Source organism: Rutidosis leptorrhynchoides, unplaced genomic scaffold (assembly GCF_046630445.1).
Source record: "Rutidosis leptorrhynchoides isolate AG116_Rl617_1_P2 unplaced genomic scaffold, CSIRO_AGI_Rlap_v1 contig145, whole genome shotgun sequence".
Taxonomy (NCBI): domain Eukaryota; kingdom Viridiplantae; phylum Streptophyta; class Magnoliopsida; order Asterales; family Asteraceae; genus Rutidosis; species Rutidosis leptorrhynchoides.
In genome coordinates, this window is record NW_027266397.1 from 1 (window position 1) to 72,089 (window position 72,089).

Sequence of the window (72,089 nt, forward strand, 5' to 3'; positions counted from 1 at the left end):
AACCTTCTAATTAAAACGCAACATGTAATGTGTGCATTATAAAATCTATATAACCTAAATAACATTTTTTGTTTTTGTTTTTTAATATTTTTTTGTGTTTTGGTTTTATTAAAGGAAAATCATCCTAATTCTACATGAATCTTAAAGAAACAAAAATACGTTGCTTCAAATGTGAAATGAGTATAAACCTAAATATCTAATATGATGCATGATATGTGATGAGCAAATAATAACACGCTAAAATAAAAATCCATCCATGTAAATCAATGGCATTTTAATATGAATCAATGATGTAAAGAAATTCATGAATTTCGCCATAAAAAGTTGAAATAATCAAAAATCTAACCTGACGTCTCGCGGGTCAATATTTTTGATTATCATAACTTAATATGACAAATTTCCTAACGATAAAAATAAATCAAAACAAATCAAGTTAGAATATATAAAAAAACATGAAATCAAATATCTAGAAAATCACCTAGTCCAACTCACGGTTGGCTTGAGGAATGGCGAGGAGCAGCTGGTGGTTCGGTGATGGGTTGCCGTTCGGAACAAGGGCTGTCCGTTGGAGCTCCGGCGAGGTTCGGCAGTAACCAGACCTGCAGCAAAACAGAGGAGGCAGCAGATGGCTCTGTTCGGGCGTACAGCAGCAAGCAGAGGAGCAGCAACGTCGGGTGCAGGGACGTCGGGCTACTGGGACTGATTCGGGTTGAGGCAGAGCACCAGTGGAGAGCTCCCGGAGGTACGGTGATGGTCCGGCAGAGGTGGCGTCTCACGGGTGTGTGGCAGCTCGATTCCGACGTCGCGGGTCAGCAGTGGAACTCGGAGCAGGAGCGGCGGGCTTCGGAGCTCCGGCGTCGCGCTGGGCAGCAGCAGGTCGCGATGGCCGGCGCGGGTTCTGGTGGTGCTCAGCGACGACAAAGGGGAATCGTCGGGCACCGGGTCGAGCAAAGGTGAGGCGGCGTCGGGGCAGAGCAGCGCAGGAGGTCTGGGCGCTGCAGAGGCGGGCGCAGGTGGTGTAGATCTGGTTCGAGCTACTGCGGTCAGGAGCGGCACAGCTTCAGCAAACGTCGGCGAGGGGCTGGGTAGATCACGAACAGAGAGGTCGTCAGGGAAGCTCGGAGCCGGCGCAGTGCAGACGTTGGACAGATTTGGCTCGGGTCCGATCGTGGGCGTCACACGGTGAGGAGAGGCAGCAAGGCGAAATCACGGACGACGCCGCACAGCGACCGGTGCAGCAAAAAACTCGAACGGCTGCGAAGTGGAGTGACTGCGGAGCCGAAAGGGAAGAAGATGAACAGGATTTCTCCTTTTTTCTGCCCGCACGTCTTTGTCTTCTCTGTTCCTTTTGCAGAAGCAAAAGCTTCTTTTTTGCTGTTTGACTTTTCTTTTTCACTCTTCTGCTTTTCTTGTTCTCCTCTCGAAGACCTACGGACGGCTTCTTCTCTTTCTTCCTTTTCTTCTTTTTCTTACTTTTCTCCCTCACCTGACACTCTCTCTCACTTGTCTCTCTCACTCTCTTCCGAAAACCTCCCCCCCTTCACTTTCTGCGACTGTACTTTTTCTCTCTTTCTCTTCAGTTTGCTATTTTTTCTTGGACGAACAATGAAGAGAAGCCCCCACCTCGCTCGGTTCTGAAGCCTCGCATTTTATAGCGAAAGTGCTCAAAGTTGTTGAAGATTTGCAAATATTTGCTCAACCATCCAACAGTAAAAAGGCTCCAAAATCATACAATCGAAATTTTTTTTAAAATTTTGAAATGAAGATATGCGTTCAACAAGAAAAACACTTCATTATTTCTTTTGAAATCTCCCTCCACAAACCCAAATGTTTTATTTTATTTATTATCCTCCATTTTATTATATATAAAAAATAAAATAATAAAAATCCTAAATTAGGTGTCAACAATGGCTCACATGTCAAAGAGAACATAACATCAGATTGATTGTAACGGTTCTTCCACCTCATGGAATTTAACCTCATGATTAAGGTCACTTTGACCTCGCCTCCGTGCAAAGAGATCCTGTGGAGAATGACAGCAAGAGGGGAAACGTCCGCGTCCTTTCCTCCGTCTGCCGAATGGTCGTGTCGCGTCTTCGGAATATTCAATTCTTTTCAAACAGGACAGAAACCAGCAGACATGCATCGATTAAAAAACCGAAATATGAATAAAGATAAATCCCATCCCCTCCTCATTAACCGCCAACTAGTCAAACTGTTTCCGACTACCAGCATTCTCACCCGTTTTCTTTCCATTTCCATCTGGGAACTGGAACTGGAAGTGGAGGTCTCGTTTGTTTTGGTAACTCCTACGTTGAGTACGGAGCACAGCATTTGCTGGTTTTTTTGCCATTTGCTCGAGCTCCAAGGCCTCTCTCTTCCTCATACCCAGAATAGGTCCGAGCTCCAGAGTTTTCTTGCCATTAGTTCCTGGGGAGGCCGAGGTTCTTGATCATGGCGGGCAAGAACTCGTTCGTTTTCTTGATTTTCATGGGTTGAGCTGCTTCGGTTTGGTGTGGCTCGCCGAGTCAAGGCTGCCCCAAGCGGAAGGTACGAGTTAACCTTTTTTTTTTCTTTTCCTGTGTACGGTGTAAGTACGGGTTTGGATGCTGAGAAATTGTGGGAGAGTTGCGAGCTTTTGCTCTCTTGAAATCCGGGTTTCGGTTGGTTCACGTTCCTGAGAGTAGGTGGGGTTAGCTTGTTGCGCTCTGTTTCTCCGTTCTGTATAATATTTCCTTTTAATGACTGTGTCGGAGCTGACCGGGAGATGGGGAAAATTAGTGTAAGATTCATATGAGAATCTCTCTACCCAACGTTTTCGAATTTTCTAGACTTTAATGGGTGTAATTTTGGTATTCTGATTGTTAAGTAGAGATGGGAGTTTCAGTTTCTATAGCCAGGAAGAACGGAAGATAGGAGGTACTTTCTATTTTATATTATTCGGTCAGATAATGGGACTCCTAAGTTAATATTTCCAATTTGGATAAGGCAATTTTAGTTTATCCTTTAGTGGATTTGCCCGATGCCTATATTAGGTATATTATTGAATGCCACAGGCTTTAAGGATGGATAAGTTCTCTTTTGGGCTCGTGGAACTGGTACTAGCATTGGAAACTTGTTGGTTGACCTAATCAGTAACAATTTTTGGGTAGCTTTTCTTGCTGGTCTGTGCAGCGGTCTTGAGTGTCCTTGAGAATGTTATGACAACTCTAAAATAGAAGTCCACTGTGGTGGAGTGAAGAACTCTTGTCGTTGCCGTTATGCTGGTTACCTCTTGTACACAGTTGGACATGCTTCATCATGACTCTCCAGTGTTGGTTCAGGCCTAGCTGAGGCTGATTCTATAGCCCTGAATAAACTTTTCTGTCGAACGCACCATAATGAGCAACATTGTGGCTATCTTGGTAGATTGACCTTGTAGAGCTGGAGAGGGATGGCCTTGGCAAATATATAGAAAAGCAGTTCTTTTGATAGATTGTGTTGCAGAAACACCACACCTGCAGTTTTACTTGCCTTGCAAGCACTGTATAATTAAAGGCGACATTACACACCTCCATTTTTCTGATTATGATGCATCAGATGTAGCTTTACCCCTCCCGCCTGAAGCCACAATATTACAGAATAGTAATAGGTTGTCTCCGGAGTTGAATCATTTGACAGAAAAGAGTCATACTGACCTTAATAAATACTTGACATTTACAGCAGGGGCTTTGGTCTGAACTTCTGGACTACGGTAACTCATTTTGTGTTTCTTTTTTTTCTCATGTTCTTTTCCATAATCACAAAACCGAGAGAAAATGGATGCAGTAATCGTCTACTAAAGCATTAACTTTCTTTGGCAAAGCAACTACATCCTTCATTACTAGTCAATTTCCTCTCATTGACAATCGTAACTTATACCTTTCACTTCTCTAATGGTGCTTTCTTTTCTATTCATGCAATTTAGTTGATGCTCTCCGCGAGATCACGAGCACAATGGGGTCGACATACTGGGATTTTGATGGTGACGACTGTGAAATACGAAGGGTTGGGTTAGCACTGCAGCCAACAGCAAAAGCTGAGAGTGGCATTGGTTGTGATTGCAACATTGGGAACGATACCTTCTGCCACGTCAAAAGGATGTATAAGTCCCTCATCGAATCACTGAAGCTTCTTCATTGATTACCATCTCAATGCTCCACCACCAGTCTGCATTGCTTCATACTTCTGTTTTTTGCCCCAATCTTTGTGAATTATAATGAAATCATACATTATATCGTTTACCTGTCTTTTCATAATATAACGGTTGAAATAAGATTGATGTAGTTCATTAAAATAAGATCATTATTCTGCTCTTAGACAAACACATTTTAGTTTTTTTTATCATCAAATGTCTCTTGCAACTATTAGAGCTGTACTTGATATTGAGCTGTTTCTGAAAGAAGCAACGTAAATTTTTTTGTCTTGACAGGTTGTTCTCGAAAGTGTGAAATCACCCTCATAAGTCCAATTAAGAGAAGATATAATTGCCATTCAAAATTTGATAACATTCACCATTTTCCCCAGACATTTGCTTTAACAAACCACAAAACACAATGTCTTCCGATATGTATTTCCAGAAAAGAAAAAAGGTTGTTAAAATGCAAAATTTGGTGGCATCAGTGAAGAAGAGGGATATATCAGTATTTATCTTTGTGCTTATTTATGCTGTTTCCAGAAGATGTAAATTGGTCTCTTCAGTATATATATATATATATTGGCAAGTGGATCCGCAATTTTATCCGCAATTTTCAACATTGACATGTCAAGTGGATCCACCACACTACTGCCCCGAGGCGAAAAATATTTTAAATATTGGCATCTCATGGGTTAAATTTTGAGGATTTTTTGTGGTACTATAGTATCGGCAATGTTCACATTTATGTATCAATTAGAAATCAAAAGGCTACTTGGAGGAAATTAACCAGAGATGGGAGAGAGCATTGCCCTTTTCGTAGGCAAACAATGCGTTTGCTCTCTTTTTAAGTATAATTACACAAAAATTCTTAATTCCATTGTACGAATGCTAATTCAATTCTAAACCTTTCAATTTATTCATAAATATTTTGATAATTTACTAATACAGTATTCCCCGTTAATTTTGGCCAAAAATCGTGACATGGACGCTAGCTATTCTGTGATACGACTAACACTGACCTTGACACTTTTTGCAATTTTTAAATAATTTTGCTTATTTTTTTCTAAATAATTTATATTTTCCATTTTTCTTTCTTTTCTTTTCTTCTTTACTAGGGACTTGTGAGGGCATTATGGCCCTCGCCTATGGCCGGCAACCTTCGTGGCCACCATCGAGGCCTTGAACTAGTAGAGAGAAATAAGAAAAAAGAAAAAAAATCTAAAATCTAAAAATTAAACATTTGCAAAAATTCTCTACTTCAGCAATTTCCAATCAAAATTAATTGGAATGACTATATTGACAAATTGTTTACAAGTTTCGGATTAAATTAACCAAATTAAAAGTTTAGGACGAATTGATATCCGTACCAATAAAAAATAATAATCTATATAAATTTCCCTTGTACAGTTAATGTTGAATTGGTTTTCCAAAATCATGGCACGATTGATTTCCTGATATGCATACGTGAGACGCGCGGTATGAAAGCATGGTAAAAGAGAGCTTCGTTCCAACTTTTCGATGCCACGCCTTTTCAGTTCCTGTGACAAAACAAAGTTCCATAAGGTTATCATTGTATAAGCCCGAAATTGTAAAGGGTTGCTCAAATGGGAATTAATCCGGAGCTCAAAACTTTCGGACACTGCATTACTATGAAAAGAATGATATTATTACCTGCCTTCAATTCTTGCATACTTAACGAAACTACCAAATAAGATCAAGAGGTACGTGCACAATTTTGTAACGCCGTCATTGATTTATATAGTAGATTAACTTCAAATGTTGTATCATTTCTTACACATCCATTATCATTTGACATTAAATAATAAAAAAATAGGAAGGTAACATAGATTATGAATGTTGAAGATAAATAACATGTCTAGAGACGTTGGAATATATCATCTTTTAGAATCTTGTGAAATCATTATCAATTATTTTTTATAAAAAAACAAGATAAGGTAAATGTGTGCTTAGTTTTTTTTTTTTTTTGGGTCAACAAATTTGTGGTTAGTTGACTATAAAATATTTTAATAGGAACCACTAGAGGTTCGGTAGGTGGTTTTTAGGTCCATCATTCTGGTGCTACAAATTTGTTCTTTAATCAAGTTTGCGCATGAGCGATAACAATATTTATAACCTACCAATTAAAAAACCGGTTGGAAGAAATTGTATTGAGTTGAGGATGGATGAATAAAGCCAAGCTAAAAGTCAAGATTCTTAATGCCATAAAAGAATTCTATTGATAACAATATTTATAACCTACCAATTAAAAAACCGGTTGGAAGAAATTTCATTGAGTTGAGGATGGATGAATAAAACCAAGCTAAAAGTCAAGATTCTTAATGCCATAAAAGAACTACAATAGAAGGTTTTGCTATTTGAAATGTTAAATGAGAACTATTGTCACGGAAGACTTGCGAATGAGAGGACCTATAAAAAGACTAGCGGTGCAAGATGCTCTTATATGGATAAGATCAACACAAACGAATGTAAAAGTGAGACTTCTTGGGGTGAACTAAGTCACGTGAATCTTTCTTGGTTCATGAAAGCCGGGCATCACATGAGAAATGTCCATATTTAATCCAAAAAAAATTTTGAAAACGTTATAAACTTATTATACTTTGGTTAATTCAGTCATAAATCTTTTATTTTTTACCAATCAAATTTTTTAACATTTTTTTTTATTTTGCCAATTGAATCCATCCAATCAATTTAGTCGAAAATCGCTGACATAATTGGTGGCTAGCGAGAGTCGCTGGCCAACTCTCATCGTCACTAGGCAAGGGCCACAACTGACGAGGGTCGGCCAGCGACCCTTGCCAGACTTGTTAGAAAAAAAAGGAAACAAAAGAGAGAAAATTTAAAATTTAAATTATTTTAAATATATATAAAAAAAATTGTCTACATCAGCACTAGCCATTTTACATGATACCACCATTATTCACGTCAGTAATTTCAGTTCAAATTACCCAAATGAACTCAATTGGCAAAATATAAAAAATGCTTATAATTGAATTGGCACAATTAAGAATTTTAGGATTGTATTGGTCAAATGCAAAAAAATTAGGACTTTTTATCCAATTTAATCGTAAGACTATTCTATGCAATGCATTGAAAGTAATTAGGTGACTTTTTTTTTTTTTTTGTCGAAGGAAGTATTCATTACTAAAGCATTGCTGAAACGCAACTAAGTTCAAAATCAGTACATAATACAAACCATAGTAGGTGGGGGGATTATGCAGCCAACCATTAGGGAGAAGGTTTTCCCAATGGGCTTTTGCGGTCCAATCCGCCGGCTTGTTCGCTTCCTTGGGCACATAGGACACTGAGACTTCCGCAAGTTGGGCCAGCAAAACCCTACAGTCCTTCAAAATTGCTTCCACAGTCCACGGGCCTGGAACTTGGCCCGTTAAACTCTCCACGAGTGACAAGCAATCTGTCTCCACTTCCATCGCCAAGTACAGGCCAGTTGAAGCCGAAGTCTTCCTCTGCTTTGTCTCCAGAAGTCGCGAGAAAACCGCACGAAGTGTTGAGACTTCAATTTCTAGGGCAGAATCACCATGGTTCTTCAAAGCAAAGCCATTGGTGATGATGCATTCGACGTTTCGACAGATCCCAACCACGGCTCCCTCCGAGGTTGATCTGATTTTTGAAGCATTCATGACCAATTTCATCTTCTTGGTTAAATGAGATGGACGAGTACGTCCACCAAGGTTGCGTATGTGGCGATCCGGTAAGTCCATATAGAACAACCTTTTATCCTACATAGCGTTTAGGGGGCAACGATAAGTTCAATAGGATTTCCCCTATTTGAGGGGAAAAAAAATGAACGCAGCCAACAAAGTGTTGTCCGTATGCACGAGTAGAGTCGGGTTAGGAACAATGAATCTCTTATGATAAACAAATCTACTTTGCAAATCTGTTATTACAAGTAGTTATTACAAAGGATTGGACGAACAACACTATAAATAACTTCAATCCTTGATGCAGATATTTTATAGTTGATTCTCATCGTTTAGAGACTTTTCATCATAAATTATTTGCTTGCCAACCTTTGGAGAGTGACACCTAGGCCTGGCTTGGAGAGGGCCATCCTCGTCGAATTGGGCTTTCTTGGGTAGCAATCATTCACTAAATCAGGTGACCGCAAGGGTTGCCCTACGATTCGAAACTAATGATTTAAACTCCTAGAGTTTCAAAATAATATATAGGATCGTATGTTTTGTTTTTTGTCATCCACAATACTGTCGTAACAAGCCAATTAAAAAAAACTAGCTCGAGGAGCCGTGTAAGCACTATCTATGCACGTCTCTGATCTTGATCCGCAATAATTCAATAATTCTGGTCCTTAAATGCTAAATTCTCCCAAAATTTAAGCACAATTCAATTCACCATTGAGAAAACATGCTTTGCTCATAATGAAAACGTGATTGGGTCAAATTATATTCAAAGGCCAGGAGTGTCACTATCGAAACTTTGCAATCTGGCAAAGGCATGTGCATCGGGCTATGCGCAGTGTTTGCTTTTGGTTCACCCTTCTCTCCGATGTGTCCACCATGAGAGTTCAACTCCATTGTAATTTCATCAAGACCTATAAGAATCGATCGGATCGTGCAAGAAAAATGCGCGATGCATCCCTTTGCGAGCAACGTAAACTTTGTGCATTCTAGAAGATGAGCAGATGAAACAACTTGTGTTTTTTGGGATTGAGGGGCGTCTAGTGATCAGAGGGGAGAAATTACTTGTCAAGATAGAATGAGTTCAACTATCCATCATTATGCTTCTTAAGCTTTGACCGTGGCATGCCTCGACAATTGTAGTTCGGATGCTCTAGAAAACTTCCTTGTATCGTGTCTTCTGTCCGTTGAAATTTTGATTTTGTTGTTTTTGTTGTTTTTTTTTTTTTTTCATTTTGGAAGTTCCTTACGTTAATGCCTTGAAAATGATACAAATAGTTCCTGAACTTTAACACGATATGCAATATCGTCTCTAGACTTTGAATTTGCTCCACGTGGTCCCTAAACTATTTACAAATGTTCGATATAGCTTTTTCTGTTTGCTTAAACGACAAACATATCTGACTTCTACTACATTGACCCTATTGGGGAGAACTTGGGGACACAATTCACCAAGGCCAAACGCAATCCATGATCAATTTCTCCCCCGATAATAAATCAATTTAAAATCTCGTAACCCCAGTAACAACCAGCAATGTATAGCCTCACAATATGCAAATATAATGCCGAAATGATAAGTAGACAAAACAAATAACGACACCAAGGATTTAACATGGAAAACTTGATATGGGAAAAACCATGGACTGCCCAAAAACATCCACTAATCACCAAGAATAGAAGGATACACAAAGTATTCTTCTCTAGTCACATACTAGAGACTCAACATCAACATTACAATCATCTTTTTCTTATCACATAGGTAAACAAACAAGTTTGGAGCAAGAAAACCTTAACCGCAACTGGAGAATTCGAAGATGGTTCTCGACAAACAAAAACAATCAACTTGTAGCCCTCGGTCTCACAAACAACATACTGAAATTTGAGTCGATTCCGTTAATATTTGGCTTTCTAATCGGAGTTGCAAAGTTATAGCCATCTTCCTTTCTTCTCTTCTCCCTTGTATCTGTAGTTTTTTTTTTTTTTCCGTTTTCTCTCTCCTCTTCATTTTTTGGACGCACACACAGACGACCCCACTTCCACTTCTTTTTGTTTTTTTTTTAATTTTTATTTACTGCTAGCTGGGCCCCACATGAAAGTGGACCCAGCCAATGGACCCAACATTCTCCCGACTCTAGCATCAGTCTTGTTTGAATTCCACCTAATCGACTTAGCATTAAGTGTGTTTCTAATAGTCACACTATTCTAGAAACATTCCTAGACTAATCACCAAGGAATTGGCCGAGGTGGAAATACAAGGGGGACTCAAAACAATTTGACAGATGTGAGCCGGCGAATTCGAGTATTCCTTCTTGAGATAATTTCTAGGGATTAAGCGCTAAGAAACTAAATCTCTCTTCATCTCGACAGGGATGGGCTGCATTTCGCTAGGTCAGGAAAAAGGTGAACTTAGTATGGTGCAAGAAAAAATACCTCAACGCATACAACAGAACGGAGACAAGGAAAAATGACAAACAGAACTTCATTACCCCCATCTCTCTTCATTGACTTCACTAATGCTTTAGAATCCTTGCAATATGAATGGGACTAGTTAGGCCATGAAATGTCAAAACTCGAAATATCCTTTGCTTTGACCAAAAATTAGAAGCGAGGACTAGGCAAATTGGTCGTAAGACCAGGAACCGAACCGAACCATCGATCTGGTCTGATTTTGGTCTCGTCCAATGGAAATGATCATTTATATTATCCCACTACTTCTTTTCCATTCCTTTTTTCCCCTCTACTTAGACCAAACCGAGATAGTGTTTACTTCGCATTTTACTTCTTTTTTTTTTAGGAAGAAATAATAAAATAAAAAAGTATATTCAATTAGTCCAACCTGGTCTGGTTCTCCACCGGACCACTTAAACACCAGTTCCACTTTTAGGAACAGGGAACTAGATCGACACTTTCGAAAATTGGACCAAACCGGTCAGTCCAAGTGGCCCCTAGTTTGGGCGATACGTTTTGCATAACCTAGTCTTAACAAATAGCATTGCGAATCTGTCCACCTGCAAGCAGAAAATTCATGATTTAAGGAACAATCTTTGAATATGGTATTAGGATCAACTGTAAAACTTTTGACTTAAAGAAGAGAAAATGGTGCTAGTGGCTCTCCTTGTCCACATGGCCAATTGACCAAATCGTGTCCACACACCCTTAGAAAATCTAATCTAAAAGTTTAAACTGATAGATAAAGCATTTGTGACATCTAGTCAAGTGATGTGGAATAATATTTAATACAAGCATCTTGATATTTCAATTTCTTTGGATTGAGGTTTTAACATCCAAAGTTCCATATTGAATATGAAAGGCTTGTGATATTATTCAAAAATGGTGGCCTAGTCAAAATTCCATCTCTTTAGGTTTTTCTTTTCAAGACTTGATGTGTGAAATGATTCGGATCATGACAGAGCAATTTTCTTCTAGTAAAGACGTGTGATTTGGTGATGGCATACTGTGAACTGATGTGACAAAGACAAGAAAGGAGGGGGAAACAGCACTCTCAAATTCACATTGATGCACCATCACTCCCTCTATCTCTCATGGTGACCGAGTGAACGCTCTTTTAATTTTCAACTATATTATCCGAGTTTGATAAAATTATCATGCCTTGGATCTTATACCCTAGTTTATCCAAGCTTATTCGATTTAAAGCGTATCGCCAAGCATTATATAGGCGAACTTATGTCCCACTACCTTAGAGGCATCTTTGATGTGGAGGAGCAAACCAAATCGAATGGTCTACATCTATATTCGTCTTCATTTGTTCAAACCAAACCCCATTTTATCACATGACGTAATTAAAATAGAATTTGCTTTGATCTGGATTGCTACTTTTTACGTCTTATATTAATGCAAATTTGACTTTTGGCTCTTACCTAGGGACTCCATATGATGGTCGTAAAGTAGATCTTTGCGTCATGTACATACGTACTCATTATTTGCTTGTGCGTGCCACGCAAGGGTCAACCCAAGTTGTGCACATCGCAGCCGAGATTATGAGAGCTGATATTATGAAAATTTTCAAATTAGTACATATGTAATAAATTTAATTTAAATTAATATTTTAACCATAAAAAATCTCAAATTTAAATACCCGTGACAAATTTATAATATGTTAGTTTCCTTTAAATTTTACTATCAAATTGCTGAATTAGATAACACGTGACAATTGACGGGTATATCAATTTGGTGTTTTACCTTTTCTTTATCACAAGTATACTAGTTTGTGGTTTTTTATACTATTAATCTAATTTAATTGAAACTAACAGAGATTAAATTTGTTACAAATGTATCAATTTTGTGTTTTTGATAGTAAAAAAATTAATGTAGGGTAAATTTATCTTAGGTATACCGATTTAGGGTTTTTCATTGTATGAACCCAAATAATTACCAAATTAGTCATAAACCAAATGATAATCTAGTTTTAAACTTTCCAATTTCATCATCATAGATCTAAACCTCTACGTGAATATTCCAAGATGGTTTTCCTGGCCAATCGTCATAGGAAATTAATGAAATAGTATCCAATTATCACCAACTGCTTTATGTGGCATACTAACACAAGCAACTCTACTCGAAAGAACATCCTACATGGATCGCTACCTTAGCTATTTCCAGTTGAAATTGGCCAGAAAGGATTTTATTGGAATTTCACACAAAAATTTAGGACCACATATGCAAAATTGAAAGTTTATAATTAATTTGGTATTATGTATAATAAGTTTATGATCCAATTGGAATTTTCATACTTTATGTTAGGAGGAAGTTAGTATGTGATTTCGCTTGCTTACCCTATTACTCTCGGTGTCTGTCAATATCTAAAAGCAATTCAAGTATGTCTAGCTAAATCTAATTTGGTTGTCCATATTGAAATCCATAAGTATGGCTTAATGTCTACATCCTTGCAATTTATCCTATTCTTTATTTTAATGACAATTCACCGACTCCAATGAACTTCACTGGAAAAATAAAAGAAAATTCAGAGGTTTTGACGGATAACTCCCTTATAAATTTGAAAAATCAAGAGTTCATCTACCGAATTCGCATTTGAATAATTAAGAATAAAAGAAAAAAATTGAAAAAACAAAAAAATATATATGCACGACGTCCGTACTATTCCCATACTCTTATCCGGGAGACTTCTCAAGTGAAGTCACGTGGTTTAGGTGGCATGTCAGAAGCTTACTTTGTACGACGTACGACATCTATACGCCAAAAAATAAAGTTGACATTTATCTATAAAATTCAAAAGGAAAATGAAAATTATTGTGTCGTCAAGTGTAGTTGTTGTCGGTATTCATTTTCGGTAAGGTAAAGTGAATCTATCTGTCACTAAAATTATTTCTTCATCATTAATTTTATTTATTCACGGTAAATTATGAAATATTTAGTAAGTAAATTCCAGTATTAAAAACCGTCAGTAGTGGACTTAATTTGTTCATGGGTGAGTTTATTTGTCCTTCGTAAACATTTTCATTCAAATAGATATTGCTTTCATATTCCTTAATAAACAATTGTATTTATCAATATATTTTTATAAAAAAATTTAAAGAAGTGAAGAGAACGAGAGGAGCCTAGGAAGTGGCACAACCATCGACTATTGGTTTCATCTATTTCGTCTTAAATAAAAGTCAAAATGCACGCGCTACAAAATTTTGATAAAAAAACAGAGCAAAAAAATATAATATTGAAGTGCATCTGCCTTAGTTGTTTTAAAGCAATAATTATTTTTCTTTATCTTCATGTCATTTGTTCAATTTTCGAAATATCGTAAAAAAAAAAAAAAAAAGTGAGTTCACGTGTATTTGTATAAGAGAAGAATAGAAAGGTAACAAATTGTGCAAATCCAAGATTAAAAAAAAAAATGGAAGAAGCAAAAATAAAAAAAAGTTAAAAGTTGGGAGGATTCAGTCATTTTCACTCGTCTAATTCCTTTACCATATCCAGACGTAGATGAACAGTTAAAAAAACTTGCAAGACAGTCCTATTGGATTTGTGACTCGTGCAGCTTCTAGCAAAGACTCTAAGGAACTCCTTTCAAAATTAAGACGACTTCAGTAGTGTGTCCATTGAAGTGATTTGTCTCTTTCGACAATTAATTTGCATCTACCAAAATTCTCGGTGCTTGATTTATCGTTAGCAAGATCATAGAGAATTGGAAATGATAAAGTTCATTTATGATAAGATTGAGAAAAAAAAGACATCCTCCCTGCAATTTTAGGTTCTTATTTTTGTGTAGCTGATCAACTCATTCTTTGACTTTTCTTCAATGTGTGAATGAATCATTATTTGGTTTGATTGATTAGTTTCTATGAGTATCACATTAACGAAAGGAGTTATCGTTAGAAAATCTTATGCTTTACCAAGAAGCACAAACCATTATTTCGTTCATCGGATTCATTTGGATGATCGGACTCAACATTACTATTCTCTAAACATATTTCAACCACACATTTTTTTTTCTAATTGTTCATCTTCCAACGAAAAGACAAGACTCAATGCAACCTTTTTCAAAAGAGATGCCCGTCTTCATTTTGACAGCGGGGCTCACGTATAAAAAATAGTATAACATCAGGTCGACTACAACAGTTCTTCCACCGCATGGATTTTAACCTCATGATTAAGCTCACTTTGACCTCGCGTCCATGCAAGGAAAATCTAGTTACGCCCGTGAGGGCGACAGCAGGAGAGAAACGTCCACATCCTTTTCTCCGTCTGCCCAGTGGTTCTGCCCTTCTCGAAATATTCAATTCTTTTCAAACAAGACAAACCAATCACAAATGTGTCACACGCTGGTAGTTCCTTAACCGCATAACAACCAGTGTGTCGCCTCGCGAATGAAATTTACCATGCCAGCCTTCATTCTATAATTATTTCAGAAAATAATACGGCGAATAGCTTCTCTACACGAGGTTATATCACACTCAAATTAATTCGGACATTCAGTCCATTGGGTGATTCAACAGATCTTTTCAGCCTCAACAGCAGGTTTCCGCTTGCCCTTAGCTTCATTAGGAGAGCAGCATCAACTCCTGACTAATTTGTACATGGCGGGCAAGAACTCGTTCGTTTTCTTGATTTTCATGGGGTTGAGCTGCTTCAGGTTGGTGTGGCTGGCCGAGTCAAGGCTGCCCCAAGCGGAAGGTACGAGTTAATCTTTTTTCGCGGTGAATGGTGTAAGTACGTGTTTGGATGCTGAGAAATTGTGGGGAAGTTGCAAGCTTTTGCTCTCTTGAAGCCTGGGTTTCGGTTGGTTCACGTTCCTGAGAGTAGGTGGGGTTAGCTTGTTGCGCTCTGTTTCTCCATTCTGTATATTATTTCTATTTAATGACAGTGTTGGAGCTGACCGGGAGATGGGGACAATTAGAATAAGATTCATGTAAGATTCACGCTTGCGATTCCTTTCTGGACTTTAATGGGAGTAATTTGGTATTCTGATTGGTAAGTAGAGATGGGAGTTTCACTTTCTGTAGCCACGAAGAAGGGAAGATAAGAGTTACTTTCTATTTTATAATATTCGATCAGATAATGGGACTCTTATGTTAAAAAACTCCAATTTGGATAAGGCAATTTTACTTTATCCTTTAGTGGACTTGCCTGATGCCTATATTAGGTATATTATTGAATGCCACATGCTTTATGGATGGATAAATTCTCTTTTGGGCTCATGGAACTGGTACGAGCAATGGGAATTTTTTGGCTGACCTATGCAGAAACAGTTTTTGGGTGGCTTTTCTTGCTGGTCCGTATAGCAATCTTGAGTGTCCTTGAGAATGTTATGACAACTCTAAAATAGATGTCCACTGTGGTAAAGTGAATAACCCTTGTCGTTGCTGTTATCCTGGTCACCTCTTCTACACAATTGTTTACTTTGGACATGCTCCAACAGGACTCTCCAGTCTTGGTTTTTAGGCCTAGCTGAGGCTGATTCTATAGCCCTGGATAAACTTTTGTGTTGAACCCACCATAATGAGCAACGTTGTGGCTATCTTGGTAAATTGACTTTGTAGAGCTGGAGAGAGATGGCCTTGGCAAATATATAGAAAAGCAGTTCTTTTGATAGATGGTGTTGCAGAAAACTCCATGCCTGCAGTTTTACTTGCCTTGCAAACACTGTATTATTAAAGTCGAGATTATACACCTTCATTTTTCTGATAATGATGCATCAGATGCACCTTTACCTCTTCCATCTGAAGCCACAATTATACAGAAGAGTAATAGGTTGTCTCCGTGGTTGAATCATCTGACAGAAGAGAGTGATACTGATCGTCTTCTCTAAATAGATACTTGACATTTACAGCAGGGGCTTTGGTCTGAACTTCTTGACTCTGGTAACTCATTTTGTGTTTCTATTTTTTTCTCATGTTCTTTTCCAAAATCACGAAAGTGAGAGAAATTGGATATAGTAAGAGTCTACCAGAGCATTAACTTTCTTTGGCAAAGCAACTACATCCTTCATTACTAGTCATTTTCCTCTCATTGCTAATCATAACTTATACCTTTCACTTTCTCTAATGGTGCTTCTTTCCTATTCATGTAATTTAGTTGATGCTCTCCGCAAGATCACGAGCGCAATGGGGTCGGCATTCTGGGATTTTGATAGTGACAATTGTGAAATACAAAGGGTTGGGTTAGGACTGCAGCTGCCAGCAGAAGCTGAGAGTAGCATTGGTTGTGATTGCAACATTGGGAACGATACCTTCTGTCATGTCGTAAGGATGTATAAGTCCCTCATTGAATCACTGAAGCTTCTTTCGTTGATTACCATCTCAATGCTACTCCACCATCCTGCATTGCTTCATACTTACTCCTCGTTTTTTGCCCCAATCTTTGTGAATTTTAATGAAGTCATACATTATATTGTTTACTTGTGTTTTCATAATATAATGGTTGTGTAATATAATTGATGCAGTTCATTGGTAAAATAAGATCACTATTCCGCTCTTAGACAAATACATTTTAGTTTTTTTCTCATCAAAATGTCTCTTGCAATTACTAAAACTGTACTTGATGTTGAGCTGTTTCTGAAAGCAGCAACGTAAAGTTTTCAAGTGTCTTGACATTGTTGTTCTTGAAAGTGTGAAATCACCCTCACAAGTCCAATTAAAAGAAGATATAACTGCTGTTCAAAATTTGATAGCTTTCACCATTTCCCCTAGACATTTGCTTTAACAAACCACAAAACACAATGTCTTCCTATATGTATTTCCAGAAAAGCAAAAGAGTTGTTAAAGTGCAAAATATGGTGGCATTGGTGAAGAAGAGGGATATATCACTGTTTATCTTTGTGATTATTTATGCTGTTTCCTGAAGATGTACATCGGTCTCTTCAATGTATTTTTGACTAAAGCAATCTTATCTGCAATTTTCAATGCTGATTGATGGTGTTACACTATAACTTTCCAAATACATTATGAAGCCGTCTCTTGTGCTTAACATCAATCTGCTTATTCTGTGCATCACAGAGTGCTGAAGTATTATAGTCTACCCGGAATCCTCCCCTCTGAGCTAGCAAAGCTCCCTTATCTCAGAGAGATGTAAGGATTAGTTTCCACTCCCTTCATCTATCACGCTATTTTGCTACTTCATGTCCAATTATAATTTGGGGTAAATAGCAATTTTTTTTGTGAATAATATGCTGGTGAACTCTTGCATTGCAGTGATTTTGCTTACAACTACCTCAGTGGTGGAATTCCTGATGAGTTGGGTTCCATGCAGTTGACATCAATGTAACCAATATTCCTCGATTTCCTCACATCATATGTTTTCCTCTGATTGACTATTAACAGAAAAATGGCCATGCAGCTCTCTTCTTGTGAATCGCTTATCAGGAGCAATACCGAAATCATTGACAAACATTACCTCTCTAACAGATTTGTAAGTTTCGTGCTAAATCTAATTATTTCTGTGGTGCATTTCTTTCCTGGGCAATTGCTGCATTTTGAAACCATCAGAGATGCTAGTTCCATGGAAGCTATCTTTTGCAGTTTGTTTTCGCCTTTCTCAACCAATTGATTGCCACTTCCTTTTATGTATATCTAGAACATTTATATAAAATTTCTTTCTCATGACTGTTGGAAAAACTCTACTTGTTGAATTTCAGAAAAATGGCTAAAATGCCTTTGGTTTCAGATGATTTAGTTGGAGTCTATTACAGAAGATTATATTTGGTTAATTCAATAAAAATTATAGAGTTTCTTAATCAGGAGTCTTGAAGCCAATCAGTTCTCTGGTCCTGTTCCTCATGAGCTTGGGAATTTAATCAACTTACAGACTTTGTAAGAATCCCTAATACTCCTACGCTTGGGACAATTTTTCTTCCAGCTTTATACTTTTATTTACTTATCGTTGCCATGATATGGTTGTAGGATTTTGTCCTCCAATCAGCTAACAGGAAACGTGCCAGCTACATTTGCCGCATTAGAAAATCTGACAGAAATGTAAGACAGTGATGTGCTTATTTCCTTCGTAACTATTGCGATTTGAATGCCTATAACACTTCATATTTCATAATGCAGTCGAATAAATGACAACAATTTCAACGGCAAAATACCTAATTTTATCCAAAACTGGAAGCAGCTGAATATACTGTAAGATCATGGTTTAAATACATCTTGTGTTGGTTAAGTTTGATGATAGACGTGTTTTTTCTTTTTATTTACATACTGAGTATTTCCATATACACCTTAACTCTTGAAGAGAAATGCATGCTAGTGGACTTGAAGGACCCATTCCATCACAGATTTCTGCTTTGAATAAAGTAGAGGAGCTGTGAGTAATTAGCTTTCTCACAATTAATTCTTTATCGTTTATAAGTTAGGATGCAAGTCATATATTTGTTTAATTCACAGTTAAATAACTGTGATTAAATACGTTGGCAGGAGGATTAGTGACATTGATGGTCCTCTCCAGCTATTTCCTGCACTGGACAACATGACAGGCCTAGTGAGATTGTTAGTCTCAGTTCCTCAATACAGAGTTTGGATTCTCCTAGGATGTGCCGTGCTTGGTGTTTGAGTTATTAAACTTTGCAGAATATTGTTACAGGGTACTGAGAAGCTGCAACATAGCTGGGCAGATTCCCACATACATATGGAAATTGCAGAATCTAGAATTGTTGTAAGTGAATCTTGTTAAGTTTTGACTTGAGAAGTTTCAATAGTCTTCTTACAGCTGAAGCAAGGTAAGCAAGCTTACCTTATGTCTTCATGGTCCTAGGGATCTCAGTTTTAACAAATTGACTGGGCAAATTCCGGCTACAATCAATTTAAAGCTCATAAGATTCATGTAAGTTCATCATCTGCATGCTCGTGAATGCATGTGTGCATGCAAGTCTTCTTGTATTGCCATCTCTTACATATGTGAGTGCAAAGCTAAAAAAAAAGAAAAATTACTTATAAAATCTGCTTGTGGCCCGTACCATGTGGCATAATGCATCCAGATGACTTAATACCTTTCTTAATTGAATGTCGTTTTAATGGTTTCTTTCTTTGCCTATTGTATAAATTATGTCACGTGATTTTTGCTTAGATTTCTTACCGAAAATTTATTAACGGGAAGTGTTCCAGACTCAATCTTGAAGAAAGGAACCAGTGTGTATGTTTCTTGTTCTTATCAAGTTGATTGCCCTCACCATCCTCTTGATTCTTACCATCTTGAAGTTAGTTTTCCCCATCCTGTGTGCAGCGATCTTTCATACAACAACTTAGCGTGGCAAGGTCCTCACAAACCAGCTTGTCGAGAAAACATGTGAGCTCACCAGTACCTGTGCTATATTTCTCTTGAGATATCTTTTGTAAGATATTCATGGAAAATCTGATTTTGTTACTCTCCCATTTTCTTCAGGAACCTGAACTTGAATTTGTTTAGAAGCTCCTCAGCAGAAAATAACTCGTAAGATTCCTTTCATCATGCCCAATATAGGTCTTCATTCTTCATTTTATTTTTTGGTGGATTCAGGTAAAAAGCTTGAATGCTTCAGTTGAAAGCACAGTTTTGTTGCCAAAGTGATCATCTTTCATATGATGGCTCTTCATTCACAAACATTTTTTCACAGAAGTCTCAGATCTGTAATTATCCGAAGGGTTCAAATATATTGATTGCCAAATGGCCATATGACCGCATACCCAGTTTTTTTTGTTCTCACCGAGTTTTCTTGTGAAATGAAGGGTTTGGGTATGGTCACTGGTCGGGGCTAATTTGTTTATACATCTGTTGCAGAGGCAGAGGTGTTCCTTGCTTGGAGAACTTTCAATGTCCACATTGTAAGTATTTGCTTGCTCAATCATTGCTCAGCATCCTTCAAAAGCTATGAAATTTTCAAAGTATAGTTAAACTGCTGCAATTTTTATATTCTTGTCCATTTTGAGCATCCACTGTTTGGTCTTGTCCACTGCATGGTGCTGTAGTCACGTTTTCTGTTATTGTCTCTCTCCGTCAAGTTCAGAAGTTTTCTGAATCATATGAAATCTTTCTATCAGACTCGAGTTGTTTACACGTTAATTGTGGTGGAAAAGATGCAACTATCAAGGAATCTAAGCAGAAGATCACATATCAAGGAGATCAAGATGTAGAAGGCGGTGCTGCAAAATTCTATTTGAATCATGATAAGTTCTGGGGATTCAGTAGCACAGGGGACTTTTTGGATGATAATGATGCAGAAAATCTGCGCTATTATGTGTATCTACTTCCCTCAAACCTCACTGTCTTGGATTCAACAGCACGAATAGCCCCGATTTCACTGACTTATTTTCATTATTGCTTGGAGAACGGGATGTACACTGTGAAACTCAGATTTGCAGAGATACAGTTCACTAACGACAAAACATACAAGAGCCTCGGGAGGCGAGTATTTGATGTTTATGTTCAGGTACTTAAGTTTTCATTGGAACACCTGGATTTCACATTGCATATTGTTTCAATTCTCTGGCACATTAAATCTTAGTTAAATGACTTTGGCACAGGGGAAGTTGATTCTGAAGGACTATGATATTGAGGTTGCAGCAGGTGGTGCTCAGAAGCTAAGAGAAAAAGTCTATAATGTCAATGTGACAAATAATATGCTGGAGATTCGTCTAATTTTTGCTGGAAAAGGGACAACGAGGATTCCCACGAGCGGAGTTTATGGTCCGCTTATTTCTTCCATTTCTGTAGTTTCAGGTGAGGCTGAAAATTTTCACTATTTCATATAGCCGGATGATTTCTATAGTCTGATGCTGAGCTGCATAACGTTTGAGGCCATTGACAAGAATAATACATTGGTTCTTCAGCCTTTGATATGATAGTTATGATTCTTAGCATTATCCAGCTGTGCAATCGATCATTTTCATCATTAGTTCGTCTTGTTTCTGTTGGGCAGATGTCAAAGGGTGTTCAAGCGGTGGAAAACAAAAGACTGCTTATGTCGTAGTTGGAGTTGGAGCTGGAGCATTTTGCATTGTTCTCTTATCACTCTGTATACTTAAGTGGAAAGGCTATTTCCGAGGAAGAACCAAGAGAAGACAAGGTGCAGTTTCTATGAATTTTGTTAAATATGACTGAATGTTCTCTGTCATCAATCTGACTTGCTTGAGAACACCACAATCTGGTGCTTCACCACCCGTCATTTTTTTTAACTGAATGAAAAAAAACACAGCTACTCTAGTCTACTGTGCGAGTCACCAATAGCTTACTTGGGCTTGCGCAAAATTAGACATTCAATTTGTTGCTCCACAGCTTTAGCCATCACTAATGAACACACTTGTACCTAACTATAGAGTATATATTTGTCTCTACTTTATCAGTGATCTAATTCTCTCTTTTGGGTTTGCTTTCTTGAGTTTTCTGGTTTCATGTTCCGTCTATTCTCTGCTTATATAGGCATGGATGGACTAGATCTGCAGACGGGGACATTTTCCTTAAAACAAATTAGAGCTGCAACAAATGACTTTGATTCTGCAAACAAAATTGGGGAAGGTGGTTTTGGCGCTGTCTACAAGGTGCATGCTGTTATGTGTCTTGTCCCGTTCCATGTATCTTCGTGTGACCTTCTTATAAATTAATTCTAGTAGTTGGGTTTGCATGCAGGGTCAATTAAATGATGGCACTGCAATAGCAGTTAAGCAGCTTTCATCGAAATCGCGACAAGGAAATCGAGAATTCCTGAACGAGATAGGAATGATATCATGCTTACAACATCCAAATCTTGTAAAGCTCCACGGGTGCTGTATTGAAGGAGATCAACTATTGCTGGTTTACGAGTATATGGAGAACAATAGTCTTGCTCGTGCCTTGTTTGGTCAGTTCTACTTATACAAGCTATGACTTAAGCACCATACAAAATAGTACCTTGACAGACGTCGAAATAACGAGCAACTATGGCTTCTTGGGTTTTACAGGTCCGGATTATCATCAACTTCAGCTAGACTGGTCCACGAGACATAAAATCTGCACCGGGATTGCTAAGGGTCTCACCTTTCTACATGAAGAGTCTAGACTTAAGATTGTCCACAGAGATATTAAAGCTACTAATGTGCTGCTTGATCGAGATTTAAACCCGAAGATATCAGACTTTGGACTGGCCAGGCTTCATGAAGAAGAGAAGACTCACATTAGCACCAAAATTGCCGGAACCATGTCTGTTATCTTCTCCCTATCAAATTCCATGTCCAAAATTTCTTGACGATGCCTAGAATTCAGATTGTGCTCTCTGGTGATGCTATAATTTCTTAAGATTGTCAATTTAACAGATTGTGATTTTGTTTGCAGAGGATATATGGCTCCAGAATATGCATTGTGGGGTTACCTCACATACAAAGCCGATGTGTACAGCTTCGGAGTCGTGGCCTTGGAGATAGTTAGCGGGAAAAGCAATAACAGTAGCCTGCCGAGCGACGACTTTTTTTGTCTATTGGATTGGGTATTTTTCCTAGTCGCTGACTCGACTTACCACATGAACATACTATATTAACGATCGGGCTGGGTTCTCCATTCTCACAGCACAAGAATTTTTCAATAGCTCTATGATGAAGTACTGATTTATGTTGAATTATGCTGCAGGCCTGTCACTTGCAACAAATTGGGAACTTGATGCGACTTGTCGATGAGAAGTTAAAGGCTGAAGTCAATGAAGAAGAAGCGAAAATCGTGGTAAAAGTCGCTCTTTTGTGCACAAATGCCTCTCCATCTTTAAGGCCCACGATGTCTGAGGTGGTGAACATGCTCGAGGGAAAAATGGCCATACCGGACGTGCTCCTGGAGTCGAGCACCTGCTGCGAAGATCTGAGGTTCAAAGCCATGAGGGACCTGCGCAAGCACGGGCAACAGGAAAGTTATACCAAATGCCATGCACAGAATCCCACGACCATCAACACGTTGCCGTCTTCGTCAAGTACCTTGAGTCAAGATTTGTTTGAAGTAAATCAAGATTCCACGCTCCTCCCGCAAAATGCATGAACATTAGTTGCCGCGGTATACCAAACTTATGCTTATCTCAAACTAGCAAATTGGAATCCCATTACCTTGACTGAAGAAAAGGTTCCTCGACTAGAGTGACTTTGATCGGTGGAAGCAGAAAAACTCGCCGGGGCCTAGCAGCAAGGAAATCTGGGATGTGCAAAAGTTATACAAATTAGGAAGGAAGCATTGGTGCTTGAGTAGGCGACCCATTTCTTAGTTTGTTACTTCTCTTCAGCGTTTTGGGCGAAAGTCGATCGAAGTTATCGATACAGATGTGCCCAAGTTATTGTACAGTGTACTGAATTACCCGTTTCTTTCAACTTGATGGGAAGAAATGAAGAGATTTGCTGTCAGGTTCATCACCTGTTCACCTGATAAAATGACTGGAAAGAAAAAGGGAAAGCACTCGTGCCCTCACACGACGGCTTAAACCAGTAGGGATGATCAGGTATCCTGATATGCTGATACTTTGGACTCTATTGGATTCCCATCCCTCATCCAGAATATTAGATCAGTCATGTTTTAATTGGACTTCTGCCTTACGGGGGTTGCGCAGTCCCTGGCCAAATCTTGCCGTGGCGATCCGTCGCCTCTGTCCCAGTCTACGCTCACCTTCTCCCACTTTGCTTTTTTATTTATTTATTCATATTTCATTAGATCTACAGCTATTGTAAAAAAAGCTTTTATATATTCATCATTAAATAGATGATATGTGGATAATTTATGTTAAGCAAATAATTCTGAATATATATGTCACTTATCCAACGGTGAATGTGTAAAGAGTATTTTACATTGTTGGTGAGCATTATAGTAACTTTTTTCAAAATTTGCCTATTTCCTGATTTCTTTATTATTTTTTAAAAGTTTTTAAAAAACCGTTTAGGATGCTATGCAACTTAGGGCGCATTTGATAACTATTTTATTCTTGGGAATAATTTTTGCTTAGAAATGATTTTTTTTTATTCTATTCTCGGGAACAAGTTCTGAGTTTTTAAAGACACTCTACTCAATTTTTTTTTTCTTGGAATAGAAATACATTTTGTAGGATTCTTATATTTTTTTTTGTTTATTTTAATTTTTAATATATTCTTCTTATTTTTCTCTGTTTTTTTTTTCTTTTATTTTTCTCTCTTCTTCTTCCTCCTTTGTGGTCAATTGCTGGCCACGACAGTGGCGAGCAATTGGCTTGGCTAGGTTCGAAAAGCTTGCCGAAGCCTCGCTAGGCCACGGCAAGGTCGCTTGGCTATCACAAGGCTCAGCCTCGCACTGGACAAGGCTCGGGCCAATGAGTCTCATTGTGGCTTGGTGTCGCCGAGGGCTGATGGCACTCTAGCGAGATCACTGGCCATGGCCAAGGTTGACAACCGGCCAAAAGGAAGAAGAAGATGATGATGATGAAAGAGGAGAAAATAAGAAAAATTAGACTTGATTCTAAGAATTATTCTAGCGAATAAGAAGTAACTCTTTTCTACTTCTTGATTTTGTTCCAAATTTATTCCTAGGAATAAAAAAAATGGATTTTTATTCTCGAGAGCAAAAAAAATTATCAAATGGATTTTTGTTCTTTTTTTTTCGTTTCGGTGAACAAAAGAATAGAATCAGTTATTTTCAAGAATGTTACCAAATAGGGCCTCAAATGTCGTGTTAGCGTTATTTCCTTTTTAAAGTCGAGTCACTAATTGAATAATTTGAAATGGTTTAGGGACCTCCGGTGTCTTAATCCCAAAATTTTCTTCCTAACTGCAAAAATTTACCGGCGCAAAACGCCTATCCATTTGTAGTCACAAAATGCTCTTCAAAATAATCTTGCTAGGTACTTAAAAGAGACATTTATGCGGAGCATCATAGAGAGAGAATCAAGATGAGGACTTAAAAGAATTTTAGGTGGTGTTTGATCATTTTAACTCTCTCCTCGACGCCAAAGTCTCTTGATACTCTTTTATTGTCGAAAGGATTCGCCTCCTATGGTACTTCCCTAAGTCCTGAAAAGAAGACGCGACGACTATTGTCGCCAATCTCCTATTGTGAAACCAAGCCAATCGAACATGGTAAACTTTAACGAGAAAATAAATTCTAACAAAAAACATGTGATTCTAATGATTTTATCTACATCTATAAGGAGATTTGATAGAAAGATTTCGCTAGAAACAAGTGTCACAACAGAGACTACAATACATTTGAGCGCTCATATTTCATAAACTCATCTCACTCAATAAACTAACATATTAGCCCTTAGGTTTTGTTTATTTTGCAAAAAATACGACATTTCTAGAAAATATTTTATAGAAAGTCATTTTTCAAGAATGACAATATTGTCTTCTTCTTTTCCTTTTCTTTTTTCTTTTTATTTACCGAAACCTAAAAATGAACATGAAAATATATTCCATCATTTGATAAGAAAATTCTGATCTTTCTAACTAATTATACACTATTTGGACACTACTGACTTGTGCAAGGATAGTCGAAAACTGGGTATAGGCACTAAGGTCACGGGTCTAGCCTTGATGGACCTTAACCTAGGCATCAAGGATATATGCGCGGGCACAAGCATGGGCACTAATTCCAGGTTCACAAAAGTTTAGCCCGATAACCCAATGCCTATGTTCGGCTCCTTGGCGTGCTAACTCAAGTCAACAATGATTTAGCCTGAGGACTGATGCTCATGCCCAGATCCTTGGACAAATTTATCATTCGTTAGTCGCCATTAAATTTTACTATTAAATTACTAAATTGGATAGCACGCAACAATTGACGGATGTATCAATTTAGTGTTTTATCTTCCATTTATCACATGTATAACGGTTTGTGATTTTTTTAGTCATGTTAATCCAATTTAATAGAAACTAACGAAGATTAAGTTTATTGCAAATGTATCAATTTTGTGTTTTTTATAGTTAAAAAATTAATTTTGGATAAATTTATCTAAGGCATATTAGTTTGGGGTTTTTCATTATATTAACCCAAATAATTCCCAAATAGTCATAAACCAAATGATAATCTAGTCATAAATTTTTCAATTTTGTCATAATATATTTAACCTCCCTGCAAATATTCCAAGATAGTTCTCCGGGCAGTTGCCACAAGAAATTAGTGAGATAGTATCTAGTTATCGCCAGCCGTCTTATGTGGCATACTAACATGGGCAACTCTACTCAAAAGAACATCCTACATGGATCGCTACCTTAGCTAATTTCGGCTGAAATTGGCCAGTAATGATTTCATTGGAATTTCTTATAAAAATTTATGATCACATATATTAAATTGAAAGTTTATAACTAAATTGGTATTTTTTTATAAAAAATTTATAATCAAATTGGAATTTTCATACTTTTGCTTGGAGGAAGTTAGTATGAGATTTCGCTTGCTTACCCATTGCTCCTGATGCGTGTCAGTATCTAAAAGCATTTTAAGTATGTCTGGCAGAATGTCTCCCGGTGTATCCCTGCAATTTCTCCTATTCTTTATTTCAATGACAATTCACCGACTCTAATGAATTTCTCGGGAAAAGTAAAAGAAAATTCAAAAGTTTTGACGTACAATTTCCCTATAAATTCAACAAGAGTTCACCTACCGAATTCGCATTAGGATAATTAAGAGTAAACGAATAAAAATTAAAAAAGATATCTTCACTGTGTCCGCACTATTACCATATTCATATCTAGGAGACTTTTCAAGTGAAGTCGTGCGCGTCAGCTAGCATGTCAAAAGCTTGCTTGAACCTTGTACAACATCGTATTCGCCAAAAATAAGGTTGAGATTTATCTATATATTTCAAAAGGAAATTGAAAATTCGTGTGCAGTAAAGTGTAGTTGTTGTCGATGTTCATTTGTCGGTAAAGTGAATCTATTTTTCAGTAAAATTATTTCTTAATCGTAAATCTTTCATATTCACAGTAAATTATGTGATATTAGTAAGTAAATTCCAATAGTAAAAAAAGGGTCAATAGTGGACTTAATTTGTCTGTGGTAAATATTATTTGCTCTTTGTAAACATTTTCATTAAAATAGATATTGCTTTCATATCCTTTATAAACAATTGTGTTTATCAATATATTTTTTATAAAAAAAAATTAAAAAGTTAAAAGAAAGGAGCAAAACCTAAAAAGTTAAAGGTTGAGAGGATTCAGTCATTTTCTCTCGTCCAATTCCTTCGCCATTTCTCCACCTAGATGAACAGTTAAAAAAACTTGTAGAGATGCTCCTCTTGGATATGTGATTTAATGCAAGTAGCTTCTAGCGGACACTCTAAGAAACTCCTGACGGTTTTAGTAGTATGGCCATGGAAGCAATTTGTCTCTTTTGATAATCAATTTGCATTTATTGAAATTATCAATGCTCGATTTATTGTTCAATGAGATTATAGAAGATTGGAAAGGATGGAGTTTATTCATGGTAAGATTGGGAAAAGAAAAAGACATCAATTTTAGGTCTTTGTTTTTGTTTAGCCCATCAGCTCATTTTTTGTCTTTTCTTTTATGCGTTAATAAATCATTATTTGGTTTAATTGATTATTTCTATGAATATCACACAAATGAGAGGTGATATCGATGCTTTACCAAGAAGCACAAACCATTACTCCTTCATCGGATTTATCTAGACAATCGAACTCAACATCACTATTCTTCGAGAGTGTTTCAACCACACATTTTTTTTTCCTAACGATTGATCTTTCGGAGAAAAGACAAGACTCAGATGCCGCCTTTTTCAAAAGAGATGGCTGTCTTCATTTTGACAGCATGGCTCACGTGTCAAAGAGAACATAACATCAGATTGATTGTAACGGTTCTTCCTCCTTATGGAATTTAACCTCATGATTAAGGTCACTTTGACCTCGCCTCCGTGCAAAGAGATCCTGTGGAGAATGACAGCAAGAGGGGAAACGTCCGCGTCCTTTCCTCCGTCTGCCGAATGGTCGAGTCGCGTCTTCGGAATATTCAATTCTTTTCAAACAGGACAGAAACCAGCAGACATGCATCGGATTAGAAAACCGAAATGTGAATAAAGATAAATCCCATCCCCTCCTCATTAACCGCCAACTAGTCAAACTGTTTCCGACTACCAGCATTCCCACCCGTTTTCTTTCCATTTCCATCTGGGAACTGGAACTGGAAGTGGAGGTCTCGCTTGTTTTGGTAACTCCTACGTTGAGTACGGAGCACAGCATTTGCTGGTTTTTTTGCCATTTGCTCGAGCTCCAAGGCCTCTCTCTTCCTCATACCAAGAATAGGTCCGAGCTCGAGAGTTTTCTTGCCATTAGTTCCTGGGGAGGCCGAGGTTCTTGATCATGGCGGGCAAGAACTCGTTCGTTTTCTTGATTTTCATGGGGTTGAGCTGCTTCGGTTTGGTGTGGCTCGCCGAGTCAAGGCTGCCCCAAGCGGAGGGTAGGAGTTAACCTTTTTTTTATGTCTTTTGCTGTGTACGGTGTAAGTACGGGTTTGGATGCTGAGAAATTATGGGAGAGTTGCGAGCTTTTGCTCTCTTGAAATCCGGGTTTCGGTTGGTTCACGTTCCTGAGAGTAGGTGGGGTTAGCTTGTTGCGCTCTGTTTCTCCGTTCTGTATATTATTTCCTTTTTTAATGACGGTTGGAGCTGACCGGGAGATGGGGAAAATTAGGATAAGATTCATATGAGAATCTCTCTACCCAATGTTTGCGAATCCTTTCTAGACTTTAATGGGTGTAATTTTGGTATTCTGATTGGTACGTAGAGATGGCAGTTTCAGTTTCTATAGCCAGGAAGAAGGGAAGATAAGAGGCACTTTCTATTTTATATTATTCGGTCAGATAATGAGACTCATGTTAAAAAACTCTAATTTGGGTAAGGCAATTTTAGTTTATCCTTTAGTGGATTTGCCCGATGCCTATATTAGGTAAATTATTGAATGCCACAGGCTTTATGGATGGATAAGTTCTCTTTTGGGTTTGTGGAACTGGTACGAGCAATGGAAATTTCTTGGCTGACCTATTCAAAAACAGTTTTGGGGTAGCTTTTCTTGCTGGTCTGTATAGCGATCTTGAGTGTCCTTGAGAATGTTATGGCAACTCTAAAATAGATGTCTACTGTGGTAAAGTGAAGAACCCTTGTCGTTGCTGTTATGCTGGTCACCTCTTCTACACAATTGTTTACCTTGGACATGCTTAACATGACTCTCCAGTGTTGGTTTGGCCCTAGCCAAGGCTGATTCTACAGCCCTGAATAAACTTTTCTGTTGAACCCACCATAATGAGCTGCATTGCGGTTATCTTTGAAGATTGACCCTGTAGAGCTGGAGAGAGATGGCCTTTGCAAATATATAGAAAAGCAGTTCTTTTGATGGATTAAATTGCAGAAAACACCACGCTTGCAGTTTTACTCGCCTTGCAAGCACTGTATAATTAAAGGTGACATTATACACCTCCAATTTTCTGATTATGATGCATCAGATGTACCTTTACCCCTTCCAACTGAAGTCACAATATTACAGAATAGTAGTAGGTTGTCTCCGTGGTTGAATCATTTCACAGAAAAGAGTCATACTGACCTTATTCGCTAAATAAATACTTGAAATTTACAGAAGGGGCTTTGGTCTGAACTTCTGGACTATGGTAACTCATTTCGTGTTTCTATTTTTTTCTCATGTTCTTTTCCATAATCACAAAAGTGAGAGACAATGGATGTAGTAATCGTCTACCAGAGCATTAACTTTCTCTGGCAAAGCAACTACATCCTTTATTACTAGTTAATTTCCTCTCATTAACAATCGTAACTTATACCTTCAATTTCTCTAATGGTGCTTTCTTTTCTGTTCATGCAATTTAGTTGATGCTCTCCACGAGATCACGAGTGCAATGGGGTCGACATACTGGGATTTTGATGGTGACAATTGTGAAATACGAACGGTTGGGTTAGCACTGCAGCCGCCAGCAGAAGCTGAGAGTAGCATTGGTTGTGATTGCAACATTGGGAACGATACCTTCTGTCATGTCGTAAGGATGTATAAGTCCCTCATCCAATCACTGAAGCTTCTTCCATTGATTACCATCTCAATGCTAGTCTGCCCGTCTGCATTGCTTCATACTTACCCCCATTTTTTGCACCAATCTTTGTGAATTTTAATGAAATCATACATTATATCGTTTACTTGTGTTTTCATAATATAATGTTTGGGAAATATGATTGATGTAGTTCATTGGTAAAATAGATCATTATTCCACTCTTAGACAAGCACATTTTAGTTTTTTTCTGATCAAAATGTCTCTTGCAACCGTTAGAACTGTACTTGATATTGAGCTGTTTCTGAAAGCAGCAACGTAAAGTTTTTGAGTGTCTTGACATGGTTGTTCTCGAAAGTGTGAAATCACCCTCATGAGTCCAATTAAGAGTAGATATAATTGCCATTCAAAATTTGATAACTTTCACCATTTCTCCCAGACATTTGCTTTAACAAACCACAAAAGGCAATGTCTTCCAATATGTATTTCCAGAAAAGAAAAAGGGTTGTTAAAGTGCAAAATGTGGTGGCATCAGTGAAGAAGAGAGATATATCAGTATTTATCTTTGTGCTTATTTATGCTTTTTCCAGGAGATGTAAATTAGTCTCTTCAGTATATATATGAGTTCAGCAATCTTATCTGCAATTTTCAATGCTGATTCATGGTGTTACACTATAACTTTCCAAATATGCAATGGAGCCATCTCTTGTACTTAACATCGACCTGATTATTGTGCATTACAGAGTGCTGAAGTTTCATAGTCTACCCGGAATTCTTCCTCCTGAGCTTGCCAAGCTCCCTTACCTCAGAGTGATGTAAGGATTAGTTTCCACTTCCTTCATCTGTTACACTATTTTGCTACTTTGTGTCCAATTACAAATTTGGGCTGACTAGCAATTTTATTTTTTTATTTTTTTATTTTTTATAACATGCTGGTGAACTCTTGCATTGCAGTGATTTTGCTTACAACTGCCTCAGTGGTGAAATTCCTAACGAGTTGGGTTCCATGCAGTTGACATCAATGTAACCAATACTTTTTGATTTCCTCACATCATATGCTTTCCTCTAATTGACTATTAACAGAAAAATAGTTGTGCAGCTCTCTTCTTGTGAATCGCTTATCAGGAGCAATACCGACATCATTGGCAAACATTACCTCTCTAACATATCTGTAAGTTTCATGCTAAATCTAATCATTTTTGCAGTGCATTTGTTTCCTGAGCAATTGTTGCATTTTGAAATCATCAGAGATGCATGTTCGATGGGAGCTATATTTTGCAGTTTCTTTTTGCCTTCCTCCATCAATGGATTGCCACTTCCTTTTATGTAGAATTATATATAGAACATTTATATAAAAATTTCTTTCTCACGACTGTCAGAAACTCTATTTGTTGAATTTCAGAAGAATGGCTAAAACGCCTTTGGTTCCAGATATTTAGTTGGAGTCTATTACGAAAGAATATATTTGGTTAATTCAATAACAATTATAGAGTTTCTTAATCAGGAATCTTGAAGCCAATCAGTTTTCTGGTCCTGTTCCTCATGAGCTTGGGCGTTTAATCTACTTACAGAATTTGTAAGAAACCCTAATACTCCTAAGCTTGGGACTATTTTTCTTCCAGCTTTATACTTTTATTTACTTATCATGGTGCCATGATATGGTCATAGGATTTTGTCCTCCAATCAGCTAACAGGAAACGTGCCAACTACATTTGCCACCTTAGGACATCTGACAGATTTGTAAGACAATGATGTGCTTGTCGTACATAACTATTATGATTTGAATGCCTACTAACACTTTATATTTTATATTGCAGTCGAATAAATGACAACAACTTCAGCGGCAAAATACCCAGTTTTATCCAAAACTGGAAGCAGCTGAATAAACTGTAAGATCACGGTTTTAATACAATTTGTGTGGGTTAAGTTTGATGATCAATGTGTTTTTTCTTATAATCTACGTACTGCGTATTTTCATATACACTTCAACTCTTGAAGTGAAATGCATGCGAGTGGACTTGAAGGACCCATTCCATCACACATTTCTGCCTTGAATAAAGTAGAGGAGCTGTGAGTAATTAGCTTTCTCACAATTAATGCTTTATCTTTTGTAATTTAGGATGCAAGTCATATATTTGTTTAATTCATAGTTAATTGCTAATGATTAAATACGTTGACAGGAGGATTAGTGACATTGATGGTCATCTCCAGCTATTTCCTGCACTGGACGACATGACAGGCTTAGTGATATTGTTAGTCTCGGTTCTTCGATACAGATTTTGTATTCTCCTAGGATGTGCTTGGTGTTTGAGTTGTTAAACCTGGCAGCATTTTGTTACAGAGTACTGAGAAGCTGCAACTTATCTGGGCAAATTCCCGCATACATGTGGAAATTACAGAATCTAGAATTTTTGTAAGTAAATCTTGTAAATTTTTGACTTGAGAAGTTTTAATAGTCTTCTTACAGCTGAAACTGGGCTTGCTTACCTTATGTCTTCATGGTCCTAGGGATCTCAGTTTTAACAAATTGACTGGGCAAATTCCGGCTACAATCAATTTAAAGCGCATAAAATTCATGTAAGCTCATCATTTGCATGCCTGTGAATGCATGTGTCCATGCAAGTCTTCTTGTATTGCCATCTCTTACTTATGTCAGTGGAAAGCAAAAATTTTGTTGATAAAATATGCTAGTGGCCTGTACCATGTGACATAGTGCATCCAGATGATCATTTTAATGGTTTCTTTCTTTTCCTATTGTATTAATTATGTCACATGATTTTTTCTTAGATTTCTTACCAGCAATTTATTAACCGGAAGTGTTCCGGACTCAATCCTGAAGGAAGGAACCAGCGTGTATGTTTCTTGTTCTTATTGAGTTGATTGCCCTCGCCATCCTCTCGATTCCTACCATCTTAAAGTTCGTTTTTCCCCATGCTGTGTGCAGTGATCTTTCATACAATGACTTTGCATGGCAAGGTCCTCACCAACCTGCCTGTCGAGAAAACATGTGAGCTCACCTGTACCTGTGCTATATTTCTCTTTAGATATCTTTCGTAAGATATTCATGGAAAATCTGATTTTGTTACTCTGCCCATTTTCTTCAGGAACCTGAACTTGAATTTGTTTAGAAACTCCGCAGCAGAAAATAACTCGTAAGATGCCTTTCATCATGCCCAATATATGTCTTCATTCTTTATTTATTTTTATTTTTTTGGCGGATTCCGGTAAAAAGCTTGAATCCTTCAGTTGAAAGCACAGTTTTGTTGCCAAAGTGATCATCTTTGATATGACGGCTTTTCATTCATGAGCATTTTTTCACAGAAGTCTCAGATCTGTAATTATCCGAAGGGTTCAAATATTTTGATTGCCAAACGGCCATATGACTACATACCCAGTTTCTTTTTTCTTTTTTCTTTTTTAAATTCCCAATGAGTTTTCTTGTGAAATGGAAGGTCTGGGTATGTTTGCTGGTCGGGGCTAATTCATTTATACATCTGTTGCAGAGGCAGAGGTGTTCCTTGCTTGGAGAAATTTCAATGTCCACATTGTAAGTATTTGCTTGCTGAATCATTGCTCTGCATGCTGCAAAAGCTAAAAAATTTTCAAAGTTGGGTTAAACTGTTACATTTTTTTATATACTTGTCCATTTTGAGCTTCAACTGTTTGGTCTTGTCCACTACATGGTGCTGTAGTTATGTTTTCTGTTATTTTCTCTCTGTGGAGGTCAAAAGTTTTCTGAATCATATGAATTTTTTCTATCAGACTCAAGTTGTTTACATGTTAATTGTGGTGGAAAAGATGCAACCATCAAGGAATCTAAGTGGAAGATCATCTATCAAGGAGATCAAGATGAAGGAGGTGGTGCTGCAAAATTCTATTTAAATCATGATGAGTTCTGGGGATTCAGTAGCACGGGGGACTTCATGGATGATAATGATGAACAAAACCTGCGCTATTCTGTGTATCTACCATCCTCGAACCTCACCGTCTTGGATTCAACAGCACGAACAGCCCCAATTTCACTGACTTATTTTCATTACTGCTTGGAGAACGGGATGTACACTGTGAAACTCAGGTTTACAGAGATACAGTACACTAACGACAAAACATATAACAGCCTCGGGAGGCGGGTATTTGATATTTATGTTCAGGTACTTAAGTTCTCATTGGAACACGTGGATTTCACATTGCATATCGTCCAATTCTCTGGCACATTAAATCTTGGTTAAATGACTTTGGCACAGGGGAAGTTGATTCTGAAGGACTATGATATCGAGATTGCAGCAGGTGCTGCGCAGAAGCCAAAAGAGGAAGTCTATAATGTCAGTGTGACAAATAATATGCTGGAGATTCGTCTAATTTTTGCTGGAAAAGGGACAACAAGGATTCCTAAGAGAGGATCTTATGGTCCACTTATTTCTTCCATTTCTGTAGTTTCAGGTGAGGCTGAAAATCTTCACTATTTCGTATAGGTAGATGGTTTCGGTAGTCTGATGCTGACCTGCATAAAGTTTGAGGCCATTGATAAGCATAAAACATTGGTTCTTCAGCCTTTGATATGATAGTTATGTTTCTTAGCATTATCCAGCTGTGCAATCAATCATTTTCATCATTAGTTCGTCTTGTTTCTGTTGGGCAGATGTCAAAGGGTGTTCAAGAGGTGGAAAACAAAAGACTGCTTATGTCGTAGTTGGAGTTGGAGCTGGAGCATTTTGCATTGTTCTCTTATCACTCTGTATACTTAAGTGGAAAGGCTATTTCCGAGGAAGAACCAAGAGAAGACAAGGTGCAGTTGCTATGAATTTTGTTAAATATGACTGAATGTTCTCTCATCAATCTGACTTGCTTGAGAACATCACAATCTGGTGCTTCACCACCCGTCATTTTTTAACTGAATGAAAAAAAAAAACACAGCTACTCTAGTCTACTGTGTGAGTCGCCAATGGCTTACTTGGGCTTGCACAAAATTAGACATTCGATTTGTTGCTCCACAGCTTTAGCCATCACTAATGAAAACACTTGTACCTAACTACAGAGTATCTATTTGTCTCTACTTTATCAGTGATCTAATTCTCTCTTTTGGGTTTACTTTCTTGAGTTTTCTGGTTTCATGTTCGGTCTATTCTCTGCTTATATAGGCATGGATGGACTAGATCTGCAGACGGGGACATTGTCCTTAAAACAAATTAAAGCTGCAACAAATGACTTCAATTCTGCAAACAAAATTGGGGAAGGTGGTTTTGGTGCTGTCTACAAGGTGCATGCTGTTATGTGTCTTGTCCCGTTCCATATTTCTTCGTGTAACCTTCTTATAAATTAATTCTAGTAATTGGGTTTGCATGCAGGGTCAATTAAATGATGGCACTGTAATAGCAGTTAAGCAACTTTCATCGAAATCGCGACAAGGAAATCGAGAATTCCTGAACGAGATAGGAATGATATCATGCTTACAACATCCAAATCTTGTGAGGCTCCACGGATGCTGTACTGAAGGAGATCAACTATCGCTGGTTTACGAGTATATGGAGAACAATAGTCTTGCCCGTGCCTTGTTTGGTCAGTTCTACTTATACAAGCCATGATTTAAGCACCATACAAAACAGGACCTAGATAGATGTCGAAATAACGAGCAACTATGGCTTCTTGGGTTTTACAGGTCCGGATGATCATCAACTTCAGCTAGACTGGCCCACAAGACATAAGATCTGCACCGGGATTGCTAAGGGTCTCGCTTTTTTACATGAAGAGTCTAGACTCAAGATTGTCCACAGAGATATTAAAGCTACTAATGTGCTGCTCGATCAAGATTTAAACCCGAAGATATCGGACTTTGGACTGGCCAGGCTTCATGAAGAAGAGAAGACTCACATCAGCACCAAAATTGCTGGAACCATGTAGGTTATCTTCTCCCTATCAAATTCCATGCCCAAAATTTCTTAACAGCACCTTGACTATAGATTATGCTCTCTGGTGATGCTATAATTTCTTAAGATTGTCGATTTAACAGATCGTGATCTTGTTTGCAGAGGATATATGGCTCCAGAATATGCATTGTGGGGTTACCTTACATACAAAGCCGATGTGTACAGCTTTGGAGTCGTGGCCTTGGAGATAGTTAGCGGGAAAAGCAATAACAGTAGCCTGCCGAGTGATGACTTTTTCTGTCTATTGGATTGGGTATTTTTCGGACTCTCTGACTTGACCCGCTGCAAGAACATACTATTTTAACGATCGGGCTGGGTTCTCCATTCTCACAGTATAAGAGTTTTTCAATAGCTCTATGACGAAGTACTGATTTATGTTGAATTATGCTGCAGGCGTGTCACTTGCAACAGACTGGGAACTTGATGCGGCTTGTCAACAAGAAGTTAAAGGCTGAAGTCAACGAAGAAGAAGTGAAAAATCATGATAAAAGTCGCTCTTTTGTGCACAAATGCATCTCCATCTCTAAGGCCCATGATGTCCGAGGTGGTGAACATGCTCGAGGGAAAAATGGCCGTACCGGACGTGATCCCGGAGCCAAGCACCTACTGCGAAGATCTAAGGTTCAAAGCCATGAGGGACCTCCGCAAGCATGGGCAACAGCAAAGTCATACCGAATGCCAAACACAGAATTCCACGACCATCAACGCGTTGCAGTCTTCGTCAAGCACCTTGAGTCAAGATTTGTTTGAAGTAAATCAAGATTCCATACCCCTCCCGTAAAATGCATGAACATTAGTTGCCACGGCATACCAAACTTATGCTTCTCTCAAACTGGCGAATCGTAATCCCATTACCGTTACTGAATAAAAGGTTCTCGACTACAGTGATTTTTATCGGTGAAGCAGAAAAACTCACCGAGGCCTAGCGGCGAGGAAATCTGGGAATGTGCAAAAGCTGTACAAATTAGGAAGGAAGCATCGGTGCTTGAATAGGTGACCCATTTCTTAGTTCGTTACTTCTCTTCGGCATTTCGAGCAATATGTCGATCAAAGTTATGATTCAGATGTGCCCAAATTATTGTACAGTGTACTGAATTACCTGTTTTTTTTCAACTTGATGGGAAGAAATGAAGAGATTTGCTGTCAGGTTCATCATCTGGTTCACCTGGATAAAATGACTGGAAAGAAAATTTGAAAGCACTTGTGCCCCCAAACGATGGCTTAAACCATTAGGTATGATCGGGTATGATGATATGCTGATACTTTGGGCTCAGATCTCCCCTCCTTATCATGAATATTAGATCAATCATGTTTTAACTGGACTTCTGCCTCGCCGGGGTTCCACGGTCCCTGGCCAGATCTTTGCTGCCGCAATCCATCACCTCCGTCCTAGTTTACACGTCACCTTCTTCTCCCGCTTCTCATTTATTTTTTGGAGGAATTTTATTAGGTCTACTATTAGCGTAAAAGCACTTTTACATATTATGACATATGGATGAATTATGTTACACAACTATTTCTGAATACACATGTCACTTATTCAATGTTGAACATGCAAAGAGTGCTTTGCACCGGTTGCAAACATAATAGTATTATTTTTTTTTTTCCAAATTTCCTTATTTCTGAATTCTTAACAGAATTAATTCACTGAAAAACTCCAAACCGGTACATCTATGACAAATTTGCCCCAAACTAATTTTTTTACCATGAAAAACCCTAAATTAATACACCCGTGACAAATTTACCCTAATTGACCATAAAAAACCATAAACTTGTATATTTATGACAAATTTACCCAAAATTAATTTATTTGCTCGCAAAAAACCCAAAACGGATAAATGTGTGACAAATATATCATCCGCTAAATTGGATTAATATTACAAAAAAATCACAAAAATGTAAACTGTGACAACGGAGTGTAAAATCTCAAATTAGTATACCAGTTAACTGTCGAGTGTCATTTAATTTAATAATTTGATAGTAAAATTTAACGAAAATTAATAGTGGGTAAATTTATTACAAGTGTACAAGTTTTTGGTAAATTTGTCAAATGTATACTAATTTGGGGTTTTTGGTGATCAAAAAATAGTTCAGGATAAATTTATTGCAGGTGTACTAATTTAGGGTTTTTTAGGATATTAACCATTCTTACTATTCGTGTCGTTTTTAGTGTTTCCTTATTTCCTAAATATCTTTTTATTTTGTTTAAAGTTTTTCGCAAACCACTTATGATGCTACGTTGGAATTTAATGGCAACTTGATGGTCATGTCAATATTGTTTCCTTTTTTAACAGAAGACTCACTCGAACATAAAAACAAAAACAAAAAATTAGTCTAGGAACCCAATTGCTCAAAAGTAAGTCGAATCACATGATTGCATAATATGGCATTGTTTAGGGACCTCCGGTGTCTTAATCCCAAAATTTTCTCACAAAGAGAATCTGAAATTTACTAACTACTAAAATCTACAGGCACGAAACACCTATCCATCGTAGGCTCACAAAATATTCTGGATCTTTTGCATGTACGTGACTTTATGTTAGACATTTTATGGCATATTTCTATTGTTGACCGAGTTCTTTTCATTTTGAGCACATTTTATGTTCTTTAGGATCAAAGAAACGTGCTCACTTTCTAACCCAGGTGTTCACAAAACTCTTCAAAATAGTTTTGCTAGGTACTCAAAAAGAGACATTTATGTTAAGCATCATAGAGAGATAATCAAGGTGAGGACACAGAATTTTAGAGACTGGTGTTTGATCATTTTAACCCCTGCTTGGCGCCAAAGTCTCTTGATACTCTGCCTTCTATGGTACTTTCCTAAGTCATGATTGAAGAGACGAGGAGTATTGTCGCCAATCTCCTATTGTGAAACCAAGCCAATTGAACATGGTAGACTTCAATGAGAAAATAATTCGAACACCAACCATGTGATTTTATTGATGTTAGGAGAGATTATAAACACATATGAACACTCATATTTCATAAACTCATCCTACTGAATAAACTAATAGATTAACTCTTAGGCTCTATTTGTTTCGCAGAAAATGTGACATTGTCTAGAAAATATCTTCTAGAAAAACGGCACTATTTCCCGTTATTTGACTGCAACGTCAAAACAAACTGAAAAATATTTTCTACTATTTGGTAAGCAAAATCTAATTTTTTTTTTAATAGTCATACACTATTCAAGTGATAATGACTCATGTGTGGACATCCCAGGGAATCGAGTACGGACACTAGAGTCCTGAGTGTGGGCTTGATGGACTTTGACTTGGGCATTGGAGACTAGGGCACAGGCACCCATCCTCAATCCACAACAGTTGAGCCCAATAATCTGGTGCCTACGTCTGGCTCCTTGGTGCCCTAGCTCAGGTCCACAAAAGCTGTGATCATGGACCCAATGCCCATGCCTAGATACCAGGCACTTGAGCCCAAGTCCACAAAGGCTAAGGGCAAGATCCTTGTGCCTCGGCTCTCTAGTCTAGGGCTGTCAAAAATATCCAAGTCAAACTGACATAATCCGAACAAAAATTTCAAATCTTTTCAGTTTAGGTCTCATTCAGTTCGAGTAGCAAGTAAATGAATTCGAGTAGTTTAACACTTCAGATTGGATTTCGGATTTTGAGTTTATATATTTACTTTTAAATCCCCCAATTCAAAAAGTACGAGCATTAACCTAACCTCCACCAATCACACCCCTCTTTCTCCAATTCACCGACTTTTAATGGCAACTTCACCTCAATCGACCACCACCACCGTGACAACTTTCTCTTCCTCCTCCACTCCGACGCCTTCCGCACCAAGCGCCCGAAGCCCTCCCCTTCAAACCAGGTTGGAACATTATGACCAGTTGGGATACAGCCCGCATTGAAGACCAACTCTCTCGATCAAGAAGATCGGCCAAACTATTTCCCGTGTGCGAGTCATTCTCCCAATCCTACTGTTTGAGAAAGCCTACCCTAGACTTGCATCAAGTTGCTGCTGGGATTGATTGGATTTTAGTTTTGGTTGAGTTTTTGGGGCATGTATTGATCCTGGACGGGTTTAGGCTTGTAAGCCGTCGTCGTATCTCCTCAACGATAATTCGTATGCTATTGCGTAATCAATGTCTTATGGGAGGTCTGTCAATTTCTGAGTATTTGCGTTCGTCTCAGTAACTTCAACTTTGCGCATCCGAAATGGTCGACCCGATTCGAGCCAACCCCCTCCTGCTGACTTAACTCTATTTTGGAATTGTATAATTCTGCGTTCTCTTTCTCGGTGGTTCGATTTTTGAGGTTTGACTTTGACCATCTAGACGAAATACCTGGGGCATTCCAGGCATTGTCAGTACTCCTTGAAAAAAAAAATGGATAAACGAAAACAATGGCAAAATTTCTCAGACGAATTCTTTTTTTATTCTTTTTGGGTCGGAATTTCTCCAACGAATTAAGCGGGGATTCTACCATTGGAACGAAAGTGAAATGAAGGAGTACGATCTAATGGACTTGATTCAAAGGTTGAAAAATCACCGAAGATTCTTCTTGTTTGAACATTGTTGATATACAACCACTGGGATTCGCCTCAGTGGCAACCCTTCTAACATGGAAGGGGGAGGTGAGGGGTTCAAATCCCTACATTCTCAGGGGGATGGGGTGGGAACGAGTAAGTTTCAGGAGTGGTTTCAACTCTCACGCCTTGCAAGAGGCAGAGCAAAAGTCTGAGAGTGAGTGTAGAGTAGGCATAGAGCAGGACTGACCAAAAAATAAAAAAAAAAGAACATTGTTGATATACCTCATTAATTGCACATAGATAAATGGGGAAAATTATCTAAAATGTCCAAACCCATTGTACTTTTTTCAATTCAATCATAAACATTTAGATTTTGTCTATTTAGTCTTAAACTTTTTTTTTTGTTTTGGTAATTAATTTCATCCAATCAATTTTAGCTAAAAATCGATCACATGGACACTAGGTGTCCTATATGATATGATTGACGTTGATATGAATTTTTTTTAATAATAGTTAATTTTTTATTAATTTTTTTCTTCTCTTTTCCTTCTCTCTTTTTTTTTTTCTTTCTTTTTATCTCCCTCGGCTGCCAGGCCTTGTCGATGGCTCACAGAGGTCTCTACCTTAGGCAAGAAACACCTAGGCCTGGCTTGGCAAGGGCCACTCTTGAGCAAGGGTCGCCCTTGCTTAGGCAACAGACGTTCGCTAGATTGGGCGAGAGCGAGAGCTGTCCTATGGTTCGAAACTAAAGAATTAACTCCTAGAGTTTTCAAAATAAAATATAAGATCATACCTTTTTTGTCATCCACAGTACAGTTGTAACAAGTCAATAAAAAACATTAGCTCGAGCACTCGTGCGAGCACTATATATGCACATCTCCGATCTTGATCTGCGATAAATCAATGATTCATGTCCTTAAATGCTGATTCTCCCCAAATTCAAGCACCTATCAATTCAATTTACCCTCGAGAAAACGATGCTTTGCTCATGATGAAAACGTGATTGGGTTAAATTATATTCTAAGGCCAGGAGTGATCGAAACTTTGCAATCTGGCAAGGGCTATGCGCAGCCTTTGCTTTTGTTTCACCCTTGTCTCCGATTTGTCCAGCGCGAGAGTTTGACACGATTTGTAATTTCATTAGGACCTATAAGAATCGATCGGATCGTGCAAGAAAAATGCGCAATGCATCTCTTTGCGGGCAATGTAAACTTTGTGCATTCTAGAAGATGAGCAGGAGAAGCAAGTTGTGGTTTTGGGATTGAGGGGCGTCTAGTGGTCAAAGGGAAGAAATTACTTGTCAAGATAGAATGAGTTCGATTGTCCATCGCTAGGCTTCTTATGATTTGACCATGGTATGTGTCGACTGCGGTTCAGATGCTCTAGAAAACTCCCTTGTGTTGATTTTTTGATTTTGTTGATTTTTTTTTTCTTTTTACTTTGGAAGTTCTAGCTTTTTAAGAGGAAAAATAATATGAATAGTTTCTGAACTTTAACACAATATGTAATATTCTCTCTAGACTTTGAGTTTGTTTGACGTGGTCCCTAAACTATTTATGAATATTCGACATAGTTTTTTCCATTTGCTCAAACAACAAACATATCTGACTTCTACTACATCGACCCAACAATCTCCTGACTCTGGCATCGGTCTAGTTTAAATTCCACCTAGTCGACTCGGCGATAAGTGTGTTTCTAATAGTCACACTATTCCAGATACATTCCTAGGCCAATTACCAAGGACTCGGCCGAGGTAGAAACACAAGGGGCACTCAAATGATTTGACGGATGCGAGCTATCGAATTTGAGTATTCCTTTGCGAGATAATTTCTAGGGATTAAGTGCTAAGAAACTAAATCTCTCTTGATCTCGACGCGGATGGGTTGCAATTCACAAGGTCAGAAAAAAGGTGAACTTAGTATGCTGCAAGGAAAAGATACCTCAGCGTGCACAACAGAAGGGAAACAACGATAAATGACAAACAGAACTTCGTTGCCCCGGCTCTCTTCATCGACTTCGCTATTGCATTAGAATGCTTGCAATATGAATTGGACTGGTCAGGCCATGATAAAACTCAAAATATCCTTTGCTTTGACCGCTCTTAACTAGGGGTGATTGGTTCCTAATTCAATCTGGTTCTTAGAAATTGGAACCAGGGACCAACCAGGTTGGTCCTAAGATTAGGAACTAGACCGAACCATCAATCCGGTTTGGTTTTGGTCTAGTCCAATTGAAACAATCATTTATATTTTCCCACTACTTTTTTTCCATTACTTTTTTTCCCGCTACTTGGACCAAACCGAGATAGTATTTACTTCACATTTTACTAATTTTTTGGAAGAAATAATAAAACAAGAAAGTATATTTAGTCGGTCTAGTCCAGTACGGCTAGACACCAAACTACCCGGGCACCAGTTCCACTTTTAGGAACTGTGGAACTGGGAACTAGATCAACACTCTCGGGAATTGGACCAAACCGGCCAATCCAAGTGACTTCCGTTTCAAGGGGCAATGCATTTTGCATACCCCTAATCTTAACAAAGAGCATAGGGAATCTATCCACTTGCAGGGAGAAGAAAATTCATGATTTAAGGAACAATCTTTGAACATAGTATGGTGTCATAATCTCCCGTCTTAATCAGCCGTAAAACTTTTGACTTAAAGAAGATAAAATGGTGCCAGTGGCTCTTCTTGTCCACATTGCCAACCAACCCAATCGTGTCCACACATCTTAGAAAGTCCAATCCAAAAGTTTAAACTAATAAAAAAAATATTTATTACATGTTGTGAGGCGATGTTGAATAATACTTCAACACACACATCTTGATATTTCAATTCAATTTGGTTAAGATTTTAATGTCCAAAGTCCCACATTAGATATGAAAGGCTTACGATGTTATTCATATATTACGGCCCAGTCAAAATTCCATCACTTTAGGTACTTTTTTTTTCGAGACTCAATGCTTGAAATGATTCGAATTATCGCATATGATGACAAAGCAATTTTCTGCTAGTAATGACAAATGATTTGGCGATGGACCAAACCCCGAACTGATGTGATGAGGACAAGAAAGGAGGGGGGAAATAGTGCTCTCGAATTCACATTGGTTGCACCATCATTCCTTCTATCTCTCATGGTGACCGAGTGAATGTCCTTTTATTTTTCAACCCATCACTCCCTTTGATCTCTCATGGTAACCAAGTGAACGTCCTTTTACTTTTCAACTACATAATCCGAGTTCAACAAAATTATCATTCCTTGGATTGCAAATCCAGCCTTATATTCTGGTTTATCCGAGTTTATTCGATCCAAGGCATATCACCAAGCACTATGTAGGCAAACTTATGTGCCACTACCTTAAGGGGCATCTTTGATGTGGAGGAGCAAACTAAATTGAATGGTCCACATCCATGAATGGTCCACATCCATATTTTTCTTCTTTTGTTCAAACCCAAACACCATCCTGTCGCATGACATAATTAAAATAGAATTTGCTTTGCTCTAGATTGCGAGGTTTTACGTCTTATATTAATGCAAATTTGACTTTTGGTTCTTCCCTGGGGACTCCGTGTGATGGTCGGAAGGTAGACCTGACCGTCATGTCCATACGTACTCATTATTCCTTGTGCGTGCCACGCAATGGTCAGCCCAAGCTGTGCACACCGCGGATGAGATAATTAGGGCTGATATTATGAAAATTTTTAAATGAGTATATCTATAATAAATTTAATTTAAATTAATATTTTAAAACCAAAAATCCCAAACTGATATACATGTGATAAATTTTGCTATCCGTTAATTTCTATTAAATTTTATCATCAAATTGTTGACTGAGATAACACTTGACAATTGGTGGGTGTATTAATTTAGTATTTTAACTTCCTTTTATTATAGGTGTACCAATTGTTATTTTTTATGGTATTGATCTAATTTAATGGAAACTAACAAAAGTTAAGTTTGTTACCAATATACCAATTTGGTGGTTTTCATAGTCAAAAAATTAATTTCGGATAAATTTATCTTAGGTATAGTAGTTTGGGATTTTTCATTGTATTAATCCAAATAATTACCAAATTATTCATAAATTAGATGATAATCTAGTCTAAAACTTTCCAATTTTGTCATTGTAGATCTAAACCTTCACATGAATATTCCAAGATGGTTCTCCTAGCCAATCGCCGCAAGAAATTATTGAACTAGCATCCAATTATTGATGGCCGTCTTACACAGCATACTAACACTAGCGACTCTACTCAAAAGAACGTCATGCCTGGATCGTCGCCTTAGCTACTCTTGATTGAAATTGGTCAGAAAGGATTTCATTGGAATTTTGCATTAAAAATTAGGATTACATATGTAAAAAAAAAATTGAAAGTTTATAATTGAATTGGAATTCTGTACAATAAATTCATGATCGAATTGAAATTTGCATACTTTATGCCAAAAGGAAGTTAGTATGAGATTTCAGTTGCTTACCTGTTACTCTCGGTGTCTGTTGGTATTTAAAAGCAATACAAGTATGTCTGGTTGAATGTCCTTTGGTTGTCCATATCGAAATCCACAAGTATGTTTGGCTGAATATGCACTGGTGTATCCTTGCAATTTCTCCTCTTCTTTGTTTCAATCACAATTCACCGACTCTAATGAATTTATCGGGAAAAATAAAAGAAAATTCAAAGGTTTTGACGGACAGCAACCGTATAAATTTGAAAAATCAAGAGTTCAGCTACCGAATTCGCATTAGAATAATTAAGAGTAAACGGAAAAAAAATAAAAATAAAAAAGATACCTGCACAGTGTCCGTACCATTCAGATATTCTTATCTAGGAGACTTCTTACGTGAAGTCGCGTGTATATTTCGGTAGCATGTCACGTCAATTTTGGCAGCATGTCAACAGCTCACTTGTACGACGTGGAACATCATATACGCCAAAAATAAGTTTGACATTTATTTGTATATTTCAAAAGGAAAATGAAAATTCTTGTGTAGTTGTCGTCGGTATTCATTTGTCGGTGAAGTGAATCTATTTGTCAGTAAAATTATTTCTTCTTCGGAAATATTACTTATTCACGATAACTTATGTAATATTAGTAAGTAAATTCCAATAGTAAAAAAAAATCAGTAATGGACTTAATTTGTTCATGATAAATCTTATTTGCTATTCGTAAACATTTTCATTCCAATAGATATTGCTTTCATATCCTTAATAAACAATTGCATTTATCAATATATTTATAATTTTTTTTGAAAAAGTAAAGAAAAAAGCAAAATTAAAAAGTCGAAAGTTGAGAAGATTCAATCATTTTGCCTCGTCCAATTCCTTCTCCATATCCAAACCTAGATGAATAGTTCAAAAAACTTGTACAAACGCTGCTCCTCCTGGATCTGTGATTTGACGCGAGCAACTCTAGTGGAGACTCTAAAAAACTTCTTTCAAAAGTAAGATGGCTTCAAGTCCTGACCATAAACTGCAGCACTCCGGGGGACAACTCCAATGACAAGGCCCTCACGCACGGGTCAGTGCGTGCCCCCCCTCTTTGGGGACCCCGAGGGCCACACGAGGGGTAGTCCCTTTCCCAAAGACGAAAAATATCAAGATTGGGGGCAAAATCCAGGCTCTCGGAAAACACATACAGTAGCATGTTCATAGAAGCGATTTGTCTTTTTTGACGATTAATTTACATTTGTTGAAATTATCAGTGCTGGATTTTTCGTTCAACGAAATCATAGAGGATTGAAAATGATAGTCTATTTATGGTAAGATTGGAAAAAAAAAGAAAAGAAAAAGAAACACCCTATCCGCGATCTGAGGTTTTTGTTTATGTGTAGCCAATCAACTCATTCTTTGACTTTTCTTTGATTTTCTTTGATGTGTTAATGAATCATTATTTGGTTTGATTGATTAGTTTATATGAATATCACATTAACGGGAGGAGCTATCATTGGAAAATCTCATGCTTTACCAAGAAGCACAAACCATTATTTAGTCAATGGGATTCATCTAGACGATCGGAGTCAACATCACTGCTCTCAGGAAATATTTCCACCACACATTTCTTCCAAATGGTTCATCCTCCAGAGAAAAGACATCTAGACCATCTTCTTTTTAGCAGCGTGGCTCACACGGTAAAAAGAACATAAATCAGGTCGACGATAAAAGGTCCTTCAACCTCATGGAATTTAACCATAAAAGGGCACTTTGACCTCGCCTCCATGCTAGGACAATCCGGTTTTGTTTTGGCTACGAGAACGACAGCACGGGGAGAAACGTCCACGTCCTTTCCTCCGTCTGCCGAATGGTTCTTGCCCTCCCCGGAATGTTCAATACTTTTCAAACAAGACAGAAACCAGTAAGATAGGCATCGAGTCAGAAAACCATTCCCTCCCGCCAACTTGTCAAACTGTTTCCGAGTGCCAGCATTTCCACCCGCTTTCTCTCTTTTTCCCCATCCGGGAACTGGAACTGGAGGCTTCGCTTGTTTTGTTGACTAGTACGTTAAGTAGGGAGCACAGCATTTGCTGGTTTTTTTGCCATTTGCTCGAGCTCCAAGACGTCTCTCTTCCTCCGAGATCCAGAATAGGTCCGAGCTCGGAAGTTTTCTTTGCCATTAGTTCCTCGGGAGGCCGAGGTCCTTGATCATGGCGGGCAAGAACTCGTTCGTTTTCTTGATTTTCATGGGGTTGAGCTGCTTCGGGTTGGTGTGGCTGGCCGAGTCAAGGCTGCCCCAAGCGGAAGGTACGAGTTAATCTTTTTTTGCTGTGAACGGTATGAGTACGTGTTTGGATGCTGAGAAATTGCGGGGGAGTTGCAAGCTTTTGCTCTCTGGAAATCTGGGTTTCGGTTGGTTCACGTCGCTGAGAGTAGATGGGGTTAGCTCGTTGCGCTCTGTTTCTCTGCTCTGTATTTTTTTTTTTTTTCCTTTTAATGACAGTGTTGGAGCTGACTGGGAGATGGGAAAAATTTAGTGTAAGATTCATGTGAAAATCTCTCTACCCAATGTTTGCGATTCCTTTCTAGACTTTAATGGGTGTAATTTTGATATTCTGATTGGTAAGTAGAGATGGGAGTTTTCAGTTTCTGTAGCCAGGAAGAAGGGAAGATAAGCGGCACTTTCTATTTTATATTATTCGGTCAGATAATGGGACTCATGTTAAAAAACTCTAATTTGGGTAAGGCAATTTTAGTCTATCCTTCAGTGAATTTGCCTGATGCCTATATTAGGTATATTATTGAATGCCACATGCTTTATGGATGGATAAATTCTCTCTTGGGCTCGTGGAACTGGTACGAGCAATGGAAATTTGTTGGCTGACCTATTCAGAAACAGTTTTTGGGTAGCTTTTCTTGCTGGTCTGTATAGCGATCTTGAGTGTCCTTGAGAATGTTATGGCAACCCTAAAATAGATGACCGCTGTGGTAGAGTGAAGAAACCTTGTCGTCGCTGTTATGCTGGTCACCTCTTCTACACAATTGTTTACCTTGGACGCTTGCAGTTTTACTCGCCTTGCAAGCACTGTGTAATTAAAGGTGACATTATACACCTCAAATTTTCTGATTATGATGCATCAGATGTACCTTTACCCCTCCCAACTGAAGCCACAATATTACAGAATAGTAGTAGGTTGTCTCCGTGGTTGAATCATTTCACAGAAAAGAGTCATACTGACCTTATTCACTAAATAAATACTTGACATTTACAGAAGGGGCTTTGGTCTGAACTTCTGGACTATGGTAACTCATTTTGTGTTTCTATTTTTTTCTCATTTTCTTTTCCATAATCACAAAGCGAGAGAATATGGATGTAATAATCATCTACCAGAGCATTAACTTTCTTTGGCAAAGCAACTACATCCTTCATTACTAGTCAATTTCCTCTCATTAACAATCGTAACTTATACCTTCACTTTCTCTAATGGTGCTTTCTTTTCTGTTCATGCAATTTAGTTGATGCTCTCCACGAGATCACGAGCACAATGGGGTCGACATACTGGGATTTTGATGGTGACAATTGTGAAATACGAACGGTTGGGTTAGCACTGCAGCCGCCAGCAGAAGCTGAGAGTAGCATTGGTTGTGATTGCAACATTGGGAACGATACCTTCTGTCATGTCATAAGGATGTATAAGTCCCTCATCCAATCACTGAAGCTTCTTCTTGATTACCATCTCAATGCTACTCTGCCCGTCTGCATTGCTTCATACTTACCCCTATTTTTTGCACCAATCTTTGTGAATTTTAATGAAATCATACATTATATCGTTTACTTGTGTTTTCATAATATAATGTTTGGGCAATATGATTGATGTAGTTCATTGGTAAAATAGATCATTATTCCACTCTTAGACAAGCACATTTTAGTTTTTTTCTCATCAAAATGTCTCTTGCAACCGTTAGAACTGTACTTGATATTGAGCCGTTTCTGAAAGCAGCGACATAAAGTTTTTGAGTGTCTTGACATGGTTGTTCTCGAAAGTGTGAGATCACCCTCATAAGTCCAATTAAGAGAAGATATAATTGCCATTCAAAATTTGATAACTTCCACCATTTCCCCAGACATTTGCTTTAACAAACCACAAAAGGCAATGTCTTCCAATATGTATTTCCAGAAAAGAAAAAGGGTTGTTAAAGTGCAAAATGTGGTGGCATCAGTGAAGAAGAGGGATATATCAGTATTTATCTTTGTGCTTATTTATGCCTTTTCCAGGAGATGTAAATTAGTCTCTTCAGTATATATATGAGTTCAGCAATCTTATCTGCAATTTTCAATGCTGATTCATGGTGTTACACTATAACTTTCCAAATATGCAATGGAGCCATCTCTTGTACTTAACATTGACCTGATTATCGTGCATCACAGAGTGCTGAAGTTTCATAGTCTACCCGGAATCCTCCCCCCTGAGCTTGCTAAGCTCCCTTATCTCAGAGAGATGTAAGGATTAGTTTCCACTTCCTTCATCTGTTACACTATTTTGCTACTTTGTGTCCAATTATAAATTTGGGCTACCTAGCAATTTTTTTTTTTTTTTTTTTTAATAACATGCTGGTGAACTCTTGCATTGCAGTGATTTTGCTTACAACTGCCTCAGTGGTGAAATTCCTGACGAGTTGAGTTCCATGCAGTTGACATCAATGTAACTAATACTCCCTGATTTCCTCACATCATATGTTTTCCTCTGATTGACTATTAACAGAAAAATAGTTGTGCAGCTCTCTTCTTGTGAATCGCTTATCAGGAGCAATACCGACATCATTGGCAAACATTACCTCTCTAACATATCTGTAAGTTTCATGCTAAATCTAATCATTTTTGCAGTGCATTTCTTTCCTGAGCAATTGTTGCATTTTGAAATCATCAGAGAAGCACGTTCAATGGGAGCTATATTTTGCAGTTTCTTTTTGCCTTTCTCCATCAATGGATTGCCACTTCCTTTTATGTAGAATTATATCTAGAACATTTATATAAAAATTTCTTTCTCATGACTGTCGGAAAAAACTGTATTTATTGAATTTCAGAAGAATGGCTACAACGCCTTTGGTTTCAGATAATTTAGTTGGAGTCTATTACGAAAGAATATATTTGGTTAATTCAATAACAATTATAGAGTTTCTTAATCAGGAATCTTGAAGCCAATCAGTTCTCTGGTCCTGTTCCTCATGAGCTTGGGAGTTTAATCAACTTACAGAATTTGTAAGAAACCCTACTACTCCTAAGCTTGGGACTATTTTTCTTCCAGCTTTATACTTTTATTTACTTATCATGGTGCCATGATATGGTCATAGGATTTTGTCCTCCAATCAGCTGACAGGAAACGTGCCAACTACATTTGCCACCTTAGGAAATCTGACAGATTTGTAAGACAACGATGTGCTTGTCCTACATAACTATCACGATTTGAATGCCTACTAACACTTTATATTTTATATTACAGTCGGATAAATGACAACAACTTCAGTGGCAGAATACCCAGTTTTATCCAAAACTGGAAGCAGCTGAATAAACTGTAAGATCACGGCTTTAATACAATTTGTGTGGGTTAAGTTTGATGATCGACGTGTTTTTTCTTATAATCTACATACTGCGTATTTTCATATACACTTCAACTCTTGAAGCGAAATGCATGCAAGTGGACTTGAAGGACCCATTCCATCATACATTTCTGCCTTGAATAAAGTAGAGGACCTGTGAGTAATTACCTTTCTCACAATTAATGCTTTATCTTTTGTAATTTAGGATGCAAGTCATATATTTGTTTAATTCATAGTTAATTACTAATGATTAAATGCGTTGACAGGAGGATTAGTGACATTGATGGTCCTCTCCAGCTATTTCCTGCACTGGACGTCATGACAGGCTTAGTGATATTGTTAGTCTCCGTTCTTCGATACAGAGTTTGTATTCTCCTAGGATGTGCTTGGTGTTTGAGTTGTTAAACCTGGCAGCATAATGTTACAGGGTACTGAGAAGCTGCAACTTATCTGGGCAAATTCCCGCATACATGTGGAAATTGCAGAATCTAGAATATTTGTAAGTAAATCTTGTTAATTTTTGACTTGAGAAGTTTTAATATTCTTCTTACAGCTGAAACTGGGCTTGCTTACCGTATGTCTTCATGGTCCTAGGGATCTCAGTTTTAACAAATTGACTGGGCAAATTCCGGCTACAATCAATTTAAAGCGCATAAAATTCATGTAAGTTCATCATTTGCATGCCCATGGATGCATGTGTCCATGCAAGTCTTCTTGTATTGCCGTCTCTTACTTATGTCAGTGCAAAGCAAAAATTTTCTTGATAAAATATGCTAGTGGCCTGTACCATGTGACATAGTGCATCCAGACGATCATTTTAATGGTTTCTTTCTTTTCCTATTGTATTAATTATGTCACATGATTTTTTCTTAGATTTCTTACCAGCAATTTATTAACGGGAAGTGTTCCGGACTCAATCCTGAGGGAAGGAACCAGCGTGTATGTTTCTTGTTCTTATCGAGTTGATTGCCCTCACCATCCTCTCGATTCCTTTCATCTTAAAGTTAGTTTTTCCCCATGCTGTGTGCAGTGATCTTTCATACAATGACTTCGCATGGCAAGGTCCTCACCAACCTGCTTGTCGAGAAAACATGTGAGCTCACCTGTACCTGTGCTATATTTCTCTTTAGATATCTTTTGTAAGATATTCATGGCAAATCTGATTTTGTTACTCTGCCCATTTTCTTCAGGAACCTGAACTTGAATTTGTTTAGAAACTCCGCAGCAGAAAATAACTCGTAAGATGCCTTTCATCATGCCCAATATATGTCTTCATTCTTTATTTATTTATTTTTTTTTGGCAGATTCCGGTAAAAAGCTTGAATCCTTCAGTTGAAAGCACAGTTTTGTTGCCAAAGTGATCATCTTTGATATGACGGCTTTTCATTCATGAGCATTTTTTCACAGAAGTCTCAGATCTGTAATTATCCGAAGGGTTCAAATATTTTGATTGCCAAACGGCCATATGACTACATACCCAGTTTCTTTTTTATTTTATTTTTTAATTCGCACTGAGTTTTTTTGTGAAATGAAAGGTGTGGGTATATTTGCTGGTCGGGGCTAATTCATTTATACATCTGTTGCAGAGGCAGAGGTGTTCCTTGCTTGGAGAACTTCCAATGTCCACGTTGTAAGTATTTGCTTGCTGAATCATTGCTCTCCATCTCACAAAAGCCATGGAATTTTCAAAGTTGGGTTAAACTGCTACATTTTTTTATATACTTGTTCATTTTTAGCATCAACTGTTTGGTCGTCCACTACATGGTGCTGTAGTAATGTTTTCTGTTATTTTCTCTCTGTCAAGGTCAGAAGTTTTCTGAATCATATGAATTTTTTTATCAGACTCAAGTTGTTTACATGTTAATTGTGGTGGAAAAGATGCAAACATCAAGGAATCTAAGCAGAAGATCATCTATCAAGGAGATCAAGATGAAGAAGGTGGTGCTGCAAAATTCTATTTAAATCGTAATGAGTTCTGGGGATTCAGTAGCACAGGGGACTTCATTGATGATAACGATGAACAAAACCTGCGCTATTCTGTGTATCTACTTTCCTCAAACCTCACCGTCTTGGATTCAACAGCACGAACAGCCCCGATTTCACTGACTTATTTTCATTATTGCTTGGAGAACGGGATGTACAATGTGAAACTCACATTTGCAGAGATACAGTTCACTAATGACAAAACATATAACAGCCTCGGGAGGCGGGTGTTTGATGTTTATGTTCAGGTACTTAAGTTCTCATTGGAACACCTGGATTTCACATTGCATATAGTTTCAATTCTCTGGCACATTAAATCTTGGTTAAATGACTTTGGCACAGGAAAAGTTGATTCTGAAGGACTATGATATTGAGATTGCAGCAGGTGCTGCTCAGAAGCCAAAAGAGGAAGTCTATAATGTCAGCGTGACAAATAATATGCTGGAGATTCGTCTAATTTTTGCTGGAAAAGGGACAACAAGGATTCCTAAGAGAGGATCTTATGGTCCACTTATTTCTTCCATTTCTGTAGTTTCAGGTGAGGCTGAAAATCTTTACTATTTCGTATAGCTAGATGGTTTCAGTAGTCCGATGCTGACCTGCATAAAATTTGAGGCCATTGATAAGTGTAATACACTGGTTCTAAAGCCCTTTGATATGATAGTTATGATTATAGCATTATCCAGCTGTGCAACCAATCATTTTCATCATTGGCTTGTCTCGTTTCTGTTGGGCAGATGTCAAAGGGTGTTCAAGAGGTGGAAAACAAAAGACTGCTGTCACAGTTGGAGCTGGAGTTGGAGCTGGAGCATTTTTCATTGTTCTCTTATCACTCTGTATACTTAAGTGGAAAGGCTATTTCCGAGGAAGAACCAAGAGAAGACAAGGTGCAGTTTCTATGAATTTTGATAAATATGACTGAATGTTCTCTGTCATCAGTCTGACTTACTTGAGAATACCACAATCTGGTGCTTCACCACCTGTCCTTTTTTAACTGAATGAAAGAAACACAGTTAATCTAGTCTACTGTGCAAGTCGCCAATAGTCTACTTGGGCTTACATAAAATTAGACATTCAATTTGTTGCTCCACAGCATTAGATATCACTAATGAATGCACTTGTACCTAACTATGGAGTATATATCCGTCTCTACTGTATCAGTGATCTAATTCTCTCTTTTGGGTTTACCTTCTTGAGTTTTCTGGCTTCAAGTTCCATCTATTCTCTGCTTATATAGGCATGGAAGGACTATATCTGCAGACTGGGACATTTTCCTTGAAACAAATTAAAGCTGCAACAAATGACTTCGATTCTGCCAACAAAATTGGGGAAGGCGGTTTTGGTGCTGTCTACAAGGTGCATGCTGTTATGTGTCTTGTCCCGTTCCATATTTCTTCGTGTAACCTTCTTATAAATTAATTCTAGTAATTGGGTTTGCATGCAGGGTCAATTAAATGATGGCACTGTAATAGCAGTTAAGCAACTTTCATCGAAATCGCGACAAGGAAATCGAGAATTCTTGAACGAGATAGGAATGATATCATGCTTACAACATCCAAATCTTGTGAATCTCCGAGGGTGCTGTGTTGAAGGAGATCAACTATCACTGGTTTACGAGTATATGGAGAACAATAGTCTTGCTCGTGCCTTGTTTGGTCGGTTCAACTTATACAAGATATGATTTAAGCACCATACAAAATAGGACCTAGATAGATGTCGAAATAATGAGCATCTATGGCTTCTTGGGTTTTACAGGTCCTGATTATCATCAACTTCAGCTAGACTGGCCCACGAGACATAAGATCTGCACTGGGATCGCTAAGGGTCTCGCCTTTCTACATGAAGAGTCTAGACTCAAGATTGTCCACAGAGATATTAAAGCTACTAATGTGCTACTCGATCGAGATTTAAACCCGAAGATATCAGACTTTGGACTGGCCAGGCTTCATGATGAAGAGAAGACTCACATTAGCACCAAAATTGCCGGAACCATGTACGTTATGTTCTCCCCATCAAATTCCATGCCCAAAATTTCTCAACAGCACCTTGACTATAGATTATGCTCTCTGGTGATGCTATAATTTCTTAAGATTGTCGATTTAACAGATCGTGATCTTGTTTGCAGAGGATATATGGCTCCAGAATATGCATTGTGGGGTAAACTCACGTACAAAGCCGATGTGTACAGCTTTGGAGTTGTGGCCTTGGAGATAGTTAGCGGGAAAAGCAATAACAGTAGCCTGCCGAGTGATGACTGTTTCTGTCTATTGGATTGGGTATTTTTCTGAGTCTCTGACTTGACCTAAAGCAAGAACATACTATAAGAATTTATCAATAGCTCTATGATGAAGTACTTATTTATGTTGAATTGTGCTGCAGGCGTGTCGCTTGCAACAGACTGGAAACTTGATGCGACTTGTCGATGAGAAGTTAGAGACCGAAGTCAACGAAGAAGAAGCGAAAATCATGGTCAAAGTTGCTCTTTTGTGCACAAATGCATCTCCATCTCTAAGGCCCACGATGTCTGAGGTGGTGAACATGCTCGAGGGAAAAATGGCCATACCGGACGTGATCCCGGAACCGAGCACCTACTGTGAAGATCTGAGGTTCAAAGCCATGAGGGACCTCCGCAAGCACAGCCAACAGCAACGTTATACCGAACGCCATAGCCAGAATTCCATGACCATCAACACGTTGCGGTCTTCATCAAGCACCTCAAGAGTTGTTTGATGTAAATCAAGATTCTCCCATAGATTGCATGGACATTAGTTGCCACGGCATACCAATCTTATGCTTGTCTCAAACAAGCGAATCGGAATCCCATTGCCATTTCCGAAGAGAAGGTTCCTCGACTACGATGACTTTGATTGGTGGAAGCAGAAACACTTGCCGAGGCCTAGTGGCTAGGAAGTCTGGGATGTGCAAAAGCTGTACAAATTAGGAAGCATTGGTGCTTGAATGGGTGACCCATTTCTTAGTTCGTCACTTCTCTTCGGCGTTTCGAGCAATATGTAGATCAAAGTTACTGATTCAGATGTGCCCAAATTAATGTACAGTGTACTGAATTACCTGTTTTTTTTTTCAACTTGATGGGATGAAATGAAGAGATTTGCTATCAGGTTCATCATCTGGTTCACCTGGATAAAATGACTGGAATGAAAATTTGAAAGCACTTGTGCCCTCACACGATGGCTTGAACCATTAGGTATGATCAGGTATGATGATATGCTGATACTCTGGGCTCAGATCACCCCTCCTTGTCATAAACATTAGATCAGTCATGTTTTTATTGGACTTCAGCCTCGCCGGGGTTGCGTAGTCCCTGGCTAGACCTTGCTGCGGCGATCCATCACCTCTGTCCTAGTTTACACGTCACCTTCTTCTCCCGCTTCTCATTTATTTTTCTGAGGATTTTTATTAGGTTCACTATTAGGGTAAAAGAACTTCCACATTTTCATCGTTAAATGGATGACATGTGGATGACTTTTATTACACAATTATTTTTTAATACACTTGTCACTCATTCAACCTTGAATGTGCAAAGAGTGCTTTGCACCATTTGCAAACATAATAATAATTTTTTCCAAATTTCCTTATTTCTGAATTCTTAATTTATGTATTGTTTTTAGTGTTTCCTTATTTCCTGAATACCCGTTATTTCGTTTAAAGTTTTTCACAAACCACTTATCAAGCTATGTTGGAATTTAATGGCAACTTGATTGTCATGTCAGCATTGTTGCCCTTTTTCTAACATAAGACTCACTCGAACATAAAAGCACAAAAAATTAGTCTTGGAACTCAGTTGCTCAAAAGTAAGTCGAGTCACATGATTGAATAATATGACATAGTTTAGGGACCTCTGGTGTCTTAATCCCAAAATTTTCTCACCAAGATAATCTGAAATTTACTAACTACTAAAATCTACCAGCACGAAACATCTATTCATCATAGGCTCACAAAATACTCTGAATCTTTTGCATGTGCGTGACTATGTGTTGGACATTTTATGGCACATTTGTATTGTTGACTGAGTTCTTTTCATTTTTAGCACATTTCACGTTCTTTAGGATCAAAGAATCGTGCTCACTTTCCAAGCCACGTGTTCACAAAAGTCTCCAAAATAGTCTTCCTAGGTACTCAGAAAAGAGATATTTATGTGGAGCATCATAGAGAGATAATCAAGATGAGGACACAGAATTTTAGGGAGAGTGGTGCATTTTAACCCTCTCCTTGACGCCTAAGTCTCTTGATACTCTGCCGTCTATAGTTACTTTCCTAAGTCATGATTGAAGAGACGAGGAGTATCGCGCCAATCTTTTATTGTGAAACCAAGCCAATCGAACATGGTAAACTTCAACGAGAAAATAATTTGAACACCAAACATGTGGCTCTATTGATGTTAGGAGAGTGATAGAAAGATTTCGTTATAAACAAGTGCCACAATAGAGATTATAAATATATTTGAACACTCATATTTCATAAACTCATCTTACTAAATAAAATAATAGATTAACTCTTAGGCTTTGTTTGTTTCGCAGAAAAAAGTGACATTATTTGGAAAAAATTTCAAAAAAATGACAATATTTCTTGATACTTGACTACAATATGAAAATGAACAAAAAAATATTTTCTATTGTTTAGTGAGGAAAATCTAGTTTTTCTAATAGTCATACACTATTCAAGCAATAGTGATTCATGCGTGGACAGCCGATGACTCAAGTACAGACACCAAAGTCTTGAGTTCGGCCTTGATGGACTTCGACTGGGGCATCAGAGACCCAGGCACAAGCACGAGCACCCATCCTCAATCCACAAAAGCCTATTCTAGGAATTCGGTGCCTATGTCCGGCTCCTTGGTGCCCCAACTCAGGTCCATGAAGGCCATGCTCATGGACCCAATGCCCATGCTCAAATACTAGGCACTTGAGCCCAATTCTACAAAGGCTAAGGGCAGGATCTTGGTGCGTAGGCTCGGGAACCCATTTGCCATGCTCAAGTCTAGGGTTGTCAAAAATATCCGAGTCAAACCGACCTAATCCGAACAAAAAATTTCGGATCTTTTTGGTTTGGATCTCATTCAGTTCAAGTAACTAATAAATGAATTCTGAGTAGTTTGACAATTTAATTTGAATTTCGGATTTTCAAGTTTTTATTTTTATTATTAAATCCCCCAATTCAAAAGGTACGAACGCTAACCTAACCTCCACCGTTCACACCCATCTCTCTCCAATTCACCAACTTTTAATGGCAACTTCACCTCAATCGACCACCACCACCGTGACGACTCTCTCTTCCTCCTCCGTTCCGAAACCTTCCGCACCAAGCGCCCGAAGCCCTCCCCTTCGAACCAGGTTGAGTCTTACTCCACGGTTTCCACCGATGACAGCGCTAACTCGACGCCGATCGTGAAAGGAAGAGCGGCGTCCAAGTCGTGCAGATCTTTGTCACCGGCAACGAAGCCACCGACCCCTCCGGCAATGAGAAGGTCGAGGAGCGGTCGAGGAGCATAGGATCGAGCCGCTGCAATCGGAATTCTAGCCTATTGTTGTCGCGGCAGCAAAGATCACGGCGGAGTCTAGGGATCGAGGAAGTATCGAGGCGTGAGGAGGGGGCCACTGGGGAGGTGGGTGGCAGAGATAAGGGGATGGGAGGCTGAGACGTTGATTGGGGACTTGTGATACCGCCTCGATGATCTACGACAGGCTACACTCCCTCTTCGTGAGATTACTGTGACAGAGGATGCAAAGGCCAAAAAAAATGAAAACCCGAAACCCAAACCAAACCAAACTTTTTGATTTGGTTCAAGTCGAAACAAGTGCGACTCTAAAAAAGGTTCAATTTGGTTGGGGTTGCCGTTGACACCCCTAACCAAGCTCCTAGGGTCCATCAAGGCTAGGCTCATAAGCAAGATCAAGGTTATGGGCCCAACCTTGATGGACTTGGTTGTGGACATTAAGTTCCCGGGTTTAGCCTTGATAAACTAAGGTATTAGCATCGAGGAACCAAGCACTAGCACTATGGTCTCAAGCCTAGCCTCAATGGGCCAAAGTGTGGGCATAAGATTCTCAGGCTTCAACCGCAATGGACCCAAGCTTGGGCATAGGAGAATGAGCATTGGCATCAAGCTCCTATGATAGGCCTTGATGGACCAAGGCATGGGCACTCTAGCCTTGACCTCGGTGGACTTGAGCATGAGCACCGGAGACTTGAGCACTAGCATTGGGGCTAGGCTCATAAGCAAGATCAAGGTTATGGGCCTAACCTTGATGAACTTGGCTGTGGACATTAAGTTCCCGGGTTTAGCCTTGATAAACTAAGGCATTAGCACCGAGGAACCAAGCATTGGCACTATGGTCTCAAGCCTAGCCTCAATGGGCCAAAGTGTGGACATCAGAGTCTCAGGCTTCAACCTCAATGGACCCAAGCTTGGGCATAGGAGATTGAGCATTGGCATCAAGCTCCCATGCTAGGCCCTGATGGAATAAGGCATGGGCACTCTAGCCTTGACCTCAGTGGACTTGAGCATGAGCACCGGAGACTTGAGCACTAGCATTGGAGCTCAGACACAGGCATCAAAGTCCCAAGCCTTGGCCTCAATAGACACAAGCTTGGACATCGAGACCTAAGCCTGAGTGTCAAGGTCATGGGCATGACCCTTGTGGACTCAGCTCAAGTGTCGCTTAGGTGTTGGGGACCTTGGTATAGTCTTTGTGGACCCAAGCCCAAGTGTCGGGGATACGGACACAAGTATCAAAATCCTGTGTTTGATCTTTGTGGACTTGTGCCTAGGCATTAGGGCATCAAGCATGCAAACTGATGTCCCAACCCCAACCTTGATGGACCTAGGTGCAACCACTGGTGTCATGGGCTTGGCTTAGTGGACTCGAGCACGAGTGCCGAGGACCTAGGCATAGGCAGTGGGATTGTCGGCCTTTCTTCGATGTATTGGTTGGTATCTAGTATTAGGGTTCTCATGCTTAAGTGTAAAATTTCGTGTCTAAATGCCAATTTTTAATTTTATTTTGGAAAATTATTTCTAATTTATTAAAAAGAAAATCATTTGTAAATTTAAGCATAGATTTTTCATTGGCTAGGAAAAGAAGGAATAAATTTCGTAAAACAATTTCGCGAAATAAAACGGAGCTTTACTCTTACTTATTTCCGCAAAACAAAAAATAATTTCTTTGTCCTTTTTTTAATGAGGCTAAAAATTGTTTTTGTTTAATAATCCCATTTTGCAGTTTTTCACAACGTCAAATGATCATAAGAAATGGACAAGCCCGTCTCTAGTCTTGAAAAACTAATATACGTCCTCACTTTTTTTTTTTTGTAATTTCCAGAAATTAGCAGAAATTAAACTGTTTCAAAAAAATTACCAAAAAAAAAAAGGAAGAAAGAAACCGAGGAGCAGAGACCATTGCGCTGAGCTCAACTGATAAAACGGAATCTCTCAATCGGACGTCGGCGTGATCCACCCCTCGCGAACGGTCTGCACCATCCAGCTTCGGGCCAGACTCGATGCCGACTTTGCAGCGTTCGTTCTATCTCGATGCAGAACCAAATCGGGTGATCTGGGTGTCCATGGAAAGATTGTGCGACGTACGTCGAAGGCGTACCGGGCGTCTGATGCGAAACTAACAGAGCAGGTCGAGAAATTGCGATGAATGTGCTTGCTCTCAAGCTATGACTGAGAGTTTGGAAAGCTGGTTTTCTCAGAACCGGTCATCGGATTTGCAGGCCGTCGAAATCAGGAGTTTTGATTTGGTCAGGAGAGCACCTCTTCCTTTTTTCTGGTCAAAGAAGTTTATTCACTTCTCTAAGTTTTTAGCATCGGTTATTCACTTCTCTAAGTTTTTAGCATCGGAGCTTTAGATTAAAATAAATCCCAAAGGATTTGAAGAAGATGGGTTTTAACAATCCAATCCGCAACTTTATTAACTTCTCTATAACAATGAAAACTGAACAAATCAAATACGTATTGCAGTGATAAGCACACACCTTTTCCACAATATCTGATTTGTGGACTTCAAAATACTTAACCATACTAAATTGTCCAACTTGAGGGCTAAGCAAATGTGTTTTTTGGAAGCAAAGTGGTATAAGCTTTCGAGGAGAGCTAGGGTTTTTGGTTGTTGCAGCATATGAAAACCGAAGCAAATCCTACAAAGCCACGGATGAGGCTCCCTAACAAGTTGCGATAGATGCATGAGATGGTGCCTTCGATCCATCCTACTTCAAAGGATCCATTGATGTTAATCCACAAAACTCCTTTGCTTTGGCGGAATCCAAATCTATTAAAAACTTCTAGTTTATGAATATTTCCATGTTTTGTTAATTGAGTTCATCAAATCAATTTTTGCCGGAAATTGATAAGGCAAATGTCAGGATTCGTGTATGGTCGGCAAGGGTCGCTGAGCTGTTGTCGATGGCCGGTGGTCCTTGCCCAAAAAAAAAAGAAAGTGAAAAAAGGAAAGAAATGAAAAGAATAAAAAATAATTTATAATTGTAATTATAATTGGGCGAAAACACCCTTGACTGGTCGAAATGTTTAGCTGACCAGTGACCGGCGAGGTCAAGTCCTTATTTGAAATGACTACAGCTACTTTAGGTCTTTATATGATACAACCTTAACCACTTTATACCTTTATTTGACACAATATTCACCTCAGATCTATATTTGAGGATATGAGGCCATTTTAGGTTTTTACTTGGAATTTTCCCAAAATATTTGGTGGGTGATTTTAGGTTCATCATTCTAGTGCTACAAATTTGTTTTCAAATTAAATTTGCATATGAGTGATAATAATATTTATAACCTACCAATCAAAAACCTAGTTGGAAGAAATTTTCTTGAAGTGAGGATTGATGAATTAAGTAGCTAGCCAAGCTAAAGTCAAGAATTTTAATGCTATATAAGAACTTCAATAGAAGGTCTTGATATTTGAAACGTTAAATAAGAACTATTGTCACGGAAGACTTGTGAGTGAGAGGACCTATAAAGAGACTAGCGGTGCAAGATCTTCTTCCATGGATAAGATCAACACAAACGAATGTAAAAGTGAGACTTCATGGGGCGAACTATGTCACGTGAATCTTACTTGGTTCATGAAAGCCAAGCATCATATGAGAAATGTCCTAACTTGATCAGAAAAAAATTATTTAAAAAATCCTAAACTTATTATACTTTAGTTAATTCAATTCTACATCTTTCAATTTTTGCCAATTAGAGTCTTAAACATTTTTGAATTTTTCATTGATTTTATTCAATCAATTTTAGTTGAAAATCGCTGACGTTAGTTGAAAATCGCTGACGTTATTCGTGACCAACTAGAGCTGCTAGCCAACCCTCATCACCACTGGGTGAGGGCCACCATTGGCGACCCTCACGGGACTTGGTAGGAAAACAAAAGGAAAAGAAAGAAAGAATATTAAAAAAATATTTGAAAAATCAAATTATTTTTAAAATATATATAAAAAAATTGTCCAAATCAACACTGATTGATTTACATGATACTACCATTGTCCATGTTAGCAAATTTCAGTTCAAATTAGCTAGATTAACAAAATTGGAAAAATGTAAAATGATTTATAACTGAATTGACATAATTAAAAAGTTTATGACCGATTTTGTTAAATGCAAATTTTTTGGATAACTTTCTCAATTCAATCATAAGACTATCCTATGCAATGCATTGAAAGTAATTAGGTGACTTTTAAAGTCCCGGAGTTTGATCTGATTTTTGAAGCATTCATGACCAATTTCATCTTCTTGGTAACACGATAAGATTCTAGATACAATAATTGATCCATGGACAAGTACCTCTTGGGCTGCGTTTGTGGTGAGTTGGCAAGTCCAGATAGAACAACCTTTATCCCATATGGCGTTTAGGGTGAGGAATAAGTTCAAATAGGATTTCCCTATTCAAAGGGAAAAAAGAAAAAGAAAAAGAAAAAAAAATGCGTCCAACAAAGTTGTCCCTAACCACTAGTAAAGTGGGGTTAGGAACCAAAAAAAAAAAAAATCTCTTATGCTATTTTACAACTTTGTTATTACGAGTAGTTACTACAAAGGATCAGACGAATAACACAGTCATTAATGCATATAATATATAGTTGATCATCATCCTTCAAAGGCTACGAGTGTAACAGGAGTGTTCATCAACAAAACAATCACCCCCTCCTCCTTTTCATCATAAATGATCCGCTTGCTCTAAAATGACCTGTGTTAATGGGTAATTCTAATTCATTAGGTCTTTTGGCAGAATTTGAAGCAATTACTTTTGTAGTAATAGACTGAAAAGGAGCAAAGTGGGAGAGTCAAAATTGAAAAGAGAATCCCTTGTTTGTTTCTCTCGTCCAAAATAGTGAATGAGACTTTCAAGTCTCTCTCTCTCTTTGACTCGACGACCACCTCATGGTGGTGGTGTCGTAGTGTAGCAACCACCAAAAGTTGCTCATGGTCCCATGACGACAACCACCTTGTGGTGGGTCTTCATATAGTTGCAGTATTTATCGTTACATAAACTAGAACCACGCTGTCTAAATTTTTCTGTAATTCTAATTCCATCAATGTCTCTATGTTCTATCAAATGTTATATTTACATGCATCAAACAAGTACCGAGATAACATGTTTATAAATATCAGACTTATGCACTAACAATCGACAGACCAGTCGATAGTACCCAAGGAATGTTATCGCATCTCCTTTGTTGCGTGATCCTGTCCTGTCCGCCAAATTAATCCCGGCGAGCACGTATATTCTCATCCATTTCTTTGCGGGCCTTTCTCAGCATGGACAGAACTGAAAGGACAAGATCCTCAACATGGTTCGGCAGCTGTTTGGGCTTTCAAAAGCCCATGTCAGCAAGGGCCAGTGCCGACACATGATGTGATCACATCCATATATTATGACGTCACTAATTGTAAAGATCGATGTCGCGCCCGCCTCGTGCTCATTATCAATGGGCTGCCGCCTCACGTGGCAGACACACCTTTAGATTGGTAAAAAAGAAGAGAAGTCAAAAAAAGGAAAGAAAAAGGTGAACTGAACGTTCTTGATAGCGAAAAAAGAAAAAGAGAAAAGGGAGAGAGACGACGGTTCAAAGGAGAATAGGCGGTTTAGATTCGACGGTCAGAATTGACTGAAATTTCAATATGTTTTTCGTGAGATTAAAATCTACCGGTTTATCATATCTTGTTCATTCAAACCCTTCTCCAAATTGTCTTCTATGACTAGAATTTCTTGCTCCTTTGTTATTCTATCTTTGTAATGACGATATATTAATGTACTATTGTCATGTTGAGCCTCCAGCTATATGACTAGGTATCAGTCCTATAGTATTTTTTAGGATTGGGTTTCCGACATAAAATTTAGGGTTAATACCCTGAAAAACCTCAAACTGGTATACTTGTAACAAATTTACCCCAAATTATTTTTTTGACCACAAAAAACCAAAAACTGATATACTTTTGACAAATTTACTCCAAACCGGTACACTTATGACAAATTTACCCTCTGTTAGTTTTCATTAAATTTTATTGTCAAATTATTAAATTAAATGACACGTGACAGTTAATTGGTATATTAATTTGGGATTTTATACTCCGTTTGTCACGGTTTATAATTTTTATGACTTTTTTGTGGTATTAAATCAATTTAATAGAGGGTATATTTGTCACAAATTTATCAGTTTGGGGTTTTTTACAGTCAAATAAATTAGTTTGGGATAAATTTGTCATAAACGTATCAATTTATGGTTTTTTATGGTCGGTCGGGGTAAATTTATCTCAGGTGTATCAGTTTGGGGTTTTTCATGGTCAAAAAAATAATTTGTGGTAAATTTGTCACAGATGTACCAGTTTGGGATTTTTCAGAATATTAACCCTAAAATGTATGAGTGTTGTTTTTTTTTTTATATTATCTTTTATTTTCAGCACTATAGTTATTTGTGTTGGTTGATATCGCTGGAACATGATGACCGATTGCTGCCTGGGATTGATTGGACATTAGTTGGTTGAGTTTTGGAATTTGTGCTGATCTTGGACAGGTTTATAAGCTGTAAATTGCTTTCGTATCATCTCAATGATAATCTGTATCCTATTGGGTAATCAATGTCTCGTGGAAAGTCTGTCAATTTCTGAGTATTTTGTTCATCTCAGTAACGTCAACTTTCCGCATCAGAAATGGTCGACCCGATTCGAGTCAACCCTCTGTTGCTGACTTAACTCTATTTTGGAATTGTATAATTTTGGCCATCTCTTTCCCGGTGGTTGAGAAGGCGACGTTTAAGGTTTGACTTTGAGGATCTAGACGAAATACCTGGGGCTCTCCGGGCATTGACCATGCAATCAGTACTCCTTGGAAAAAAAAATGGATAAACGAAAACTAAGAAATATGTTTTTGGCAAAATTTCTCCGACGAATTCTTTTTTCTTTTTTTTTTTGGGTCAGAATTTCTCCGAGGAATTAAGCCGGTGATTCTACCATTGGATCGAAAGTGAAATGAAGGAGTACGAATTAATAGACTTGATCCAATGTTTGAAAAAATCACCGACGATTTTTGTTGTTTGACCATTATTGGTATACCTCATTAATTACACATGGATATACGGGGATCATTATCTAAAAAGCCAAAACTCATTACACTTTTTTTAAATTCGGTCATAAACATTTAGATATTGTCTATTAAGTTTTAAACATTTTTATGTTTTGATAGTTAAGACAATTTGATCAATTTTTGGCGAAAATCAATGAAGTGAACGTCATATGTCCTACGTGACATGATTGGTGTTTTTTTTTTTTTTTTGGTGTAAATTGATGTTGGTATAGACATTTTTTAAATAATATTTTAATATTTTTTACTTTATTCTTTTTTTCCTTTTTTTCATTTTTTTTTCACGTTTTTTCTTTTTTCCTCTGCTGACCACTTGGCCTTATCGATGGCTAGCAGAGGTCTCTACCTCAGGAGAGAAATGCGTAGGCCTGGCTTGGCGAGGGCCACTCTTGGGTGAGGGTCGCCCTTGCTTGGGTAGCAACCGTTCACTAGATTGGGTGAGAGCGAGGGTTGCCCCATGATTCAAAACTAAAGAATTAAACTCCTAGAGTTTTCAAAATAACATATAAGATACATACGTTTTTGTCATCCACAGTACTGTTGTAACAAGTCAATAAAAAACATTAGCTCAAGCACTTGTGCGAGCACTATATATGCAAGTCTTCAATCTTGATCCACGATAATTCAATAATTCACGTCCTTAAATGCCAAATTCTCCCAAAATTTAAGCACCTATCAATTCAATTTACCCTCGAGAAAACAATGCTGTGCTCATAATGAAAACGTGATCGGTTAAATTATATTCAAAGGCCAGGAGGGTCACTGTCAAAACTTTGGAATCTGGCCAGGCGTGTGTATCGGGCTATGCGCAGCCTTTGCTTTTGGTTCACCTTTGTGTCCAATTTGTCTAGCACGAGACTTTTGACTCAATTTGTAATTTCATTAGGATCTACAAGAATCGATCAGATCGTGCAAGAAAAATATGCGATGCATCTCTTTGCGGGCAACGTAAACTTTGTGCGTTCTAGAAGATGAGCAGATGACACAACTTGTGGTTTTTGGGATTAAGGGGCGTCTAGTCATCAAAGGGGAGAAAATCACTAGTCAAGATAGAATGAGTTCGATTATCCATGGCTATGCTTCTTACGATTTGACCATGGCATGTCTCGACAATTGCAGTTCGGATGCTCTAGAAAACTCCCTTGTATCGTGTCTTCTATCCGTCGAAATTTTGATTTTGTTGATTTTTTTTTTCACTTTTGAAGTTTCTTACGTTAATGACTTGCTTTTTAGGAGGAAAAATGATATGAATAGTTCCTGAACTTTGACACAATATATAATGTCGTCTTTGAACTTTGAATTTGCTTGACGTGATCCCTAAACTATATATAAATGTTCAATATAGTTTTTTCATTTGCTCAAACGAAAAACATACCTGACTTCTGCTGCATTAACCCAACAATCTCCTGACTCTTGCATCGGTCTTGTTTGAATTGCACCCGACCGACTCGGCAATAAGTGCGTTTCTAATAGTCACACTGTTCTAGAAACATTCCTAGACTAATCAAAGGACTCGGCTGAGGTAGAAATACAAGGGGAACTCAAAACGTTTTGACGGATGCAAGCTATCGAATTCGAGTATTCCTTCTCAAGATAATTTTTAGGGATTAAGCGCTAAGAAACTAAATCTCTCTTGATCTCTCAGAAAAAAGATGAACTTAGTATGGTGCAAGGAAAGATACATCAATGTGCACAACAGAATGGAAACAAGGATAAATGACAAACAGAACTTCGTTACCCCAGCTCTCTTCATCGACTTATATATATATAAATGAATGGGACTGATCAAGCCATGAAACGTCGAAACTCGAAATATCCTTTGTTGGCTTAACTAGAGGGATTGATTTCTAATCCGATATGATTTCCAAAAATCAGAACTGAGGATCGGATAGGTTGGTCCTAGGACCAGGAACCGGACCAAACCATCAATTCGGTCTAGTTTCAATCTAGTCCAATGGAAATGATCATTTATATTTTTCCATTACTTTTTTTTCCCACTATTTGGACCAAACCAAGATAGTGTTTACTTCATGTTTTACTAATTTTTTGGAAGAAATAAAATAAAAAAGCATATTTAATCTGTCCACTCCGGTTCTCCCTTGGAATTGGGCGTTGGACTGCCCTAACATTGATTCTACTTTTAGGAACTGGGAACTAGACAAATTGACTGGTCCAAGCGGCTCCCAGTGCGGGCGATACGTTTTGCATGCCCCTAGTCTTAACAAAGAGCATAGGGAATTTGTCCACCTGCAAGGAGAAGAAAAGTCATGACTTGAGGAACCGTCTTTGAACATAGTACATTGCCATAATCTCCTGTCTTATTAGTATTAGTTGTAAGACTTTTGACTTGAATAAGAGAAAATGGTGCCACTGGCTCTTCTTGTCCGCATTGCCCACTGACCGAATCGTGTCCACACACTCTTAAAAAATCCAAATCCAAATTCTTAAATTGATAAGTAAAACATTTATGAGATATTGTCAAGTAACGTAGGATAATACTTCAACACATGCATGTTGATATTTCAAATATTTTCAACCAAAGTCCCAAATTAGATGCGAAAAGGCTTATGATGTTATTCATAAATAACAGCCTAGTCAAAATTCCGTCACTTTGGGTATTTTTTTTTCAAGACTCGATGTGTGAAATGATTTGGATCATCACATATGAAGATGGAGCAATTTTCTTCTAGTAAAGACGTGTGATTTGGTGACGAACCAGGCCCCGAACTAATTTGACGAGGACAAGAAAGAGGGGAAATAGCGCTCTCGAATTCACATTAGTTGCGCCATCACTCCTTACCGAACGAACGCTCTTTTATTTTCAACTACGTAATCCGAGTTTGATAAAATTATCATGCCTTGGATCGCAAATCCAGCCTTATATCCTGGTTTATCCGAGCTTATTCGATCCAAGGCGTATCGCCAAGCACTATATACAGGCGAAACTTATGTGCCACTACCTTAGGGGCATCTGTGACGTGTAGGAGCAAGCTAAAATTGAATGGTCTACATCTATAATTGTCTTCATTTGTTCAAACCAAACCCCAGCCTATCACATCACATAATAAAAAGATAATTTGCTTTGCTCTGGATTGCGACTTTTTACGTCTTATATTAATGCAAATTTGACTTTTGGCTCTTCCCTGGGGACTCCGTATGATGGTGATAAGGTAGATCTGGGCGTCATGTACGTACGTACTCATTATTCCTTGTGCATGCCATGCAAGGGTCAACCCAAGCTGTGCACACCGCAGCCGGGATAATAAGGGCTTATATTAACTCGTAAATTTAGTAATAAATTTAATTGAAATTAGCATTTTAACCATAAAAAATACCAAACTGATATATCTATAACAAATAATACCATATATTAAATTTTCATTAAATTTTACCATCAAATTGCTAAATTAAATAATACGTGATAATTGATGGGTATGTCATTTTGGTGTTTTACCTTCCGTTCTATTATAGGTATATCAATTTATTATTTTTTGTGGTATTAATCGATGGTGTCAATGGGCAATGACGGGTCGTGTGACCCCATAAGGGGGCTTCAACGGTTTCTCAGTATAAAAAAAAATCTAATTTAATGAAAATTAATTGAGGTAAAGTTCGTCATAAATGCACCACTTTGATTTTTTTGTAGTCAAAAAATTACTTTGTGGTAAATTTATCTTAGGGGTACTAGTTTGGGATTTTTTAATTATATTACTTGGATAATTACCTAATTAGTCATAAACCATATGATAATCTAGTCTTAAACTTTCAAATTTTGTCATTATAGACCTAAACCTCGGCACAAATAGTCCAAGATGGTTCTCCTGGCCAATCACCACAAGAAGTTACTAAAGTAGCATCAAGTTATCACTGGTCGTCTTACGTGCAATATTGACACAAGCAACTCTACTCTATAGAACATCCTATGTGGATCGCTGCCTTAGCTACTTCCAACTGAAATTGGTCATAAAGGATTTCAATGGAATTTTGCATAAAAATTTAGGACCACATATATAAAATTGAAAGTTTATTACTGAATTAATATCTTGTACAATAAACTTATGATCGCATTGGAATTTTCGTACTTCATGCTAGGAGGAAGTTAGTATGAGATTTCGCTTGCTTATCTTATTGCTCCCGGTGTCTGTCAGGATCTAAAAGCAGTGCAAGTAGTCTGGCTAAATGTCTCCTAGTGTATCGCAATTTCTTCTATTCTTTATTTCAATGACAATTCATCAACTCTAATAAATTTCTTGGGAAAAATAAAATAAAATTCGAAGGTTTTGACGGATAACTTCCCTATAAATTTGACAAGAGTTCACCTACCGAATTCGCATTACAATATAATTAAGTAAAAAAAAAAAAAGATATCTGCGTTGTCTCCGTACTATTACCACATTCATACCTGGGAGACTTTTCAAGTGAAGTCATGCGTGTTGGGTAGCATGTCAAAAGCTTACTTGTACGACGTCGAACATCGTATACGCCAAAAATAAGGTTGACATTTATCCGTATATTGCAAAAGGAAAAATGAAAATTCTTGTGTAGTAAAGTGTAGTTGTTGTTGGTATCCATTTGCGGTAAAGTGAATCAATTTGTCATTAAAATATATTCTTCATCGTAAATTTTAGTTATTCACGATAAATTATGTAGTATTTAGTAAGTAAATTCCAATAGTAAAAAACCATCAATAATGAATTTAATTTGTTCATTGTAAATATTATTTGCTCTTCGTAAACATTTTCATTCAAATAGATATTGCTTTCATATCCTTGATAAATACAATATTTATCAATATATTTTTTTATAAAAAAATTTAAAAAGTGAAAAAAAAAAAAGCAAAAACTAAAAAGCTAAAATTTGAGAGGATTCAATCATTTTCTCTTGTCCAATTCCTTTGTCATATCCAGACTTAGATGAACAATTAAAAAAGTTGCAGAGACGCCCCTCCTAACTCTATGACTTGATGGAGACAACTTCTAGTAGAGACTCTAAAAAGCTCCTTTCATAAGTAAGATGACTTCAATAGTGTGTCCATCCGAAGCGATTTATCTCTTTTGATGATCAATTTGCATTTATCAAAATTATTGGTGCTTGACTTATCGTTTATTGAGATAATAGAGAATTGGAAAGGATAGAGTTTAATGATGGTAAAAATTGGGGGAAAAAAAGACATTGTCTCTAGAATTTTAAGTTTTTGCTTTTATGTAGCCAATCAACCCATTTTTTGACTTTTCTTTGATGTGTCAATGAATCATTATTTGATTTGATTGATTAGTTTCTATGAATATCACGTTACCAACATTTTGTCAGAAATCTTATCCTTAACAGAGAAGCACAAACCATTATTTCGTTCATTGGATTCATCTAGACGATAAGACTCAATATCACTATTCTCTGAAAATATTTTGACCACCCATGTTTAATAATTGGTTCATCTTCCGGAGAAAATGCCTCTAGACCGCCTTCTTTTAACACGTGAGTACAACAGGTTGATGGTAACAGTTCTTCAACCCCATGGAATTTAACCTCAGTGACCAAGGTCACTTTGACCTCGCTCCATGCGAGGACAATCCAGTTACGCTGCGAGAACGACAGCCCGGGGGGAAACGTCCACGTCCTTTCCTCCGTCTGCCGAATGGTTTCTGCGCTCCTCGGAATATTCAATTCTTGTCGAACGGGACAGAAACCAGTCAGACATGCATCGAATTATAAAATCCGAGATATGAATAAACATAATCCCATCCCCTCCTCGTCGGCGGCCACTTGTCAACTTGTTCCGGAGTGTCCAGTATTTCCACCCGTTTTCTTTCTTTTTCCCATCCGGGAACTGGAGCTGGAGGTTTCGCTTGTTTTGTCAACTCCTACGTTGAGTGCGGAGCACAGCATTTTGCTGGTTCTTTTTGCCATTTGCTCGAGCTCCAAGACGCGGAAGAGGTCGAGCTCGGAAGTTTTCTTTGCCGTTAGTTCCTTGGGAGGCCGAGGTTCTTGATTATGGCGGGCAAGTACTCGTTCGTTTTCTTGATTTTCATGGGGTTGAGCTGCTTCGGGTTGATGTGGCTCGCCGAGTCAAGGCTGCCCCAAGCGGAAGGTACGAGTTAATCTTTTTTTGGCTGTGAACGGTGCAAGTACGTGTTTGGATGCTGAGAAATTGTGGGGGAGTTGCGAGCTTTTGCTCTCTTGAAATCTGGGTTAGCTCGTTGTGCTCTGTTTCTCTGTTCTGTATTTTATTTCCTTTTATGGGACAGCATTTGGAGTTGACTGGGAGATGGGGAAAATTAGTGTAAGATTCATATGAGAATCTCTCTACCCAATGTTTGCGATTCCTTTCTAGACTTTAATGGGTGTAATCTTGGTATTCTGATTGGTAAGTAGAGGTGGGAGTTTCAGTTTCTGTAGCCCGGAAGAAAGAAGATAAGAGGATTTTTTTATTTTATATTATTCGGTCAGATTAATGGGACTCTTATGTTAAAAAACTCCAATTTGGATAAGGCAATTTCAGTTTATCCTTAAGTGGATTTGCCTGATGCCTATATTAGGTATATTATTGAATGCCACATGCTTTATGGATGGATAAATTCTCTTTTGGGCTCATGGAACCGGTACGAGCAATGGAAATTTGTTGGCCGACCTATTCAGAAACAGTTTTTGGGTAGCTTTTCTTGCTGGTCAGTATAGCGATCTCGAGTGTCCTTGAGAATGTTATGACAACTCTAAAATAGATGTCCCGCTGTGGTAAAGTGAATGACCCTTGTCGTTGCTGTTTGCTGGTCACATCTTCTACACAATTGTTTACCTTTGGACATGCT

The 72,089-nt window shown here is 38.1% G+C and overlaps 3 protein-coding genes and 1 pseudogene across 3 annotated transcripts in view; all 4 read left to right on the forward strand.

The window, feature by feature from the left end:
* The first annotated feature begins 14,879 nt into the window (after positions 1-14,879).
* Positions 14,880-23,265, forward strand: LOC139881348 (probable LRR receptor-like serine/threonine-protein kinase RFK1). Its single transcript, XM_071865835.1, has 24 exons — positions 14,880-14,976; positions 16,378-16,552; positions 17,298-17,369; positions 17,493-17,561; positions 17,638-17,709; positions 18,039-18,110; positions 18,201-18,272; positions 18,351-18,422; positions 18,532-18,603; positions 18,714-18,785; positions 18,880-18,951; positions 19,051-19,119; positions 19,363-19,428; positions 19,519-19,581; positions 19,678-19,725; positions 20,053-20,096; positions 20,313-20,701; positions 20,796-20,991; positions 21,191-21,337; positions 21,691-21,809; positions 21,898-22,108; positions 22,209-22,446; positions 22,579-22,729; positions 22,870-23,265. Exons 1-24 carry the CDS (start codon positions 14,880-14,882, stop codon positions 23,263-23,265), a joined length of 3,054 nt encoding a protein of 1,017 aa, XP_071721936.1.
* A 5,287-nt stretch (positions 23,266-28,552) lies between these two features.
* LOC139881349 (probable LRR receptor-like serine/threonine-protein kinase RFK1) lies at positions 28,553-36,944 on the forward strand (annotated as a pseudogene).
* Positions 36,945-47,298: 10,354 nt separating this feature from the next.
* Positions 47,299-55,399, forward strand: LOC139881350 (probable LRR receptor-like serine/threonine-protein kinase RFK1). Its single transcript, XM_071865836.1, has 24 exons — positions 47,299-47,395; positions 48,605-48,779; positions 49,518-49,589; positions 49,723-49,791; positions 49,868-49,939; positions 50,277-50,348; positions 50,441-50,512; positions 50,590-50,661; positions 50,771-50,842; positions 50,953-51,024; positions 51,114-51,185; positions 51,281-51,349; positions 51,560-51,625; positions 51,717-51,779; positions 51,877-51,924; positions 52,273-52,316; positions 52,529-52,917; positions 53,012-53,207; positions 53,407-53,556; positions 53,907-54,025; positions 54,114-54,324; positions 54,425-54,662; positions 54,795-54,945; positions 55,049-55,399. The coding sequence occupies exons 1-24, from the start codon at positions 47,299-47,301 to the stop codon at positions 55,397-55,399; spliced, it is 3,012 nt and encodes a 1,003-aa protein (XP_071721937.1).
* A 15,875-nt stretch (positions 55,400-71,274) lies between these two features.
* The window catches only part of LOC139881351 (probable LRR receptor-like serine/threonine-protein kinase RFK1), an 8,247-nt gene continuing 7,432 nt past the window's right edge, over positions 71,275-72,089 (forward strand). Inside the window, exon 1 of the mRNA XM_071865837.1 lies at positions 71,275-71,371. Within this exon, the coding sequence (XP_071721938.1) occupies positions 71,275-71,371 (97 nt within the window). The remainder of the gene's footprint in view (positions 71,372-72,089) is intronic.

Excerpts from the sequence above, each read along its gene's own strand:
- LOC139881348 (XM_071865835.1), top strand. The coding sequence starts at position 14,880 with ATGGCGGGCAAGAACTCGTTCGTTTTCTTGATTTTCATGGGGTTGAGC. Across the intron at positions 14,977-16,377 it reads AAGGCTGCCCCAAGCGGAAG|TTGATGCTCTCCGCAAGATC; the intron begins GTACGAGTTAAT and ends CATGTAATTTAG. Across the intron at positions 16,553-17,297 it reads TTCTGTCATGTCGTAAGGAT|AGTGCTGAAGTATTATAGTC; the intron begins GTATAAGTCCCT and ends TGTGCATCACAG.
- LOC139881350 (XM_071865836.1), top strand. The coding sequence starts at position 47,299 with ATGGCGGGCAAGAACTCGTTCGTTTTCTTGATTTTCATGGGGTTGAGC. Across the intron at positions 50,349-50,440 it reads TTAATCAACTTACAGAATTT|GATTTTGTCCTCCAATCAGC; the intron begins GTAAGAAACCCT and ends ATATGGTCATAG. Across the intron at positions 51,186-51,280 it reads TTGCAGAATCTAGAATATTT|GGATCTCAGTTTTAACAAAT; the intron begins GTAAGTAAATCT and ends TCATGGTCCTAG.